Source organism: Chenopodium quinoa, unplaced genomic scaffold (assembly GCF_001683475.1).
Source record: "Chenopodium quinoa cultivar QQ74 unplaced genomic scaffold, ASM168347v1, whole genome shotgun sequence".
In the NCBI taxonomy this organism is placed as follows: Eukaryota; Viridiplantae; Streptophyta; class Magnoliopsida; order Caryophyllales; family Amaranthaceae; genus Chenopodium; species Chenopodium quinoa.
Genome location: NW_018745482.1, coordinates 372,364 through 444,452, shown reverse-complemented (window position 1 = coordinate 444,452; position 72,089 = coordinate 372,364). Strand labels below are relative to the sequence as shown.

The following is a 72,089-nucleotide window of genomic DNA, read 5'->3' as shown; positions in this document are numbered from 1 at the left end:
ATGACAATAATGTTAATCAAAATTACGCACATGAAATACTTAGAACTTTTCGAGTCTCATCCCACTCATTCTAAATCATTGCCGAAACAAATTCAGGAATTAAAATAGAAATCCTCCCCAGTGGAGTCGCCAAAAACTGTAGGGAATATTTTCAAGCCTTAATCCCATTAACTTGAACCCCACTATGATCATACACTAAAGTACGGTGGCGTCCAAAAGGGAAGAAGATAGACCAAAAGAGTCGCCAACAAGTTTTTTAAGGATTGAAAAGAATTAATGAAAATAAATGCTAAAAACAAGAGAGCTAAAAAAAGAGTAGAAACTCAATTCAAAAAGCGAGGTTGCACACCTTGGGGGCTTATCTAGGGTCTTGAGCCTTTTTTTATCCCCTTCTTCTTCACCTTTAGGCCTAACCACATTACAACCCTTAAAAAGACCTTTTTTGAGGTATACACACTTGTGCGAGGTTCGGCTAGAGCTACGTTCGGCCTGATTCCTAACGGATACGTAGGCAACCTCACATCGAGGTGCGACTGTAATAAACATGCATTCATATTCACATTCACACACTCACACCATAATCATATCAAGGGATTTCCAATGCTCATCCCTATTCACTTAGAGCTAGACTTGGGGGCTTGATCCTTACATCATTAGCTTACCTAGCCTAAGAGTCACCACCATTTGACTCTTTTAACAAATAATATCTTTCCACACACTTAGCCCTTGCGGCCTAGCTTTAGTGTCACTTTCACACACATCACAGATACATGACCAAATACTTCCCTTGGGAACCCTTTGTCATGGAATCTTAACACAACGCTGAAGCATGCCATGTTATATCAACATTGCTCATCACTCATCATTGCATCACGAAGTATGAAGTGTTTAGCCTCCGTGCCTAAGTTACCTAAATACTTTCATCATTGAGTCAACCATTGAGATAGCCTAGGATGAATTAATCCTTGCACCCTGAGAGATAGCATCAAACAACATTTGACTAAGCTCATTCAACATGCACCTTCAAAACTTCGATTCTTTTTTCGTGCCTTTCTTTTTTGGGAGAAAGTCGGTACCCTCCACAAAAATGACAGAAAATTTTTGCTTTTTTGCTTTTTTTTTTTGCATTTTCGAGTTGCACGAGTCATGTTCACATTGAGTCATGTCGTGTGATATCACTTTGATTTGATTCTAACACATGTGTCAAACAGTTTGAGTCGAGTTAACCTCGAGTCAATTAATCATATCGAGTCAAGTTTATTCCTTGAGTCGTGTCAAGTCGATGAGTCAAGCAACATTAAATCTTAGGTCAACCTAAAATAATTAAAAATATTGGCAAAGTTCTATAGTCAAAAATAAATACAGGTGCAGCAGAAAAGGAAGACCCTACTCTAATTCCTGGCGCCAGAGATATCTCAGCAGCGACAGAGCTCGAAGCCTCTCAGAAAGGTGATTTCAACCTCATGCAGCAATTTTGGGTTCCTTGGTACGCCAGTTAGCCCCTATAAGCAATTTAACAAGATTAAGTAGTCAGTTTGATTATAATCGCAATAAGTGATTGATCTGATGAAAGATCGTCTCACTTAGCTTAAGCACCTAAGTATTGGCTCATTACAAGCACCAAAGCATCGGTTCAAAAGTAAGCACTTAAACGACAATGTTTCCCAAATATGGATTGTCGGCACATTCTTATTAAAACGACAATATTTCCAAAAATTGGATTGTCATCCCAACCTGACAATATTTCCAAAAATGGATTGTCGTGCATCTTCTTCTACGACAATTTTTCCAAGATTGGATTGTCATCTCTGGCAAAGTTTTCCAAGCGTGGATTGTCGTGCTCCTTCTTTGTTTGGAAAGTTTTTCCAAGTTCGGATTGTCATACATTCATCGGCTCGTTGGCAGTTTTCCGAGATTAGATTGTCATACACCCAGTTCCCTATAGCAAAATTTCCCAAAGGATTGTCGTAGGTTTCTATTCATCATAAATTTCGGCAAAAGTTCCTCAACGTGGATTGTCATTCATTTCAGCAAGTGGCAAATTTTCCCGAAGTGGATTGTCGGTCGACTCTTTTTTGCAAATGTTCCAAGACGCGGATTGTCAATCGTGGCAATAATTCCCCAAAAGGATTGTCACATAGCGTTTGGAAAATTTCCAAGATGGACTTCTTTCAAGAGTTATATTCCAAGATGTGGATTGTCGATCGTAGAAAAGTTCTTATGAAAGATTGTTACGAGCATTGGCAACTTTTCCAAAAATTGGATTTTGGCAAATTTTCCGAGATACAGATTGTCGTTTCATCGTGGCAACATTTCCAAGGATGGATTGTTACAAAGCATTGACAACTTTCCTTAAATCGGATTTTCATACATCATATCTGGTTGTGTTGGCAAACTATTCCCAAAGAAAAGAGGATTGTCATCACAGCAAAAAGCACCGAACATACTGGTTTACAAGCAGCAAAGCGCCGATGTACTGGCATAGCAACATTAAAAAGCAGTGATCTTTTCGAAGACTATCACAGCAAAAAAAGAAGCTCTTTGTTCGAAGACGAGTGAACATCGCAACAGCAAGGTGGCATTCCCTAGCTTGCGGAAAGTTGTCACAAAACAACTGGAGGTAATTTCAGGCGAAGTTGTCTTCGATCATATTCCCTTAGGCATGGAAGATGATCATAATGCGGATGAGGATTGTTTCAAGAGAAATAATCTTCGATGGTATTCCCTAGGATGTGGAATATTATCAATGCGGATGAGGATTATTTCAAGAGAAATAATCTTCGATGGTGTTCCCTTGGACGTGGAATATTATCATTGCAGGGAGGATCGTTTCAGGCGAAGCAGTCTTCAACTTTGGAAGCAGTTACAAGCGTAGCAGTTTTCAAGCAGGATGGCATTCTCTAGCTTGCAGAAGGTCATCAAAACAAGAATACAACAGCAAAGCGGCAAATCGGTTACTTTCAGAGACGTGTGCTCGACGGTGCAAGATACGCGTTTCTTAACTCTTTTATCTGTTTAACTAATGCTAGTTTTGCAGGTATCGGCATTACAAGAGTGATTATGGATCGCAGAACATTCTGAATCATTCTCCGTCCCTATCGCTACTTTGGCTTTCGTTTTTTAAAACTTGCGTTTCTCCAAACTCAGTTAAAGTGGGGGCTTCTATAGACACCCATTTGTGTCTCCCCAAAACCAAACCCAGTGATGAGTACCTTTCACGTCGAATCATAATAGAATGAAGAGAAAGTGTGGAAAGTCTAGTGTTGCGGAAAGTTTTATTTTTTTTTTCTCTTCTCTCTATTTTTGAAAACTTATTTTAAGAAAAAAGACAATCCAGTTTGGTTGGTCCATGATATGGGTCCAATAGTAGTGTAGTTGGATGGGGCTTGCATAGACCTTTCCAACGATATATTATAAGCTCAATTCCGATGAATATTGAGGAAGTTATGGCCTTTACCAAACTAGGCCCGGTTTGAGCTTTATATATGATATATTATTAGCATTGATAAATTGAATTTTGTTGACTTTTCAGAGTTTTAATCAAAATCAAATAGCATTTTCAAAAACGCGTTGGAATCAGGCTTGGCGCCTAACCCCAGGCCTTGGCGCCTGGAACCAGGCCTGGCGCCTGGCGCTAGTGGTGGTGTCTGGCGCCAGCCCTGTTTTCTGAGCGTCGGACTCTGTTTTTGTTAATTTATCTTTTTTATCTGATTTTCTCTATAAATATCGTATTAAAAACTCCGTTTTCATGAATCATCTACATCTATCATTCACGAGTTCTCATCTGCAATCATTTTTAATTAGCGTTCTCTTAATTATTCAATTCTTTCTAAACCTTTGCTTTTTCATACCAAATTCCGCATTCACAAGATCTAGAAACACCTATCCATATTCGAAGTAGCCTTCGCCCTAGACGTGAAAAGTTTTAATTTCTGAGGGTTTGGTTCCAAATCTCTATTTCAATTATTTAATTTAATTGTTTGATTATTTATTTTCCTTAAAGTTACTAACGTGTGTATTTTGTTATTAGAAATAGGTACGAGGCATCAAAGTAAGTACTTTATTTGATTTATTGATGTTATGATGTAGACATCATGTTTATATTGTTATTATGATATTCCTAGTATCATGTCTAGGGTAATTTTAATATTAAATAGGATTCTTGCGATGCTTCCTATGTTCTTCCTAATATTTATGATTGTTAGTATCATGTTAGGGTTAAAGATTTGATTTTTATTGCTTAGTGACATGCTAGGTTTTGTTATTAATCTTATTAGTATCATCCCTAGGATCTTGCTATTTTTATTATGCTTTAATATTAACATGAACATGATTATGATTATAATGATTATAATTTATGATGATTATGAATATTATGATTATTATTATTTGATGATGATTATAATTATTGTCATGATATTGATTATTTTATTATGTTGCTTGATTATTTATTGTTATTGCTTGATCACGCCTTTTATGCATGTTTAAAGGGAATTTGTACTTGTAATCACGCTTAATAAGATATTTAATAATCTTGTTAGGGTTAATATGATTATAATTCAAGTGATCGCCAATAATAGTTTATTTGTGCATTAAATTCAACCAACATAGATAAACAGGTTTAGGGGTAATCCTATTGATTGCATGTTAATCAGAAAGCGCACATGAATACGATCAGAATAAAGTAGAGGCCTATTATTAGGGCAGGTTTAATCTCTTTTACGTTGAATTTGTACATTCATCCCCGAACCCTTATTTGGTTCAAGACCTTATGGAGTTGACGATCTCTTGGATCGTTTAGGGGTGTAACCTTCATCCTATGAACGGTTTAATAGTTCCTTAAAAAACTTGTTGGCGACTCTTTTGCTCTATCTTATTCCCTTTTGGACGCCATCGTACTTTAGTGTATGATCACAGTGGGGTTCAAGCTAGTGGGATTAAGGCTTGAAAATATACCTTACAGTTAGCTTAAGCGCCTAAGTATTGGCTCATTACAAGCACCAAAGCATCAGTTCAAAAGCAAGCACTAAAACGACAATGTTTCCAAATATGGATTGTCGCGCATTCTGATTAAACGACAAAATTTTCCAAAAATTGGATTGTCATCTCTGGCAAAGTTTCCAAGCGTGGATTGTCATGCTCCTTCTTTATTGGCAAGTTTTTCCAAGCTCGGATTGTCATACATTCATGGATCTTTGACAAGTTTTCCGAGATTGGATTGTCATACACCCAGTTCCCTATGGCAAAATTTCCTAAAGGATTGTTGTAGGTTTCTATTCATCATAAATATCGGCAAAGGTTCCTCAATGTGGATTGTCATTCATTTCAGCAAGTGGCAAATTTTCCCGAAGAGGATTGTCGGTCAACTCTTTTTTTGCAAATGTTTCAAGACGCAGATTGTCAATAGTGGCAATATTTTCCTAAAAGGATTGTCGCATATCATTGGCAAATTTCCAAGTTGGATTGCTTTCAAGAGTTATATTTCAAGATGTGGATTGTCGATCGTAGCAAAGTTCTTATGAAAGATTGTTACGAAGCATTGGCAACTTTTCCAAAGATTGGATTTTGAAAAATTTTCTGAGATACGGATTGTCACTTCATCGTGGAAATATTTCCAAGGATGGATTGTTACGAAGCATTGACAACTTTCCCTAAATCGGATTGTAATACATCATACAAGATTTATGTTGGCAACTATTCCCAAAGAAAAGAGGATTGTCATCACAACAAAACCACCGACGTACTGGTTCACAAGCAGCAAAGCGCCGACGTACTGGCATAGCAAATATTAAAAAGTAGTGATCTTTTCGAAGACTATCACAACAGGAAAAAGAAGCTCTTTGTTCAGAACGTCAAAGCAGCAAGGTGGCATTCCCTAGCTTGCGGAAAGTTGTCACAAACAACTGGAGGTAATTTCGGGTGAAGTTGTCTTCGATAGTATTCCCTAGGATGTGGAATATTATCAATGCGGATGAGGATTATTTCAAGAGAAATAATCTTCGATGGTATTCCCTAGGATGTGGAATATTATCATTGCGGAGGAGGATCGTTTCAGGCAAAGCAATCTTCCAAATTTGGAAACAGTTACAGGCGTAGCAGGTTTTCAAGCGGGATGGCATTCTCTAGCTTGCAGAAGGTCATCGAAACAGCAAGGATACAGTAAAGCGGCAGCAAATCGGTTACTTTCAGATAAGTGTGCTCGACGGTGCAAGATACGCGTTTCTTAACTCTTTTATTTGTTTAACTAATGCTAGTTTTGCAAGTATCAGCGTTGCAAGAGTGATTTAGGATCGCAGAACGTTCTGAATCATTCTCCGTCCCTATCGATACTTTGACTTTTGTTTTCGAAACTTGCGTTTCTCCAAACTCAGTCAAAGTGGGGGCTTCTGTAGACACCCATTTTTTGTCTCCTTAAAACGAAACCCAATGATGAATACCTTTCACGTCGAATTATAATCGAATGAAACGGAAGTGTGGAAAGGTCTAGTGTTGCGGAAAGTTTTAATTTCTTTTCTCTTCTCTCTGTTTTTTGAAAACTTATTTAAGAAAACAGCCAATCCAGTTTTGTTGGTCCATGATATGGGTCCAATAGTAGTGTAGTTGGATGGGGCTTGCAAAGACCTTTCCAACGATATATTATAAGCCCAATTCGGAAGTTATGGCCAATTTACTAAACTGGGCCCGGTTTGAGCTTTATGTACGGTCCAATGATCTAGGGGAGGGCCTAATAAAATTTATCATTCCTAATGCAATTAGGAATGGTTTGAGTCTTCTAGAATCTTCTAGAAGGTTCTTTTCATTCCTAATCTAATTAGCATTGATAAATTGACTTTTGTTGACTTTTCAGAGTTATAGCATTTTTGAGGAAATTATATTATTTTATCCTCCAGTAGGTAAACTTATCGGATTTTTGAAAACACGTTGGAATCAGGCTTGGCGCCTAACCCCAGGCCTTGGCCCCTGGAACCAGGCCTGGCGCCTGCGCTAGTGGTGGTGACTGGCGCCAGCTAGCCAGGGTTGGCGCCAGTTCTGTTCTTTGAGCGTCAGACTCTGTTTTGTTAATTTATCTTTTTTGGCTGATTTTCTCTATAAATATCGTATTAAAAACTCCGTTTTCATTCATCATCTACATCTATCATTCACCAATTCTCATCATTCACAAGCAATCATCAACAATCATTAATTCTTTAGCATTCTCTAAATCATTCATCTCTCTTAAAACATTCGATTCTTTCTTTCTAAACCTTTGTTTTTACATACAAAATTCCGCATTCACAAGATCTAGAAACACCTAGCCATATTCGAATTTGCCTTCGCCCTAGACGTGAAAGGTTTAATTTCTGAGGGTTTGGTCCCAAATCTCTCTTTCAATTATTTAATTTAATTGTTTTGTTTATTATTTTCCTTTAAGTTATTAACGTGTGTATTTTGTTATTAGAAAGAGGTACGAGGCATCAAAGTAAGTATTTTAATTGATTAATTGATATTATGATGTAGAAATCATGTTTATATTGTCATTATGATATTCCTAGTATCATGTCTAGGGTAATTTTAATATTAAATATGATTGTTGCGATGCTTCCTATATTCTTCCTAATATTTATGATTGTTAGTATCATGTTAGGATTAAAGATTTGATTTTTATTGCTTAGTGACATGCTAGGGTTTGTTATTAATCTTGTTAGTATCATGCCTAGGATCTTGCTATTTTTATTATGCTTTAATATTAACATGAACATGATTATGATTATAATTGTTATTATGATGATTATTTTATTTATTATGATTACTATAATTATTATTCATGATTATTTATTGTGTTGCTTGATGCTTATTTATAATTATTGCTTGATCACACCTTTTATTGCATGTTTAAAGGGAATTTGGTACTTGTAATCACGCTTGATAAGATATTAATAATCTTGTTTAGGGTTAATTATGATTATAATTTCAAGTGATCGCCAATAATAGATTTATTTGTGCATCATATCCAACTAACATAGATAAACAGGTTTAGGGTTAATCCTATTGATTGCATGTTAATCAGAAAGCGCACATGAATACGATCAGAATAAAGTAGAGGCCTATTATTAGGGCAGGTTCAATCTCTTTTAGGTTGGATTTGTACCTTCATCCCCGAACCCTTATTTGGTTCATGACCTTATGGAGTTGACGATATCTTGGATCGTTAAGGGGTGTAACCTTCACCTCGTGAACGGTTTACAAGTTCCTAAAACTTGTTGGCGACTCTTTTGCTCTATCTTCTTCCCTTTTGGACACCACCGTACTTTAGTGTATGATCACAGTGGGGTTTAAGCTTGTGGGATTTTAAAGGCATGAATTATTCCCTACAGTTTTTGGCGACTCCACTGGGGAAATAATACTGTCTTTACGATCGAGGATTAATCAAACCTATTGGCCCTACCGAGGATCCAACACCAGAAAATCGATCTTCGAGATGGAATCCAAACTCCTATTGCAGGTACCATCAAGGGCGCAGTCATACTACAGATGAATGCTACAGGTTTCAAAACCTCATTCAAGATCTTATAAAGGCAAATAAGATCTCATTGCCTCTAGCTAGCGAGAAGACTGGGTGATGACGAAGCGAATGACACAAGACAAGAGGCGAGCTGCAACGACAAGATTTCATGGCCTCTTTTTTCTATTTCTTTTTCATTTTTTTTCCTTTCCCAAATAAGTCTAGCATAAGCACCTTTACCTTTCCTTAGATTAATTTTGTAGATTCTTTATTTTCTTTTAATAAAAAGAGCATTTATTTCCTTGCATATGATCATCACATTACATTGCAAAAAAAAAAAAAAGAAAAAAAAAAGACCGTGTCGAATTAAGCACAAGGTATACCAATGATTTGAGGCACCCTTGTAGCCACATCATATTTCCTTTCATCTTCCAAATTTACAATCCTTTCTTCATAAACCACTTTGAGCCTCGTCTAACGATAGACCCTTCTTTTTTTCAACCTACACCTACTTAACCTTGGGATGGGATGGTGTGCAAGTTATGCAATTCTAAACAAAGCTTGAGCAAATTCAAAAGAAAGCAATAGCAAAAAATAAGCAATAATAAAAAATGAAAACCAGTGTACAAAAGGGTAAGTGTTCCAATGTCTTTGATATGAAAGTATCTTCGATAAGAACATGTCTCAGATTGCGTCTCTTATTGAGTGCTCGGTACCGTGCCTGAGAAACATGAAGACCCTATCACAACGTTCGGCGACAGAGTTAATCCTTAGCGCCAGAGATATTTCAGCAGGATAGAGCTCGAAGCCTCTCAGAAAGGTGATTTCGACCTCATGCAGCAATTTCGGGTTCCTTGGTACGCCAGTTAGCCCCTATAAGCAATTTGGCATGATTAAGTACTCAGTTTGATTAAAATCGCAATAAGTGATTGACCTGATGAAAGATCGTCTCACCTAGCTTAAGCGCCTAAGTATTGGCTCATTACAAGCACCAAAGCATCGGTTCAAAAGCAAACACTTAAACGACAATGTTTCCAAATATGGATTGTCGCGCATTCTTATTAAACGACAAAGTTTTCCAAAAATTATATTGTCATCCCCAACTGACAATATTTCCAAAAAGGGATTGTCATGCAACGACAATTTTTCCAAGATTGGATTGTCATCTCTGGCAAAGTTTCCAAGCGTGGATTTTCGTGCTCCTTCTTTGTTTGGCAAGTTTTTCCAAGTTCAGATTGTCATACATTCATCGGCTCGTTGGCAAGTTTTCCGAGATTGGATTGTCATACACCCAGTTCCCTATGGCAAAATTTCCCAAAGGATTGTCGTAGGTCTATATTCATCATAAATTTCGGCAAAAGTTCCTCAACGTGGATTGTCTTCAGCAAGTGGCAAATTTTCCCGAAGAGGATTGTCGGTCAACTCTTTTTTGCAAATGTTCCAAGACGCGGATTGTCAATAGTGGCAATATTTCCCCAAAAGGATTGTCACATAGCGTTTGGCAAATTTCCAAGGTGGATTGCTTTCAAGAGTTATATTCCAAGATGTGGATTGTCGATCGTAACAAAGTTCTTATGAAAGATTGTTACGAAGCATTGGCAACATTTCCCAAAAATTGGATTTTGCCAAATTTTCCGAGATACGGATTGTCGCTTCATCGTGGCAACATTTCCAAGGATGGATTGTTACGAAGCATTGAAAACTTTCCCTAAATCGGATTGTCATACATCATACAAGAGTTGTGTTGGCAACTATTCCCAAAGAAAAGAGGATTGTCATTACAGCAAAAGCACCGACATACTGGTTCACAAGCAGCAAAGCGCCGATGTACTGGCATAGCAACATTAAAAAGCAGTGATCTTTTCGAAGACTATCACAGCGGAAAAAGGAACTCTTTGTTCAGAGACGAGTGAACATCGAAACAGCAAGGTGGCATTCCTTAGCTTGCGGAAAAGTTGTCACAAACAACTAAAGGTAATTTCGGGCAAAGTTTTCTTCGATCTTATCCCCTTAGGCATGGAAGATGGTCATAATGCAGATGAGGATTGTTTCAAGAGAAGCAATCTTCGAAAGTGTTTCCTAGGATGTGGAATATTATCAATGCAGATGAGGATTATTTTAAGAGAAATATTCTTCGATGGTATTCCCTAGGATGTGGAATATTATCATTGCGGAGGAGGATCGTTTCAGGCAAAGCAATCTTCCAAATTTGGAAACAGTTACAGGCGTAGCAGGTTTTCAAGCGGGATGGCATTCTCCAGCTTGAAGAAGGTCATCAAAACAATCGGTTACTTTCAGAGACGTGTGCTCGACGGTGCAAGATACGCGTTTCTTAACTCTTTTATCTATTTAACTAACGCTAGTTTGCAGGTATCGGTGTTACAATATTGATGTAGGATCGCAGAACGTTCTGAATCATTCTCCGTCCCTATCGATACTCTGACTTTCGTTATTTGAAACTCGCGTTTCTCCAAACTCAGTCAAAGTGGGGGCTTCTGTAGACACCCATTTGTGTCTCCCCAAAACTAAACCCAGTGATGAGTACCTTTCACGTCGAATCATAATCGAATAGAACGAAAGTGTGGAAAAGTCTAGTGTTGCGGAAAGTTTTAATTTCTTTTCTCTTCTCTCTGTTTTTGAAAACTTATTTTAAGAAAACAGCCAATCCAGTTTGGTTGGTCCATGATATGGGTCCAATAGTAGTGTAGTTAGATGGGGCTTGAAAAGACCTTTCCAACGATATATTATAAGCCCAATTCCGATGAATATTGAGGAAGTTATGGCCAATTTACTAAACTGAGCCCGGTTTGAGCTTTATGTACGGCCCAATGGTCTAGGGGAGGGCCTAATATGATTTATCATTCCTAATGCAATTAGGAATGGTTTTAGTCTTCTAGAATCTTCTAGAAGGTTCTTTTCATTCCTAATTCAATTAGCATTGATAAATTGACTTTTGTTGACTTTTCAGAGTTTTAATCAAAATCAAATAGCATTTTTGAGGAAATTATATTATTTTATCCTCCAGTACGGTAAACTTATCGGATTTTCGAAAACGCGTTGGAATCAGACCTGGCGCCTAACCCCAGGCCTTGGCGCCTGGAACCAGGCCTGGCGCCTGGCGCCTGGCGCCTGGCGCTAGTGGTGGTGCCTGGCGCCAACAAGCCAGGGTTGGCGCCAGTTCTGTTTTCTGAGCGTCAGACTCTGTATTGTTAATTTATCTTTTTGGCTGATTTTCTCTGTAAATATCGTATTAAAAACTCCGTTTTGATTCATCATCTTCATCTACCATTCATCATCTACATCTACCATTCATCATCTACATCTACCAATTCACCAATCATCTACATCCATCATTCATCAACAATCATTAATTCTTTAGCATTCTTTAAAATCATTCATCTTTCTAACATTCAATTCTTTCTAAACCTTTGCTTTTTCATACAAAATTCCACATTCACATGATCTAGAAACACCTAGCCATATTCGAAGTTGCCTTCGCCCTAGACGTGAAAGGTTTTAATTTCTGAGGGTTTGGTCCCTAATCTCTATTTCAATTATTTAATTTAATTGTTTTGTTTATTATTTTCCTTGAAGTTACTAACGTGTGTATTTTGTTATTAGAAAGAGGTACGAGGCATCAAAGTAAGTACTTTAATTGATTAATTGATATTATGATGTAGAAATCATGTTTATATTGTCATTATGATATTCCTAGTATCATGTCTAGGGTATTTTTAATACTAAATATGATTGTTGCGATGCTTCCTATATTCTTCCTAATATTTATGATTGTTAGTATCATGTTAGGTTTAAAGATTTGATTTTTATTGCTTAGTGACATGCTAAGGTTTGTTATTAATCTTGTTAGTATCATGCCTAGGATCTTGCTATTTTTATTAATATGAACATGATCATGAATATTATTATTATTGTTATTTTGATGATTATTTTATTTGTAATTATTATTGTTATGATTATAATTTTATCATGATTATTATTGTGATATTTATTATGTTGCTTGATTATTTATTGTTATTGCTTGATCACACTTTTATGCATGTTTAAAGGGAATTTGTACTTGTAATCACGCTTAATAAGATATTTAATAATCTTGTTTCGGGTTAATTGTGATTATAATTCAAGTGATCGCCAATAATAGATTTATTTGTGCATTAATATTCAACCAACATAGATAAACAGGTTTAGGGTTAATCCTATTGATTGCATGTTAATCAGAAAGCGCACATGAATACGATCAGAATAAAGTAGAGGCCTATTTTTAGGGCAGGTTCAGTCTCTTTTAGGTTGGATTTGTACCTTCATCCCCAAACCCTTATTTGGTTCATGACCTTATGAAGTTGACGATCTCTTGGATCGTTAAGGGGTGTAACCTTCACCTCGTGAACGGTTTACAAGTTCCTAAAAAACTTGTTGGCGACTCTTTTGCTATATCTTCTTCCCTTTTGGACGCCACCGTATTTTAGTGTATTATCACAGTGGGGTTCGAGCTAGTGGGATTTTTTAAGGCTTGAAATTATTCCCTACAGTTTTTTACGATCGAGGATTAATCAAACCCCCAAGTCTAATTGCCCAGTGGAGTCGCCAAAACTGTCGCCTAGATTTCCTTTTAGATCCTTGATTGTCCATGGCTAAGACATCATTATGGTCAAAGGTACTAACATTATTACTAGAGTGGGCGTTTTCGGAAGAAGAAGGATTGTCGCTCTTCTTTCCTTTCCAGCCACCGTGGTTGCTGTTGTTAGTAGCTTTTTGCTTTGCGAGGTCATCTTCGATTTCAATTCCGATGTCTTAAACGGCCTTGAAAGTATTCAAATTGTGTTGATATTTTAAGTGCTTTGAATACTTTTCTTGGAGATTCTTGATAAACATCCTCACGGATTCTTTTTCGGTGGGGACCTCAATCATCTTGGCGGAAGTTTCCCTCCATTTATTAAAGAAAGAAGTAAAACCTTCATTCTCTTTTTGTCTTAGCATCTCAAGTTGTCTATGGTCGGTTTCAACTTGGATATTGCACTTGTACCTATCAACGAAAGCGTTTGCTATAAACTCCCAGGTAGAGGTCTTTTCTTTCTCGAGAGAAAAGAACCATTGTTGGAAAACGGTCTCGAGAGATAGTGAGAACAGAGAAGGGAAAAACTTCTTATCGATACCCTTGATACTCATTATTGTTTCAAATGCACTTAAATGAAAGTAAGGGTTGTTAATTGCTCTGAATTTTGGGATGTCGTTGGCGTTGAATTTCTGCGGAAGAAGATCTTTGTCCACCGAGACCCCTTGTGATGTAAACTTGAAACTTGTAATTGCTAGAAAACTTGCTTAGGCTCTCTTGCATGAGGTCCATCTGTTTTTGCTTCACGGGGTCATCGACCTTGAGTGCGAGAAGCTTCAGTGTCTCAGTCACGGTAGCTAATTGGTTCTTAAGATCATTGACTTCTTCTTGAGTTGCCATTATCTTCTTAGCCTTCCTCTTTTGACGAATCGGTTTATCAAAAAGCGAGACCTGGATAAAGAGGTTTTCCTTGATTAATCGCCCTTTTCTCCTTGACCAAGTACTGTGGAAAAGGAATTTGGGGATACTTATTATTAATTATTTGACTCAAACTTTATTCAACATGCAATGGATGGAGGAAGTGAAAAAAGATTGGAATAGAATGTGAAGAAGATTTAGATGGAGGGATATGAAGAATTTGGAATAGAATGTACCCCCAACTCAAATGACGGAAAAAGCCCAACTCATGCATGAACCTAAGACATGGTCATGGTGATGTACTCAAAGTGTGTGCTAAGACTAGTGAGTGTAGATGGTGCGTTAAGACTCGTGTCATGACCATGTGGCTAGACTATGTGACTAAGACTCGATTAATGACTCGACAAGGTGTTACTGACAGCGAAAATTAACCGAATTAATTAGCAAACTGGTTAATTAGACACTAGGTGATGACTCGACCAATAATCCGAACTGTCGGCCAAGCGACAAGACTGGCGTCACACTGTGGAGCTTGGCGCCAGACAACATAGCTGTCGTCAGACGCCACATTCCATAGGGTGGCGCTACAACTCAGACCTTGGCGCCAATATTTAATCTTCGGTCTGGGATTGTTTTCGGTGTTATTAGTCAACTGGGGTATGCCTAACGTCGTACTAGGTCAATTCAGATTAAAAAAAATAGACTTTATTGACTCAAATTAATTAATTAATTAATTAATTAGGCAAAGTTCTTCAAGTCATTAATTTATTTAGTCTCAACACAAGTCAACAAACGGTTAACAGAAACATAGAATATATATGCACAACAAATAATGCACAATTAGTCAAGTAGGCACAATATGATGCAATGAGTTCGCAACCTAACCATGGCTCTAGTTCTCTAAAGTTCAGGATATGGTTTAGTCAATAAAGGGTCCATGGTTAATTGTCCAGATGCACCGCGCGGAAGCCTAACCGTGAAGGGTTGGCGCGAGTGGATGGGACACCGCGAGTTTTTAGAAAAAAACTCGCTTCCATGGTTTGGTGAATTCAACATCTCGGATGTACCCTTTGTTGCACGGAGCGTTCAATCGGGTAGATGGAGCATGAATTCCCAGAGGGTTATGTCCATATGTAGAACACATATGTGTTTCAGAAAAGTGAGAAAAAATTCAATCAGGAAGTAGGATCGAGCAAACAATACGAAAAACCGGTCGAAATTAGAACGCATATTTCTGGCTCGGTATTGGGGGAAATTGGCTCCAGCAATCAGAGACTGGCGCCAGCTTTTAACTGTAGCGCCTGGCGCCAATACTGGCCTCTGGCGCTACGGCTAAAAGTCTGGCGCCAAGCTCTGGCCCCTTACGCTACTTCCCACATGCCTCAGCAGCTTTCTGTGCTCGATAAAATTTTCCAGTTTCGCACGGTGTTATTACAGTCCTAGTTGTGAAAGACGTTTCTCAAAAAAAAAATAGTTTATTTGTGCATTGCATCATGTTGTGCCTACTTGACTAATTGTGCATTATTTGTTGTGCATATATATTCAATGTTTCTCTTAACCGTTTGTTGACTTGTGTTGAGACTAAATAAATTAATGACTTAAAGAACTTTGCCTAATTAATTAATTAATTAATTTGAGTCAATAAAGTCTAATATTTTAATCGAAATTGACCTAGTACGACTTTAGGCATACCCCAGTTGACTAATAACACCGAAAACAGTCCCAGACCGAAGCTCCAATATTGGCGCCAAGGTTTGAGTTGTAGCGCCACACTATGGCGTGTAGCGCCTGACGACAGCAATGTTGTCTGGCGCCAAGCTTCACAGTGTGACGCCAGTCCTGTCGGTTGGCCGACAGTTCGGATTATTTGTCGAGCCATCACTTAGGGTCTAATTAATCAGTCTTCTGTTTAATTCGGTTAATTTTCGCTGTCAATAACACCTTGTCGAGTCATTAATCGAGTCTTAGTCACATAGTCTAGCCACATGGTCATGACACGAGTCTCAACATGTCACCTACACTCACTAGTCTTAGCACACACTTTGAGTATATATCACCTTGACCATGTCTTAGGTCCATGCATGAGTCGGTCTTTCCGTCATTTGAGTTGGGGGTATATTCTACTCCTAATTCTTCATATCTCTCTATCATCTTTTTCTTTTTTTCACATTCTATTCCAATCTTTCTTCACTTCCTCCATCCATTGCATGTTGAATGAAGTTTGAGTCAAATAATTAACAATAAGTATCCCTAAATTCCTTTCCCACATTACTTGGTCGAGGAGAGAAGGGCGATTAATCAAGAACAACCTCTTTATTCAAGTCTCGCTTTTGGATGAACCGATTCGTCAAAAGAGTAAGGCTAAGAAGAGAATGGCAACTCAAGAAGAAGTCAATGATCTTAAGAACCAACTGGCTACCGTGACTGAAACACTGAAGCTTCTCGCACTCAAGGTTGATGATCCCGTGAAGCAACAACAAATGAACCTCATGCAAGAAAGTTTGAGGAAGCTATCTAATGACTATAAATTTCAGGGCATGAGTTCACAAGGGGTCTCGCTGGACAAGGAACTTCTTCCACATAAGTTCAACGCCACTGACATCCCTAAATTCAAGGCAACAGATAATCCTTATTTTCATCTAAGAGCTTTCGAAACTATAATGAACATTAAGGGCATCAATAAGAAGGTCTTCCCTTCTCTATTCTCACTATCTCTTGAAACTGTTTGCCAACAATGGTACTTCTCCCTCGACAAGGAGAAAACCTCTACCTGGGAATTGATAGTAAACGCTTTCGTCGATAGGTACAAGTGCAATATCCAAGTTGAAACCGACCATAGACAACTTGAGATGCTAAGACAAAAAGATAATGGAGGTTTTACTTCTTTCTTTAATAAGTGGAGGGAAACTTCCGCCAAGATGATTGAGGTCCCCACCGAAAAGGAGTCTGTAAGGATGTTTATCAAGAATCTCCAAGAAAAGTATTCAAAGCACTTAAAATATCAACACAACTTGAATACCTTCAAAGCCGTCTATGACATAGGTATTGAAATCGAAGACGACCTCGCAAAGCAAAAAGCTACTAACAATAGTAACCACGGTGGCTGGAAAGGAAAGAAGAACGACAATCCTTCTCCTTCCGAAAACGCCCACTCTAGTAATAATGTTAGTACCTTTGACCATAATGATGTCTTAGCCATGGACAATCAAGGATCTAAAAGGAAACCCAGGCGAGAGTTCACACCCATTGGAATGACCTACGATGCTGCTTTCGATCGTCTCTATGATCGAGGATTAATCAAACCTATTGGCCCTACCAAAGATCCAACACCAGAAAATCGATCTTCGAGATGGAATCCTAATTCCTATTGCAAGTACCATCGAGGAAACAGTCATACTACTGATGAATGCTACCGGTTTCAAAACCTCATTCAAGATCTCATAGAGGTAAATAAGATCCCATTGCCTCTAGCTAGCGAGAAGACTGGATGATGTCGGAGCAAACAACACAAGACAAGGCGAGCTTCAATGACAAGATTTCATGACCTCTTTTTCTATTTCTTTTTCATTTTTTCCTTTCCCCAATAAGTCTAGAATAGACACCTTTCTTTTCCCTTAGATTACTTTTGTAGATTCTCTATTTTTTTCCTTTAATAAAATGAGCATTTATTTCCTTATATATGATCATTTCATTATATTGCATAAAAAAAAAAAAAAAATCCATGTCGAATCAAGCACAAGGTATACCAATGATTTGAGGCACCCTTGTAGCCACATCATATCTTCTTTCATCTTCCAAATTTACAATCCTTTCTTCATAAACCACTTTGAGCCTCGTCCAACGATAGACCCTTCATTTTTTTCAACCTACATCTACCTAACCTTGGGATGGGATGGTGTGCAACTTATGCAATTCTAAAGAAATCTTGAGCAAATTCAAAAGAAAGCAATAGCAAAAAAATAAGCAATAATAAAAAAACGAAAACAAGTGTACAAAAGGGTAAGTGTTCCAATGTCTTTGATATGAAAGTATCTTCGATAAGAACACGTCTCAGATTGCGTCTCTTATCGAGCGCTCGGTACCGTGCGTCCGTGCCTGAGAAACATGAATGCCAAGTGAGTGATAGATCGCATGATCGAGATTGCCCACACTTATGAAAATAAAGATAAATGCTAATGCAAAAAGAGTGCTAAAAAAAGAGTAGAAACTCAAGCATAAAAATATAAAGATTCAAAAGCAAGGTTACACACCTTGGGGGCTTTTATAGGGTCTTGAGCCTTTTATCCCTTTCTTCTATAGCCTTTAGCCTAACCACGTTACAACCCTTAAAAGACCTTTTTGAGGTATACACACTTGTGCGAGGTTCGGCTAGAGCTACGTTCGGCCTGATTCCTAACGGATACGTAGGCAACCTCACATCGAGGTGCGGCCATAATAAACATGCATTCATATTCACATTCACTCACTCACACCATGATCATACTAAGGGATTTCCAATGCTCATCCCTATTCACTTAGAGCTAGACTTGGGGGCTTGATCCTTACATCATTAGCTTACCTAGCCTAAGAGTCACCACCATTTGACTCTTTTAACAAATAATATCTTTCCACACACTTAGCCCTTGCGGCCTAGCTTTAGTGTCACTTTCACACACATCACAGATACATGACCAAATACTTCCCTTAGGAACCCTTTGTCATGTAATCTTAACACAACGCTGAAGCATGCCTTGTTATATCAACATCGCTCATCACTCATCATTGCATCACGAAGTATGAAGTGCTTAGCCTCCGTGCCTAAGTTACCTAAATACTTTCATCATTGAGTCAACCATTGAGATAGCCTAGGATGAATTAATCCTTGCACCCTGAGAGATAGCATCAAACAACATTTGACTAAGCTCATTCAACATGCACCTTCAAAACTTCGATTCTTTGTTCGCGCCTTTCTTTTTCGGGAGAAAATCTGTACCCTCCACAAAAATGACAGAAAATTTTTGCTTTTTTGCTTTTTTTTTGCATTTTCGAGTTGCACGAGTCATGTTCACATTGAGTCATGTCATGTCATATCACTTTGATTTGAGTCTAACACATGTGTTAAACAGTTTGAGTCGAGTTAACCTCGATTCAGTTAATCATATCGAGTCAAGTTTATACCTTGAGTCGTGTCAAGTCGATGAGTCAAGCAACATTAAACCTAAGGTCAACCCTAAGATAATTAAAAAGATTGGCAAAGTTCTATAGTCAAAAATAAATACAGGTGCAGCAGAACAAGGAAGACCCTACTCCAATTCCTGGCGCCAGAGATATTTCAGCAGCGATAGAGCTCGAAGCCTCTCAGAAAGGTGATTTCGACCTCATGCAGCAATTTCGGGTTCCTTGGTACGCCAGTTAGCCCCTATAAGCAATTTAACATGATTAAGTAGTCAGTTTAATTATAATCGCAATAAGTGATTGACCTGATGAAAGATCGTCTCACTTAGCTTAAACGCCTAAGTATTGGCTCATTACAAGCACCAAAGCACCGGTTCAAAAGCAAGCACTTAAACGACAATGTTTCCCAAATATGGATTGTCGCGCATTCTTATTAAAACGACAATATTTCCAAAAATTGGATTATCATCCCAACCTGACAATATTTCCAAAAATGGATTGTCGTGCATCTTCTTCTACGATAATTTTTCCAAGATTGGATTGTCATCTCTGGCAAAGTTTCCAAGTGTGGATTGTCGTGCTCCTTCTTTGTTTGGAAAGTTTTTCCAAGTTCGGATTGTCATACATTCATCGGCTCATTGGCAAGTTTTCCGAGATTGGATTGTCATACACCCAGTTCCCTATAGCAAAATTTCCCAAAGGATTGTCGTAGGTTTCTATTCATCATAAATTTCGGCAAAAGTTCCTCAACGTGGATTGTCATTCATTTCAGCAAGTGGCAAATTTTCCCGAAGTGGATTGTCGGTCGACTCTTTTTTGCAAATGTTCCAAGACGCGGATTGTCAATCGTGGAAATATTTCCCCAAAAGGATTGTCACATAGCGTTTGGCGAATTTCCAAGATGGACTGCTTTCAAGAGTTATATTCCAAGATGTGGATTGTCGATCGTAGCAAAGTTCTTATGAAAGATTGTTACGAAGCATTGACAACTTTTCCAAAAATTGGATTTTGGCAAATTTTCCGAGATACGGATTGTCGTTTCATCGTGGCAACATTTCCAAGGATGGATTGTTATGAAGCATTGACAACTTTCCCTAAATCGGATTGTCATACATCATATAAGAGTTGTGTTGGCAACTATTCCCATAGAAAAGAGGATTTTCATCACAGCAAAAGCACCGACATACTGGTTTACAAGAAGCAAAGCGCCGATGTACTGGCATAGCAACATTAAAAAGTAGTGATCTTTTCGAAGACTATCACAGCGAAAAAGAAGCTCTTTGTTCAGAGACGAGTGAACATCGAAACAGCGAGGTGGCATTCCCTAGCTTGCGGAGAGTTGTCACAAACAACTGGAGGTAATTTCAGGCGAAGTTTTCTTCGATCATATTCCCTTAGGCATGGAAGATGATCATAATGCGGATGAGGATTGTTTCAAGAGAAATAATCTTCGATGGTATGGATGAGGATTGTTTCAAGAGAAATAATCTTCGATAGTGTTCCCTTGGACGTGGAATATTATCATTGCAGGGAGGATCGTTTTAGGCGAAGCAGTCTTCAAATTTGGAAACAGTTACAAGCGTAGCAGTTTTCAAGCGGGATGGCATTCTCTAGCTTGCAGAAGGTCATCAAAACAAGGATACAACAGCGAAGCGGCAAATCGGTTACTTTCAGAAACGTTTGCTCGACGGTTAAAGATACGCGATCCTAATTTTGCAGGTATCGGCGTTACAAGAGTGATTCTGGATCGCAGAACGTTCTGAATCATTCTCCGTCCCTATCGCTACTTTGGCTTTCGTTTTTTGAAACTTGCGTTTCTCCAAACTCAGTCAAAGTGGGGGCTTCTGTAGACACCCATTTGTGTCTCCCCAAAACCAAACCTAGTGATGAGTACCTTTCACGTCGAATCATAATCGAATGAAGCGAAAGTGTGGAAAGTCTAGTGTTGCGAAAAGTTTTAATTTCTTTTCTCTTCTCTCTGTTTTTGAAAACTTATTTTAAGAAAACAGCCAATCCATTTTGGTTGGTCCATGATACGGGTCCAATAGTAGTGTAGTTGGATGGGGCTTACAAAGACCTTTCCAACGATATATTATAAGCCCAATTCCGATGAATATTGAAGAAGTTATGGCCAATTTACCAAACTGGGCCCGGTTTGAGCTTTATATACGGCCCAATGATCTAGGGGAGGGCCTAATATGATTTATCATTCCTAATGCAATTAAGAATGGTTTTAGTCTTCCAGAATCTTCTAGAAGGTTCTTTTCATTCCTAATCCAATTAGCATTGATAAATTGACTTTTGTTGACTTTTCAGAGTTTTAATCAAAATCAAATAGCATTTTTGAGGAAATTATATTATTTTATCCTCCATTACGGTAAACTTATCGGATTTTCGAAAACGCGTTGGAATCAGGCTTGGCGCCTAACCCGAGGCCTTGGCGCATGGAACCAGGCGTGGCGCCTGGCGCTAGCCATTGGCGCGCGCTAGTGGTGGTGCCTGGCGCTAGTGGTGGTGCCTGGCACCACCACTAGCGCCAGGCGCCAAGGCCTGGGGTTAGGCGCCAAGCCTGATTCCAACGCGTTTTCGAAAATCCGATAAGGTTACCGTACTGGAGGATAAAATAATATAATTTCCTCAAAAATGCTATTTGATTTTGATTAAAACTCTGAAAAGTCAACAAAAGTCAATTTATCAATGCTAATTGGATTAGGAATGAAAAGAACCTTCTAGAAGAATCTAGAAGACTAAAATCAATCCTAATTACATTACGAATGATAAATCCATATTAGGCCCTCCTCTAGATCATTGGGCCGCATATAAGGCTCAAACCGGGCCCAGTTTAGTAATTTGGCCATAACTTCTTCATTATTCATCGGAATTAGGCTTATAATATATCGTTGGAAAGCTCTTTTCAAACCCCGTCCAACTACACTATTATTGGACCCTTTTCATGGACCAACCAAACTGAATTGGCTGTTTTCTTAAAATAAGTTTTCAAAAACAGAGAGAAGAGAAAAGAAATTAAAACTTTCCGCAACACTAGACTTTCCACACTTTCGCTTCATTCGATTATGATTCGACGTGAAAGGTACTCATCACTAGGTTTGGTTTTGGGGAGACACAAATGGGTGTCAACAGAAAGATATTTCTCAAATTTCCTACGTGTAAAATCCTATGTTTTTAACTCATTACGGATGGTCTTTGCAATGAGATCTTTTTTATGCATATGACAATAATGTTAATCAAAATTACGCACATGAAATACTTAGAACTTTTCGATCTCATCCACTCATTCTAAATCATTGCCGAAAAAAATTCAGGAATTAAAATAGAAATCCTCCCTAGTGGAGTCGCCAAAAACTGTAGGGAATAATTTCAAGCTTTAATCCCACTAGCTTGAACCCCACTGTGATCATACACTAAAGTACGGTGGCGTCCAAAAGGGAAGAAGATAGAGCAAAAGAGTCGCCAACAAGTTTTAGGAACTTGTAAACCGTTCATAGGATGAAGGTTACTCCCCTTAACGATCCAAGAGATCGTCAACTCCATAAGGTCTTGAACCAAATAAGGGTTCAGGGATGAAGGTACAAATCCAACCTAAAAGAGGTTGAATCTGCCCTAATAATAGGCCTCTACTTTATTCTGATCGTATTCATGTGCGCTTTTTAATTAACATGCAATCAATAGGATTAACCCTAAACCTGTTATCTATGTTGGTTGAATTTAATGCACAAATAAATCTATTATTGGCGATCACTTGAAATTATAATCATAATTAACCCTAACAAGATTATTAATTATCTTATTAAGCGTGATTACAATTACAAATTCCCTTTAAACATGCATAAAAGGCGTGATCAAGAAATAATAATATAAATCAAGCAACATAATAATCAAAGTATAAAATATAATCATGATCATAAAATTATAACAATGAAATAATCATCATAATAACAATCATATTAACCATAATAATAATCATGTTAATATTAAAGCATAATAATAGCAAGATCCTAGGCATGATACTAACAAGATTAATAACAAACCCTATCATGTCACTAAGCAATAAAAATCAAATCTTTAACCCTAAAATGATACTAACAATCATAAATATTAGGAAGAGAATAAAAGGCATCATAGCAACCTAGAAATGATACTAGGAATATCATAATAACAATCTAAACATGATTTCTACATCATAATAACAATTAATCAATTAAAGTACTTACTTTGATGCTTCGTACCTCTTTCTAATAACAAAATACACACGTTAATAACTTCAAGGAAAATAATAGTCAAACAATTAAATCAAATAATTGAATTAGAGATTTGGGACCAAACCCTCATAAATTAAACCTTTCACGTCTAGGGCGAAGGCAACTTCGAATATGGCTAGGTGTTTCTAGATCTTGCGAATGCGAAATTTTGTATGTGAAAACAAAGTTTGAATTAAGGAAAGAGAGAGAGAGAGAGAGAGAGAGAGAGAGAGAGAGAGAGAGAGAGAGAGAGAGAGAGAGAGTAATCAAGAAAATCTTGATGAGAGTTCGTGAGAATTGGTGATGAATGAATCCATGTAGATGAAGTTTTTAATACGATATTTATAGAGAAAATCAGCCAAAAAGATAAATTAAACAAAACAGAGTCTGACGCACAAAAAACTGAGCTGGTGCCAACCCTGGCTAGCTGGCGCCAGGCACCAACACTAGCGCCAGGCGCCAGGCCTGGTTCCAGGCGCCAAGGCCTGGGGTTAGGTGTCAAGCCTAATTTTAACGCATTTTCGAAAATCAGATAAATTTGTCGTACTGGAGGATAAAATCATATAATTTCCTCAAAAATGCTATTTGATTTTGATTAAAACTCTGAAAAGTCAACATAAGTCAATTTATCAATGCTAATTGAATTAGGAATGAAAAGAACCTTCTAGAAGAATCTAGAAGACTAAAACCATTCCTAATTGCATTAGGAAAGATAAATCATATTAGGCCCTCCCCTAGATCATTGGGCCGTATATAAAGCTCAAATCGGGCCCAGTTTAGTAAATTGGCCATAACTTCCTCAATATTCATTGAAATTGGGCTTATAATATATCGTTGGAAAGGTCTTTGCAAGCCTAATCCAACTACACTACTATTGGACCCGTATCATGGACCAACCAAACTGGATTGGCTGTTTTCTTAAAATAAGTTTTCAAAAACAGAGAGAAGAGAAAAGAAATTAAAACTATCCGCAACACTAGACTTTCCACACTTTCACTTCATTCGATTATGATTCGACGTGAAAGTTACTCATCACCGGGTTTGGTTTTGGGGAGACACAAATGGGTGTCTACACCCAGTCATTCTTGGCGAGTTTGGGCAAGCAATTTCCGACTCGAATCTTGGTCCGACTCAGCTCGAGAAATGGATTGATTTTTTGGCCTTGGCCCGACTCGCACTTTGATTAGGTCTATTTTGGAATATGTAATGCATTCTTGATCTTGTTTTACCTTGATTGTTATTCAAACAACTAAAAGTTGGTTATAGTTTGAACGATTGTAGGCATGAAAATTTGTACATGTGCCACATGCCCACATTGGCACATTGGATGTTATATGAAAAAAAAAAAATCAATGTACGTTGTTTGACTATTAATTAAAATAAGTTATTAGGGTGAAATAAATTAAACTAGTTTATTTTAGTCATTTTAATTAAACTTATTAATTCAATGGTGAAAGTTCAACCAAGAGGGTTAAATTATATTTATGTGTTAATCCCCGCCTAATGTATATTAAACCCTAAGAGTCCCCTCACTTTGACATACCTCAATCAATGCAAACAGAGTGGTTGCTACGGGAATGGCGATGGTGACCGGTGGACCTAATAATAGTGCTTGTGGTGGTATTGAGATGAAATGAGAGGGGGGAGAGAAAGTGTGAAAGGGCATATTTAACAACTTTAAGCACATAAATATCTATATATATAATTTTTTTTATTTAAATTCAAACAAATCGTGCATCACACGAGCTTTTTTTATTTTATTTGTTTCTTTTATAATTCAATTTTTGTCATTCTACCACGTCTATCCTTCTTCTTCTTCAGGGGTTTCGAAGCTGCTCTCTTTGTATGCTTTGAAATCTCTCCTTTTCTCTCTCTACTTTCTCTCTCATCGTTTTTCTTCGAAAACTCTCCAATGGCGGGAGATTTTTTAAATATCATATAATAATAATTAATATAAAGCTAAACTTTTAGCCAGGTCACGAGGCATCGACACTTGGCGTTCCAACTTTTCGCCAAGTGTTGCGCCACGTTGGATAGATTTAAATAGACTTAATAAGATAAAAAAGGTAATTTAGAATTCTATTTGGATAAGATTTTAGGATAAAATTGTTGGTTTATAGTTTTATTTTCGATAAAATACCAATATTTCATAGGTACAAATTTAATTATAATTTTATTCAAAAAAAATTATTAGATTATATTTCTCAAAAATTATCACATAAATTTATTTTTTTCATCATAATATTACTTGGAGTGAAAGAAGTGCTTCAAAGCGTAAAACATCCATTTATAATATATACTAATCTGTAAAAAAAAAATTCACAATCTAATAGAATTTTATTACTATGGAGACCAGTCAGGGTCGGGTCATGAGTCATATCGGATATGGTTACTTTAGGTTACGGGTCAAGAAATGTTCAACCCTTGCCCAAAGTTTTGGATTCGGATCAACTCAACGGGTTTTGAACATTTTATTTTATTTAATTTATTTTTTGCTAATTTTTTATTTTTTTAATGTATTAAATTGAATATTTCCACCAACATTATTATTAGTCATTACATGCCTACTAGATAGCAAATCATCATAAAAGCACATCAATTCCTTACTAATTTTATATCAATTATATATTTTAAATTTTAACATATAAATTAAAAATTGATCTTAAAATTCAAAAAACAATCCGGGCATTGCACGGGGCACAAAACTAGTATATATATAAAGGGGAGTTTTTCCCGAGACTTTACGTAGGGTTTAATTTTCTTAGCATGCCAGGTAAGATAATAAATTTTAGTTGAAGCCAATTAAATAATAGATTATTAATTTATTTTAGAATTAATTAATTCAAATTCCATGCAAGCAAAATTGGCGAATGATATTTTTAATTTTAAATTAACTAAATATAAAATAGAAAATTTTGATAATTACCACCATCTATTGTTGCCAAAATTGAAAATACCACCTCAATTTTTATTTTATTTTTTTTAATTTTACCACCTAGTTTTTTCCAAAAGTTTTAAAAATCCCACCACTTTATGAGATGACGTCATTATAGGACCCACAATTTCGTTTTCCCTCTCTTTCCCTCATTCTTCCCTCGATTTCCCCTGTTCTTCTACTCCCCTCTTTCAATTTCATCTCTGAAATTTGATGTCATTTACAAAAATTTCGCAAATTAGGTTATAACTTATACAATCTAACCTAAAACGAAGTGAATTGATTTGATTAATTAGGGTTTGGGTAATTAATTTGGGGGGTTTTGCTAAATTTGACAAATTAGGCTTTATGAAGTTAAAATTGAATGAATAAGAGGACAATTAAACATGTAATTACCACGGATAAACCCCTAATTTGTCAAATTTAGCAAAACCCCCAAATTGATTACCCTAATTTGTCGAATTTAGCAAAACCCCCAAATTGATTACGCAAATTTGTCAAATTTAGCTAAACTCCCAAATTGATTACCCAAACCCTAATTAAACTAATCAATTCAGTTCGTTGTAGGTTAGATTGTAGAAATTATAACCTAATTTGCGAAAGTTTTAAAAATCCCACCTCTTTATGAGATGACGTCATTGTGGGACCCACAATTTTGTTTTCCCTCTCTTTCCCTCAATTTCCCCTGTTCTTCTACTCCTTTCTTTCAATTTCATCTCTCAAATTTGATTTTAATTACACAAATTTCGCAAATTAGGTTATAATTTCTACAATCCAGCCTACAACGAACTGAATTGATTAGTTTAATTAGGGTTTGGGTAATCAATTTGAGAGTTTTGCTAAATTTGACAAATTTGCGTAATCAATTTGGGGGTTTTGCTAAATTCGACAAATTAGGGTAATCAATTTGGGGGTTTTGCTAAATTCGACAAATTAGGGGTTTATCCGTGGTAATTACATGTTTAATTGTCCTCTTATTCATTCAATTTTAACTTCATAAACCCTAATTTGTCAAATTTAGCAAAACCCCCCAAATTAATTACCCAAACCCTAATTAATCAAATCAATTCACTTCGTTTTAAGTTAGATTGTATAAATTATAACCTAATTTGCGAAATTTTTGTAAATGACATCAAATTTCAGAGATGAAATTGAAAGAGGGGAGTAGAAGAACAGGGGAAAGCGAGGGAAGAATGAGGGAAAGAGAGGGAAAACGAAATTGTGGGTCCTATAATGACGTCATCTCATAAAGTGGTGGAATTTTTAAAACTTTGGGAAAAAAATATGTGGTAAAATTCAAAAAAAAAAAAAAAAAAAAAAAAAAAAAAAAAAAAAAAAAAAAACCTTGAGGTGGTATTTTCAATTTTGGCAACAATAGATGGTGGTAATTATCAAAATTTCCTATAAAATATTATGTTTTGATATTAGGAATTTTATCTAAATATGTAACAACATTTAGCACATACTCCCTCCATTTTTAAATACTTACTCCAATATCTTTTTTGGCCGTTTTTAAATACTTGCTCCATTTCCTTATTTGGAAAGCTTTTACAATATTTAACTCATTTCTCTCACCTAGTGGACCCAACAAATATCATATTTTATTAATTTCATATTCTCTCTCCTCCAATTTCTCCACTACTTTTGCTTTTTACAATTCTTTATTCTTCCACCAACCTCACTACCTCCATATTTTATAACTTTCTCTAATTTCTCCTAAAACTCCGCGCATGGAGAAATTGAGCAAGTATTTAAAAACGGAGGGAGTAAAATACAAAAAAAAAATATTAAAAATTAAACATTTCCAACAAATCGTGCATTGCACGGGCTTCATCTAGTATACTGCATAATTCTATGTGAAATTTAATAGAAATAAATAATTGGTTTAAATGGTAAATGTATGATCTTTACGTGTTAAAAATTACGGATTTAAAGTTAGCTCAAATCAAAATAGCATGGAAAAATTGCTCCCATTAATCTGAACTTTGCCTCATCCGCCGAAATTAATCCCAACTTTCGTTTATTATCTATCACTCCCAACTTTAGGGGGTATTAATTTCTATTGCACCCAACAGGTCACTCTACCTGATGTAGCAGGTTACCTAGACACGTGTCAGCATATGATTCGCTTAAAAAATTAAAATAAATAAATAAAGTTAAAAAAAATAAAATTAAATAAAAAAAAACACCTTCTCTCTCCTCTCTTCTCCCCACATCCCTTCCCTCACGGCCACCCGCAATCAGCCGGCGGCAGCACTACCTCCCCTTCCCCCACCTCCGTATCGCCGCCTCCCAACCCACCTCCCCGCTTTCCCTTCCCCTTGCGCACTTCACACACGTACTCCACCAACCTCCCTGCTTCCCTTTCCCTTCCACCAACTTCCCGTTGCAACCACGACCACCAGCAACAACCTTGCAAACCACCTCCCCTTTCCTCTTCGATCACCTTGCAAACCACTCAAAATCCCCCAAATCCTAACCCTTAACCCTAACATTCGAGACACTACAAAAACGGCAACGAAATCAGCCACCAATGGCCGAAATCGGCCGATAAAGGGTTGAAATCAACCATTCAGGCCCATTATCGACTGATTTCGGCCATTTGTGGCCAATTTTGGTGGTCGATTTTGGGGAAGAGGGTTGTTTTATGGTGGGGAAACAGTCATGCGGTGGTGCGGTGGTGGTTGGCCATTTTCGACCATTGTGGTGGTCGATTTGGTGAGGGGGATGTGATGGGTTTTCGGTTGTGGTGGGTGAAGGGAGTGCGTGTGGTGGCTGGTGGCGAAGGGAGTGCGTGTGTGGCTTGATGCTGGGCTGCGTGAAGGGAGAGTGTGCGCTGGTGGTGGTGGTTCGGTGGTGGAGGTGGGGCAAGTGCTGGATAAGTTTTAGGAAATTAATTTTTTTTGTTTTCATTTTTTTTTTCCAACCAATTACATATTGACACGTCTGCAAAAAAAATAATTCACAAATGTTAACCTGATTAACTAGTTGGAAGTGATAGATAATAAACGGAAGTTGGGATTAATTTCGGCGGACGAGAGCAAAGTTCAGATTAATGAGAGCAATTTTTCCAAATAGCATTGCGATTACTTTGAAACGGATGGAATAACATCAACATCAAATTTACGGATGTTTGATTACCAATTTTTTTATTCAAGATTCTCGATCCATCGGCCATATTGCACAAGATTGCGAAACCCCACACATTATCACACATCAATAATGATGAAATCTTTGTCTTAATAATCACCCACCTTCGATTGCCAATTCAATCATTCACATTACTAAAATAAGGACTTAAATAAGGACTTTCAAGAGGTTATATAGCTACCAAAAAACGTGGGTTATGTAGCAAGTTCTTCTCTAGAGGTGAAGAGCTTCTCACTACCCACTTATCCATTCTCTCTCCTCTTTACGCTACCCAATTATTCAACCCTATAAGTCTATAACTGCACGCAATCAAGTGTTTTGAACCAATAATTTCTGGGTTTGTTGTTGAATTTTATTGGGTATTGTTTGAATTTTATTGGGTATTGTTTAAATTTGATGGTGGGTTTTTGAGAAGACCCAATTTTGAAGAAGTATAAAGAAAGAGGAGATAGAAAATTAGATGGGATTTGGGGAAGAAAATATGTTTGGGGGTGGTGATAATTATGATGGATTGAGAAGTTTTGTAAGGAGAAAACGTGTGGATTCAGAAAATAGCAACCACAATTCTTCTTCAACTGGTGGGCACCAATTAGCTAAAGCTTTGACTGTTCCTGATCTTGTTGCTATTGGTAATTTCACTTTCCTTTGCTTAAGTTTATTTATGGTAATATTTTTTTGTATGTCAATTCAATTTATGTAATGGTTTACTTGAATATGACCTTGTTTTATTGCTGACAATCATTCGTTTATATTATGTATGAAGTAGTGTTACCGTTTTAGAACTCTGTTATCGTAGAGTATATTTTCGTAGATTATATTTTCGACGTAGAGATTGGACAAAGGACACTGATGTAGACAGGATTTATTATTTGGTTTGGGTATTACCCTTCAGGCATTAACCAAACAAACTAGTTGGCATTCGCATTATATTTAAGTAATCGATTGCTGACTATAGTAATAATCATATATATCAATATAGAAGGTTGGTATATGATGCAAAAGTGAGGTGGGATTCAAACTGGGAATATTCAATTACTCAAGTTGAGATTTTGCTACTTGTGATTGTAGGCTCTGTATGAAATTACTCAATAAGTATATACTAAGTAGATATATGCTTATAACAGCTGGTGTTAGTCGAAAGGAGATGGCATATTATGTATAAGTTTTTCATAAGTTAGCAGTTCACGATTAGTAGTTTGCTTTTTGGATGTGTATGCTAATTCATATGGAAAGGTGTAGCATAAGGTAAAGTAACATTTTAAGCGGTAATAGGGCTATGAATATGATACTTATGATCATTCTTATGCAACACTCGCTGTGTAAAAGTTGAGTGGGAGAATATTTTATTCAAAAAATGATAATGTGAGTATATGCGAGGACCATGGGAAGCGAGAGAAATAATTTTATAAAAATAGCAAATGGGGTTAACGGTAGGAGAAAGAAAGGGATATTTCCTTTTAAGTGATGCACTTATTCAGATACGGAGGGAGTATGAGAGAGTGGGTTATATGTGTGGTTTGGTTTCCAATATTAGAGTATGGAAGCTCATGATAGCTATGGGTGAAGCACTCATTGTGTTGATGTCAAGGTAGATGTAAAAGCTCATGAATGCTTTGTAGAGTTTAAATCTATTTCTTTGTCAAACATCTATGGAAGCTCATGAATGCTATGGGTGAAGCACTCATTGTGTTGATGTCAAGGTAGATGTAAAAGCTCATGAATTCTTTGTAGAGTTTTAAATCTATTTCTTTGTCAAACATGGATGTTTGACAAAGAAATAGATTTAAAACTCTACAAAGGATGGAACTCCCACTAAGCTCCTATAATTCCTAATCCCTTTTTGAATGAAATCATGTATATTCCTAGAAAAGCTATCATCATCGCTCAGCCAAATGAAAGATGAATGAGGATGATGTGCAGTTGACAATCTTTAAAGAGAATGGAAAAAGGATACTAAGAGGTTGACTTCGTGTCCAAGAATCCTCTCTAATAACAAAGTGCTATACTTATCCATGTTATAATTGACCAAGGAATGAAGCGAGCCCTTCAATTGAACTTTCAAGAGCTATTGTGAGGAACCATTTGGCACAAGTCATTTGGTTTGTTTGTATAAACTTGGTTGTGCCTTTTGCAGATAAAAGTTGGAAGGCAAAGGGAGCACACGATTTTGTGGCAAGATGCTTATGTGGGGTGCTTTGGCTTGAAAGATGATATGCTGAGTTGTAGTTGGGACTTTGAGAGTATTCTTTGGTTACTTTTATGGAAGCATGTAGTTTATTTAGCTTCTCTTGGTCTTATGATCATGGGGCATCCTTTAACATGTCCCATTCTGATGTAATGATGCATTACGAGACTGGATTTTTTTTTCCTTGACTTCTGGTTGATCTTATCCCCTTACTTTGTATCATATTGTTTTCTGTTACATACACTTGGAAAGTGGTAGTACTATACATCTAATTGTGACACTAAAGCTTTTGGTTTGTTGTGCTAGGTGTTGGTTCAACTATTGGAGCTGGCGTTTATATACTTATTGGCACAGTAGCAAGAGAGCACTCTGGACCATCACTTGCTATTTCTTTCCTTATAGCTGGTATAGCAGCTGGCATTTCGGCCTTTTGTTATGCAGAGCTTGCTAGTCGATGTCCTTCTGCTGGAAGTGCTTATCATTACTCCTACATATGTGTTGGGGAAAGGTGATAAATAATAATTCTTTTGTTCTGAAGTCTTCATAATTTTCAGTTTCTAGTCCTAGAGGCTAAATGGTACTTTGTAGAGTTTAAACAGGGTTTTGCAAAAATAAGCTTATGATCTGAAGTTGGCTTATTTGTAATTCAGTGTTGCTTGGTTAATTGGTTGGGCTTTGATTCTGGAATATACTGTCGGTGGTTCTGCTGTTGCTCGTGGTATCTCGCCAAATCTGGTGTGTTTCATTTCTTTTCATCTAAATGCCTGAGATACTTAGCCCAGATCTGCTTTGGCAAGCTGCACAGTACTTTAATTTAATGGTACCTATTCAGGAACTGTACTGTGATCCTAATCTTCACGGTCGTTACTTGCTATGCAAGTAGGTTATTTTAAGATGTCCCTTGGTTCCATGCTGTTATGTTGAAAGCTGCATCATTTTTTGTAACCAACAGCAGTGCAAACTGTGCTGAGCTCTGTCACTTGGTTTGATTATGTTAGCTTATTGGTGAAAGTTTGTGGACCTGACCCCTTATTTTGTATTTAAATATGTTAGGCATTGCTCTTTGGTGGTGAGAACAGTCTGCCTTCCTTTCTGGCCCGCCAATATATTCCTTTTATTGACATCACAGTTGACCCGTGTGCCGCTGTACTTGTATTAGTCGTCACTGCACTTCTATGTGTTGGAATCAAGGAGGTATACAGTTCTCTTTATCAATTCTGAATGCTCTCTTGTCTCTACTTTAACTTAATCTCTGTATGGTTGTAAAAGCTAATATAATTAGACATTATTAAATTTTGCAGAGTACTTTTGCACAAGGCATTGTCACGTCAGGAAATGTATGTGCTATGATGTTTGTTATAATTGCTGGTGGGTATCTTGGATTCCAGAATGGATGGCCTGGATATGATCTATCTACAGGGTAATATATTTAACATATTCAAATTTTCTTCTGACCTGTCATCTTAGGTCAATGACTATAACCATTTGTACCCTCCCCTTGTTCTAGATTCTTTCCATTTGGGGTCGATGGAATGCTTGCTGGCTCTGCAACTGTCTTCTTTGCATACATTGGCTTTGATTCAGTGGCAAGCACTGCTGAGGAGGTAGTACATTACCTGCTAAATTTTGTTCAAAGAACTGTTTTGATATTGCTTCCTTGCTCAAAGAACGTGAAAGATACATATTTTTTTTCTTGGCAGGTGAAACATCCGCAAAGGGATTTGCCAATAGGAATAGCTGCTGCACTATCTATATGCTGTGCATTATACATGCTGGTTTCTATTGTTGTCATTGGTCTGGTACCCTATTATGCTATGGATCCCGATACGCCTATATCTTCTGCATTTTCAAATCATGGGTTGCAATGGGCAGCGTAAGTTTTATTAGATGTGTTTTCGCATATATTTACATCACAGCTACATGCGAGACGTGACAAGTTTTTAAGAAATTTTTTAAAACATCTGCAGATATATCATTACTGTCGGAGCAGTTACAGCTCTCTGTTCAACATTGATGGGTTCACTTCTGCCCCAGGTAGGCTACTGCTTTTAGGTTTTTTCTTTTCTTGGAGCCTGAAGGATAGCATAAGTTTCAAGCTATTGAAATCTTCTGTAAACATATTTTTATAATTGAAAACCATTATATATGTTTCTAATAAATCTGCCTGTATTATTTCAGCCACGAATTCTCATGGCAATGTCTAGAGATGGTTTGCTGCCATCCTTTTTCTCAGATGTCAGCAAAAAAACTCAGGTCCCTGTGAAGAGCACTATAACTACTGGAATTGTTTCTGCACTGCTTTCGTTCTCTATGGATGTTTCACAATTGGCAGGGATGGTAAGTTTTGTATAAACCTTTTATTAATATATATGACTGGTTTGTCATGATTTCTGGTGGATAATGTCTAAAATTTTCAACTTCTTTGACATAGCTTCAATTAGCATGACATTGTCTAACGCTGTGTATAATTCCATTGATCGATTGTAGCCCTTGGATTTGCAGATTTAGATGTCAGATTGGTTTTGTCATACCCCAAAAATGTAGCCAAACTAACTTATTGCATTTGTGGTGCAGGTCAGTGTCGGTACACTACTGGCATTCACTATGGTGGCTATCTCACTTCTAATAATAAGATATGTGCCACCAGATGTGGTGCCACTTCCGTCATCACTTCAGGATTCTATAGATGCTGTTACATTGCGATACAATGACTTTACAAAGGATTTTGGCACTTCTGAGGATATTGCCAAACCACTACTTGGTGGAGTCACCGTGGAAGCCAGTTTTCCTTTGCTTTTAAAGCAAGTAGCTGATGGCAGTTGTAAGTTCATTCAACATAGCACTTTCTTCTATCTTGGTAGGGTTTGGTTGTTAAAATTGGTTAAGATTGACTAGGATAGTTGACTAGCTTTTGCTATAGATAATCTAAATTTCGGTCTTTCTGGTAAGAACATGGAACTCTATCAAATGAGAAGGAGAAAATCAAATTACTTTTCAAGTTGTATTTTACTCTTGAGCTGTATCCAAAATTGTTTGTGTTTATATTTCACATTTCTCAATCAAAAACCAGTAGTGATTTGATCATTTGACAGATACTCTAAGTGATGCCAATAGAAGAAAAGTTGCGGGTTGGACTATCATGCTTACTTGTGTCGGAGTGCTGCTCCTCACATCTTCTGCTTCTTATGTAGGTCTTCCCAGGTATGTGATTCAATGAAACACATTTTCAAACATGTTATTGAAATCCTTATAATCGGGTATTCTCCATCACATTTATTAGATTTGAGAGCTATGCCCCTGTGTTGTCTCATTTTACCTAAAATAACCTTTTAACATTTTTTTAACACATTAAAATGTTCCTTTCTCACAAATGAAGTTGGGTCCTTCCATCCATCAATATATAGTGATGATAGGCATCGTGTACATAAGTTGCAATACCATTGTTTGAACATTTTTCAATGCCATGTCAATTATTCAGAATCAAATTTGGGTACTTAAAGGGTTAAAGATATATTTTTTATAAAGTAGATAATCTAAGGACATTATGGTCATTGTACTCCATGTACATGTAAGAATTATGTCACTAAGATAGGTCATGAGGAATACCATTTATATAAATCATGTACATCTAAGAGTTGCATATAAACATTAAATACATTTTCTAAATTGATATTAATTTAGAAATGCTTGATTAATGTTTGATTTAAACTTAATACTTCACTTTTAGCTTTATGTAATGGTTGTGTACTTGTGTGTATCATTTTCCTCATATTAATATTAGGTACCATGAGAAATTGCAAAATCATAAAGGGCGCTTCTTAGAATTTCTGAAGAAATTGTACCTAACATTACCTATAGTACAAAGAAAGAAGGAACAATATAAAAAAATAAATTATAAAATAACTAAAAAGGGATATTTAAAAATAAATAAATAAAGAGAGGGGAGGGGAAGATCTTGGTGGGAAACATTATAAATGAGATTTGTTTTTGTATAAAATTTTGATTTTTGGCCATCTATTCTATTATATACTCCCTCCATTTCTAATTAATAGTAACACTAGGCTTGGGACATAGTTTTGCAAAAATTATAGGGTGGAGAGTTGGGAACCAAAGTGAAAACTTTTTAATATAGAGTATAGTTTGTAGGGAGGGGGATATTTAGTTGTTATTGGTTGAGAGAAATGATAATATAATAGTTTGCTCTTGCCAAATAAAGAAGTGCTGCAAAATTTGCAATTAATCAAATACTCAAAAATAAGTAAGTGTTGCAATTAATCAAAAACGGAGAAAGTATATGGTACAAAATGTTGGGTTGTGAAGCATTGCCACGTTCATAAGATGAATGTGGCAGAGTTGCGTGTACTACATTTGATGTGTGGTCATACAAGAAAGGATCAGTTGAGGAAAGAGATAATTATTAGGACGAAAGTAGGGTTACATACATCTATTGAGAACAAAATGGGGAAGAATCACCTTAGGTGGTTTGGCCATGTAAGATGAAGATTGAATGAGACTCTGGTAAGGAAGCTTAAAAGTGGCGAAGTGATGGAATCATGAGGGGTAGGGGAAGACCTAAGTAAACACAGAGGAGTGATTGAGATTGATATGAATCTTATGGGGATTGACAAAAAGATTTGTTGGTTAGGGCGGAGTGAAGGGAGTAAATCTACACCGAGGACATGTCATGACCTTTTATATATAGCTTTTGTGTGTGTGTGTGTGTGTGTTTGCGTGCATGTGTGTGAACTTTTTTGTGTTCTGCAAATTCTATTTATTTTCATTGTTAAGCCTATTTCAAAAATTGTTGTGTTTTACTTTCATATTTTTCCTCTCTTTTTATTTTCCCTTTGCCCCCTTGTTTGAAACTTTCTCGATTTTTTTTTTTGTTCTCTTTTTGGATTTTTGTGTTCCATAGCCCCCCTCCCCCAGCAGTTCTTTGCTCACTATTTTTTTTTCTCGTTTTACGTCCTTTGTCATTGTATCATTTTCTTTCTTTATTACATAAATTGCGGATGGTGCCTTATGATGATTCCTGTTAGCTGACCCCAAATCATTTTGGGACTAATGTGTTAATTATAGTACTGTTCTAATTTGGGTTTTTCATCAGTGTGTTTCGATACACGTTGTGCGGAGTGGGTGGTGGTCTTCTTCTATCTGGTCTGACAGTGCTCACTTGCATTGATCAAGATGATGCCAGACACAGCTTTGGCCACACTGGAGGTATGTTCTGCTTAAATGAGAATAAATATTTCATTGCAAAATAAATTTTTTTTTCTTGGACAATGAAAAGGCTTTTTGTGCGGGTAAGTATGAAAAGTAAAAGGCAAACTGGCTATAACAGCAGTGCCATGGCCAGTGACTTCATAATGAATATTGATGCTACTCGCATCAGTAAGAAAATTAAAAGGCGTGTGAAATGCTTAGATCAGGCAGAATCTTCTGCTGAATTAAAAGCATTTTCTGTTGGTACCCAGAAATTTAATTGAAAATGGTGGTTAACTCCTTTTATCCAGAATTCCAGATGATACCCAAGTATACATTACTAGAATTTTATTTACTCTCCTCTCCCATTTTCCTTATTGCTTGATCAGTAAATCCTTGGATATATCCTATCTGTTAAATTTGTAACTGTAAATTGTTGTACTAGTGGAGTTTTGTCTATTACTGTCAATATCAATGATCTGCCTGAAATGTGCTTCTAGTGCTTATAAATAATTAGTTTAGACTGCCATCAATTTCTTAAGTATTTGCGATATTTGATTATATGTTCTTCCAGGTTTTATCTGCCCATTGGTTCCTCTACTGCCAATTGCCTGCATTTTGATCAATGTCTACTTGCTGATAAACTTGGGGTAATTACTACTTTTCTCATTCTCATACATTTCAATTTATATGTTAATCAAAAAAGTTGAGGATCATTTGACTACTGAGAGATTTGCAAATTTAAAAATTGGAGGTCATTTATTGCTTAATATAATTACCATTTACCTATTAAATACGAAGTATTTGGAATAAATTAATGTCTTAAGCCTGACTGAATTTCTTTTGACTGGTTCAGAGTTGATACTTGGATGCGAGTCTCAGTGTGGCTTCTAATTGGGGTGCTTGTTTACTTAGTGTATGGAAGAAGACACAGCTCCCTAAAGAATGTAGTGTACGTACCAACAGCTCATGTCGATGAGATATGCAGTAGCTCACAGGATATTTTGGCGTAGCCTTCTACAGCCAGTAGGCTTCTTGTTGTGCTTTAAATGTTTTAGATGTACACTAGTTTGCATGTGTTACAGGGGGCAGTTTATTGTACCCGCTGCTGGCTGTATATTGTGTATACGTGTATCAAGTTGTTACAAAGGTTTACCGTTTACAAAAATGTAAATATGTACTCTTATGCAAACTCATCCTATTGATGCCTAAGGCAAGTGTTAAAACTGTAGTATACAATGATTGACAATGCAGCAAACACCTGATTGTGAAGGATTGAAGACAGACAATGTATATGCAACTTATTTAACATGTTCATTTAGGATTCATTATTATTGGGTTTTTCTCAGTATTTTTCAGTTTTCCAGCAGACATCGCTCTTCAAACTGACTTGAGAAAGTTTTGATTTGACTTTGAATTGAACCTGAACAGCCTTAGGTCTCAACATTTGCAGCTGTAATTTCTATTACACTGAATTAGAATTTACATTATCTCCAGGTAAAATGAGAACAGACTAAATTATCGTATTGACACATCGTTTCTATAATGTAAGATGGTCAAGTACTACAAAAACGAGTTGATGAACAGCACAAGTCTTGGTAGATTTTCAAGAGCTAATGTAAAAATTCCACCCAGTAGAAAAATGAAAAGAAGAGCAACAAATATCTTCACAATGTAAAGATAATTGATTGGTGGCTCTGAATCTTGTCTCTTTGCTACAGCATTTAATTCCTGCAAAAGTTATGAACCAGAACATTCAAATCAGGCTTCAGTACAAAACTGTAATGACAGAATACTCATCTCGACAGTTATTTAATTGTTAATTAATACTCATTCCTCCCAACATACTAACACGTGACTAACTATAGCCTACTACTCTCTTTGTCCCTTATTGTTTGTCCCAAATCATAAATCTACTTTATTAAGACTTTGGGCAAAAATTGGTGCACATGGGTTGACACAAATATCAATGAGGAGAGAGATAGATAGAGGCAAGTGGAAAAACATGCCTAAAGTAGTATGGAGCAATCTTTTGGAAACACCTTAAAAAAGAAAGTGGAGCAAACAATTAGGGACAGAGGGAATATCAGGTATGGTTCATACCAAGTATTTTTTTTGTTATTGTTATTATTGATAAATACAGTATACTATTTATTGCTGATTTTATACTGTTTTTTTTATTCTATGTTGTTATTATTCCGACGAGATTTTCAATGAAGGAAGAGGGAAAGAGAAAAGAGCGCATTTTGTTTATAATACTGTTATTATTAATTTTATACTGTTATTATTGATTTTTATACTGTTTTCGTCCCTTGGTATGGACTCACCTCCACTAACACGTAATTCACTCACTTTTAGAGGAATGTAACTCACTCACATAAAACTTAAAAAGCTATTAAATTTGACAAGGAAAACTACGGGGTATTCCATATTTAGTACTCAACTATGGTATTGATTGTGAATATTAATATATAATACTCTGTTAGATTTAAAATTAAAATTTATACTCCTTCTCTAACAGTTTTTCTGATTTTAAAATATTTTTACGAGACAATCACGGTGCAAATGGAAAGAACTTTTGGGATACAGTCACACGGGTGGTAACTTCTATGACGGTGCAATAATAGTTAGGCCACCAAACAACAAATGCAGCCTATTTTTTTGGGAAGCTAAATAGTGGAGTAAATCATATAAATCAAATCAAGACCAAGGTAAGTAGGTTACCAACTTCCCACCGACAGTACCTGAAGATGGATATTTTCGTGAACATGCTGCTTGATAGACAGATATTTTCAGACATTAATCAAATGATTAATCCAAAACATTCCTGTTTAGATGAATTCCATTATCTAAACTGAGGATGATATAAGTATGACATTTTATCTAGTCTCCTAACAAAAGACAACAAATTTCATCAAAATGCAGGCCAAACCCAGCATTCTAAGGTTCATTCAACGGCTTTTGCTCTAGGTTCTACATAGTACTTCAGAAATAATGAACACTTAACAATACAACATTGCTTCTTCATCAAATGTCTTAAGTTTTACAGGACAAAATCCTATCGTTTTCCAATCAGCTGACAAAGAATAAATACCAATACTAGTCTGCAACATGATGTTATATTTTTACGACACATATTAAAGGGTTTCTTTCAAGTACATTATCCTAAACAAGGTCCTTCTGATCTGTTTCCTTACATGTTCTTCCATCTACTTTATTCAGAAATTTATGATCTGTTTCATAACAATCGTTTTGTTTATAACATAATCTGCAAGAATGAGCATTACTTGGACATTGTACATGAGCACTTGTTTCCCACCGATATGATTCAGAATAAAGGAAATTGATAGTTTTCCCTCTGATCTTTTCCAAGCCAATCAAAACAGCATATACATTTTTTTTTCGCCCAATCTTTATTCGAGGACGTGATTTAGAAAAAGGAAGCCAAAAATACTATCTTAGTCTATTTTATGGTCTTCTCATTTTTAATTTTTAACAAAGGAGCATCCTATGATTCCTATCACAAGATGTGCAGAAAAAAACATGTCCTTCAACAGGACAAGGACAACACTACTACACTGCCACAAAAGTTCAAACAACCTTTTGTCCAGCGAAAAAGTTATTAATTCTGAGAGTAGGGTAGTCAGGATTGTAGGAGCAACAGCACTAAATCTTGTCCACAAAAGACCTGTCATAGGAAAATCCAAAGAACAAGAGTTGGCCTCCTAATTCTGCTGCAATTGGATGGTGGAGCCTCTCAAGCTAATTTTTTTTATTCAGGCCAAGCTTGTGTAATACTTCGCATGCTTTTTAATGGAAGACAAAAGATAAAATTCTTAACTAAATTATCTCCAACTGATACTGCAGTAAATCCAGCAGCATTCTAGTGTTACAAAGCTTACTACTTTGCATACAACACTTTCACGCTTATAACTTAATCATTAAACTCATCAAACATTATTAGTAAAAACATCACTAACAGGGTGGAGCCAAGCTTACAGTCTGGGGGTTCCAACAACTTAGTTCCAAAATATTTTTTACTCAAGGTTCTTGCTTGATTCTTATGGGAGCAACAAAAGAAAAGAATAATTGGCTTAATCAATATTTGAAGCTTCATTTCATTCAAAGATGTTCAAGTGCACTAGTCAGTGGCTTTCACATAATAGTGCTTAACCCTATTCTCAGAAAGTAAGAACTATCTCGAAATTTCCAAAATAACTTTGACAGGAGCCTTGACAAGAAATGGAGTTTTATGGAAATAGAGGAATGTATAAGATGGAAGCTATTTATTTGCAACAAGCTCCAGAAATAGCTCTCTTCTGTCAATGTTATGAAACCAAATTTAAGACCACTAGGCTTTCCAGAGAATACATGTTAGGTATTGTTATCTATTTTCCATCCAGCAAAGCGGTTCTAGATTGCTAAGAGGCATAATAGAATTTTAATAGAAAGACTAATTAGCTTATGACTTTATGAGTGCATGAATAGAAGCACGCATACTCATCAGAATAAAAGAATCTCTCATTTTTGTTGCCAATGAATATGAAGCAATGTAGAAAGTTGAAACATTATCCATGGAAAATTATGCTACACAATATATTCCTTTTCAAGTTTTCATTGATTTCTCCAGCATAACAATTCCATCTAAAAAAAACTTAGCATAACAGAGCATCCATCTCTATTATCCTTCAATTAATCAATCAAAGCCTTAATCCCATATACATCTCTATTATCCTTGTAATAATTGATTGATTAACTTAAGCACATAATTGATTAATAGAGATGTATATGGGATTAAGTCTATCTCCCTCAAATCAACTTCTGCCAACTAGAACTATTGCGCAAATACTAAAGGGCAAAACTCTAATATTTTCTGACAGAATTGCTCACAGTTCCACAAATTGCCGGACACAGTTCTACCCTGTCCAATTCTACCGCCATTTACATTCATAGCTACAAAGACCGAAAGGAAGTAAAAAACAAAGATCAATGCATAGGTGCGGCAAGAACCCTCTCCTTGCAGGAATAACTAGAAGCAAGCTCCGAGACAAAATCAAAGCAAGCCACACTAGAAGAAAAATCAATATTGTCATTTCCCATAAGACTTTTTACTTGACTTGATCAACCTTTACTAACAACTATTTTGTCTAGAAGAATCAACAAAACAAAAAGTGCACTCCTAATTGACCGTTCAAAAGATAAATGATTAGTGCTTATAGTGGTACAGCACCTAAATCAGTCAAAGGGTATGATCTTATAATGCACAAAAGCCCAACATTCACCAAAAAAAATAGCAGAAGACTGAGTAAATCACATAACCACTAACAACAAGAAGTTGGGTTCGTTGCCATTACCTGCACGCCGTCGCGTTCCTTGTTAACTGCAAAACAACATCATAAGAAAAAAAAAATATCAGTGCAAACATAACCACATTATGCAGGTAGAAATGGGATAAAATAATTACTGTCTCCTTCACATATATATGGGGGCCACATTTGATTTCTATGGTAAAAACCTTGGTAATTTTTTTAATCCGAATGAGTCACAAGAGCATTACAAATTACAATTGGGGAAGAGAAGGATTCAAAACTAGCGATCTATTGTACACAAGCCTTCAATCTTTGTCGGGCCAAAAACTAATAGACATTTTTATCACTTTACAAATAAATGACCTTCATTACATAACAATGATAGCAACAGTAATGTGTTCCTTAAATTATGACCCCAAAACAATTGTGATGAATAAAGGAACACAACAAAATAGCAGTCCCTCCGTCTGAAATTAATAGTCACATCGTATATAGTGTAATTTGAACAAGTAACGTAACGATTAATCAAATTGGGACAAACCTTGTTGAGAGTCCAAGACAGTTTGCAACTTCCAACCATTGCCATAACTTAGAAGAACAGAACTGGGTCCAAAATTAATGGGTTCTTCACCAGATTTAACAGCTTCAATGTACAAAGCATGAGGGGAAGTTGCATCCAATTTATTATTGATCAATGATATTGCAAAACCTGCTTTTGTTCCTGGGGAAAATCGCCTCACAATCCCAGAACTTTTGCAAGTCACCTCTAAAAACTGCATCAATTCATATAGTATATGATTCAAAATTGAGCACCAAAAAAGTTGCAAAATTACTGAATTTTGACCGATTTGAGTTGGGGTATTTGAGAGATAAACGAAGAGATTGATTTGAGGGAGATAGACTTACAAGTGGAGGAGGGAGTTCTGAGGATTTTGAAGATACTTTTGGTTCCGCCACTGTAGACTTTGCTCGTGAAATTTTCTGATCCCTTCTTTGACCTTTCTATTCAACCATCTCTGATAGTTAATTGGAATTGGGTACTCAGTAAGATAATTAGTATCCGAATTGGGTAGATAAGTAAGGGTCGATGAGGAGGGGGTCAATCACGAATTCACAGCTCATTTAAAGGTTTAGGTTTTTTGAATTTTAAACATATGTTAATTATATTTTCTTTTTATAAAAAAAGTTTTTTCCTACGAAAGTGTTTTAATTTTGATTTATTATGTATAAAGTTTTATGGTTAATTTTTGTTTTTAAAGATAGAAAAATATTGAATTTCTTGTACACTTATCAAGTTTCGATCTAATTCGAGCGAGTACAAGCCAACTTGTCTCGAGTTTTGACCGAGGGTTAATCGAGTTAAGTTTGAGCTACTCGTAAGTTACTCTCCTCAATTAACATCCATAAACCCGAGCACTTGTGATTTGGAAGTAATTTATACAAAGTATATATCAAAACTAGTTTTGTGCCTCGGCGATGCCCGGGTAGTTTATGGACTTTTAAGATAAAATTATACTATTATAATTCAATTTGATTGAAAATAGAAGTCTAAATTAACTATTTTTGCTACAAAGTCAATCTATATTTATCCAACGTGGTACGATACTTGGCGAAAAATTAAAACACTAAATGATGTTGTCTTGTGGCCTAATTATAAATTTATTATTTGGTATTTTATCGAAGAAATAACTCTAAACTAATAATCTTATTCTAAAATTCTATCCTAATTTGATTGAAAATAGAATTCTTACCTAATTTTTTTTATCTTATGAAATCTATCCAAGGTGGCGTGACACTTGACGATTTTTTATCATATGAAGTCTATTTAAATCTATCCAAGATGGCGCGACACTTGGCGAAAAATTGGAATGTCAATTTCGTGACCTGGCTAAAAGTTTAGCTTTATATATTAGTTATATATGATTAAATTTGTAAAGTTTAAATCTTTTTCTATTTTAAAATTAAAATAAAGTACCTATCTTTTGTTTCAAAATAAATATCTTAATTTAACTATTATATCATTCACTTACACCAATTTGACCAATGTTTGTGCAATACCAAGAATTAAATAATAGTTATCTTGTAGCCTTTTAGGATTTGACTCAATTGAACATCAATTTTGATCATTTATACTCATTAATAACTAAAAATATTATTGATCAAAATTTTTGTTGTTGTGAATGGTTTTCCAATTCTACATATCATACATAAATTATGAAAAACAATAACTCATATAAACGTGTTACACTTTCTTTTCTTTCATTTTTTTTCCAAAAGAAGAATACACAAAACAAAAGAAAAGTTTATTTTGACTTACACAATTCATCTTCCACATTGGGGTAAATATATACTTCCACTATTCTTTTTTACCTGACCTGTTTCTTTTATCACGCTTGTCAATGCAAAACTTTAACGATCAATAACTTAAATTCTCCATAAGTAAAAATTATAAGAGTTATATATTATGATAGTACTTATTGAGACGAATCCAAAAATATCATACATGGATATATTTTTCCTTACATATTATTCACAAAAGACGGTCAAAGGAGGGGTGGTGAATAGTGTAAAAGTCAAAGTGTGTCAAGTAATAAAGAACGGAGGAAGTATCTATTACCTATTTCTAAAACAAAACATTGCTGACATCATCAATCTCTAATCTATCCTACATGTCGGTCTCACATTAAAAATTTCCCTCCACTTCTACGCGTGATGACATCAATTATTATTATTTTTTTTTAATCTGCATTATATATTTTTCAAACAAAAACAATTGCCGCCTTTTTTTTTTACACAAATGATTTTTTTTAATGCCTAATAAAAAAAATTTATTCAAATCGTGCAATACATGAGTCTATTCTAGTACTTTTTTTTTAGGGGAGAGTCTAATCTAGTACTTATCTATAATATTATTAAAACTCAGTGGGATAACATGGTATTAACATGTGTTGCCCCTCCCTTAATGTATTTGGCGCTTCATAAAAAATGATATAACAAGACCTATTCATCTATACTAAATACAAAAAATTCAATGCAAATTTATGATTGAGTTATAATTTGAACCACTAAACTTAAATTGATTGGTAATAAAAAGGATATATTGATTCAACGCATTTACAAGATTGATGCGACAATGAAGAAACTTCACACAATTGAATATAAACCGTATATCAACCAAGAGGCTAAAGACTCGGTTTGAGTGAAGGAGGAATACAAAAATGAATTAGCAAAAGCATAAATTGTCTACAAATGGATGGAAACACTCCCATCAAATTATTCTCATTTATGACTTTATATGTAGCTAGTCATCAAGTGATTAATTTGCTTAAAGAAGATATTGAAATTAATAATAGGAAATTTTGTCAGAAACCAGCAGCTAAAAACATTTTTTTGTCAAAAATCACCCGAATTTTTTTTCGTTGTCTAGAACCACCCAATTTTAAAAATTAGTTGCCAAATGCCACAAGAGTTTATTTTCCGGCGTTGACCCTACCTATGTGCCTTGCACGTGACTTTTAATGAACCCCTCCCTTATCTCTCTCCTCTTCCTTCTCTCTCCTCTCTTTGTTCTATCTCTCTCCTCTCTTTGCAAGCTCCATTATTGTTGACTATGGTAAAAAATAAGTAAGACCCATTGTTGCGTAGCAACAACTTAGTCAACAACAATGGAGCTTGCACAAGTCATCCTCTACCACTTCTATTGCCACTGTCGGCGCCACCAGTAACTCCGGCACTTCATTAGAATCTAAAAAAAACTGAGAGCAGGGGCAGGCATTGTTCATGGAGGTCCCACTTTCACTTCTAGCGCCACCCATAGACCCTTCTACCCGCATCTCCTACAACTCCAAACAACAGCCTAACATTGCAGCAACCCACTAAAGCAACCCTGCCACACATGCCAACGCACATCGCACCAGCCGCAATACACAACATCCGCACTGCCAGCTTCGCCCATCAACAACACCATAAATTTCACCAATTCGCCGCCTACAAACATCAATTCGCCACCAATTGCAACAATTTCGGCATTGTAATTATATTCCAGTAATTTGGCAAGGAGCATCTTTAATCTTCGACCTATTAAAGACCTTGAAGGTGCGCCGCTAACAAAGAACGGTGTGCGACACCTAAAAAGACAGAGGAAGGGGGAGAGGGAGAGGTTGGCTGAAAAGGGGAAGTTAGGGGAAGGGGAGGGAGTAGCCCAAAATTCGAGGGGTTACCGGAAGGGGATTTAGGCTGCTGAAAGGTCTTACAACAATGGAGCTAGCTTGCAGAGAGAGGAGAAAGATAGAACAGAGAGAGGAGAGAGAAGTAAGAGGAGATAGATAAGTGAGGGGTTCATTAAAGTCACGTGCAAGGCACGTGGGTAGGGTCAACGCCGGAGTTCTGGGTCAATGCCGGAAAATAGACTCATGTGGCGTTTGGCAACTAAATTTTAAAATTGGGTGGTTCCAAACAACATTTTTTTCGGGTGGTTTTTGACAAAAAAGTGTTTTAAACGGGTGGTTTTTGACAAAATTTCCTTAATAATACATATATTTTAAAAAAAAATTCTCAGTTTTTTGAAATAAATGAATTATCCTTTTTATTCTCTACGTTTTTCAATTAGAAAAGTTTAAAAAGTTCCTCCCATTTAAAATCATTCTCTCTCTCTTTCTCTCTCCCTATATATATATATATATATATATATATATATATATATATATATATGATAAAACAGAATTCCTCAGTTTTTACTGATCGTGTTTCATCACAGTGTAACTTATACGTAATCAACTTGTTTGTGTGGAATGTTCATGACCTCAACATAATTGCGCACTAGATTCGGTTTTCAAAACCAATTTGCTTCGATTAGAAGTTAAAGCTCTCCGAAATATTACATGCGTCCTATATAAATATAGCAATTTATTGATTCATTAAACATCCATTGCACTTTCCAAACAAAACCCAATTCAACAATCTATTAACTAATACTAGAACAAAACTTTGCTGACATCATGCCTTTTCCAAATTGTACACATGTCACTTTGACATAATTTTTTTTTCCCACCAATTTGCTTTGATAATGTCATTATTTTTTATTTTTTTTATATTTTTTTTACTTTTATTTTTTATTATCTAATATAGTTTACCTTTCATATGTTTTTTCCTTTGTCCTCATCGACTTCTTTTTTTTAAAAGTATGATAATATTTCAATGTTCAAAAGTGTTCGTTGTGATTCTTTTTAATTTTATAAATAATATGCTACAATGTACACAAAAAATTAACGAAGTATAAAACTTTGTTTCTCCCCATTATAAACAACTGTCATAATATGTTTGTTTAAAATCGTGCATCGCACGGGAACTAAACTAGTTAGTTAATAATCCTAAACCATCAACTATAAGTTTTACCAAAAAAAAAAAGCACAATAGTTTCATAAAAAAGCACAATAGTTTCTTTTAAAAAGCGCAATAATCACTTTACCTTTTCCGCTATTTTTTTTATTGAATCTTAACCCCTTTACTTCTCTCTCCTCTTTATCTCTCTTAATATTTTGAAAAACAAAACTTAACTCTACGTTCTACTTGGAAAAATCCGTAATTACTTGCAAATTTCGTCAAATTAGAGGAGATCATGGTCGGGACGAGTCTTTGAACAAAAATTTCGGACCATTTTGGGCCAAGTCTTCGGTTGAAAAAGGCGTGCCAAACGAGATATTCCCGTTCCAAGAAAATCAGGCTTAAATTGGGCCGGCCTAAAAGTTTAATTAAAAAGTACGTATTTTTTAGGAGCTACATAAACCTTTTTTTTTTGTGAAACTTGGGGCGAGCCCAAATTTCGAGCCCAAAAATTCTTTCAAACCCAGGCATTGATTAGGTCAGGTCGAGACAAGCTGCCGCACAAGGCCTGACATGACCATAACTACATTAGTTTTGTTTGGGGCTAACATCGGTATAGTTTCAAATTAAAACCCTATGTACAATCACAATGATTGTATATTAGACAATGAAATTAGTTTTAAGGCAAATTACTAGTAATTCTTTTGCGCATGTGGTTGCTTTTGATTGTTTTTGCATAAAATTAGGTTTATTTTGGGATTAGATTTTGTAACAATTAAAGCCATCTCAATCTCACGAGAAAACTTTACCGACATACAAATTCATTGTGAATAGCAAACAATCATGGACATAAGTCTCATAACTTAACAATCTAAATATAAGTTAAACTATCATTTCCTAACTTCTCACTCCAACTTTCCAAACCCTTAACCCTCAATTCATGCACACATTATATTGTAAGTTTGTAACTTCCAACATCGATACATCCCATAACTTTGCACCGATACACTCTACTCGTAGGCTCGTAATTATTGTTATTCTATTCATCGGTGGCGTTGTATATGTTGTACGTACATGTGAGGTAAAGTAGAGTACTAGACAGACCAACATTAATAAATGAAACAAAACCTGAAAAAAGTGAAATTTAAATTTAAAAAAAAAAATGGTACTAAAATTCCACAAAGTTAACGTAATTTATTTAACATTAAACGCGCTAATTTGACACTTGTTAACATCACGCACTCCGCTAACGCCGGACCATTTCTATATATTTTGACGAATCATAAATTCATAACACTCCTCTCACTTTCTCTCTCCTCTTTTTCATTCATAATCTTTGACCCCTACCATTCCAACTGCTTCTGTCAATTTCTGTACAATTTTTTTTATTGTATTAATTAAATAAAATAAATAGATTATTATTTTTATTTATACCCTTCTTATTTTGATCGGTTGCTGTGATTTTGATATTTAAATTTGGGTATGATTTCACTTTCCCTTTTTGTGTTTTTTTAATTTGTTTTGTTAATTTTTTTTTGGGAGTTTGATAAGTTTGATTTTTCACATTTTTTTTTGAAAATTTGAATGAATATCACTTTAGGGTTGTTTGATTTTTGATACTGCTGTTTCATGGGTGGCAGCGGCATGCATGTGTTAGGTTCAATTAATTTTGAAATTTCATTTGTCACTTTCCACTTATTGGGATCTTGCGCAATTATTTCTCAAATTGTCTCCTTTTTTTCCTACTTTTTCTGTCTTTATTTATCAATTTCTTATTGAAAGATTCATTCATTCATTCACTAGAATTTGAAGATTTTTCTGGGTATTTAAATTTTGTACCTTTGATTTTATGAACTTGAATTTGGTTGGTAATGATTTTACTTTTAGATAGATATATGCAATTTTTAATCATGGGATTCTAATGATTTTGATGATGATTATGTTGGTTTTTTTTTTTGCAGATGAATAAATTTGGTTAATTATATACATTGTTAATTTGAAGTTGTTGTTATACAAATGCTCGGGTTTACCAGAGCACGAAATCAGTCCAGAAACGGTAGATCTTTGCCTGTTGCAGGTGGGTTTTTTTTTTTTCATCTTCAATTTTATATTCTTGTTTTGGTGTATAAGTTGCCACGTAGTATTGCGTGCAATGATGTAGACGGGGTTTGATTCAATGGAAGTATTGTGCCGAGTCTTTAGCGAACTAAGCTAGCGTGCAATGATGTAGACGGGGTTTGGTTCAATTGAAGTATTGTGCCGAGTCTTTAGCGAACTAAGCTAGTTGATATCCGACATACGGAGTATATATATTTTTTTTTTGGTTAGTTGTGGCCCTGTATTTGTGTTGTGTGGAAGTTGTGCTTTTAGCTGATTGAAAAAGAAAGAAAGGGAAATATGGAAAGTGTGGAAAACTAACTAAAAGCTGATATTATTTTGGTGTATTTTTGAGATAAGTGTTGGATCTTGTTTTTTTGTAGCTTTTATTTTTCTTTCTTTCAAAGTTGAATTGTTTGTGTTTGTTGGATTTATAATGATGATTTTGGTGGTATTTTTTCGCGTGTTTTTAATGTCTCGAATTACATGGTGCTAAGATAGAAGGTTTACAGATTTATTGATGAAGTATCTGAATTGTATAATGTAGAGTTTTTATGTTATTTGTTTGCATTTGGCTTGTAGGCATGGATTACGCTGATCCGAAGCGGAAGGGTAATGTCGTAGGTAAAATAGTTATAGCTGCTGGGTTGATTGCATTTTGCCTTATTATGATCAAGCAATCTTCAACATTTAACAGCCCAAGCCAAGTAAGATTTCTACCGTAAAATTTTCATTTATACTTGTATATATATGTGTATGGGTTATAGGAGTGTTTGCATACAGACAAGATGGTATAGTTGTGACTTGTGAGTTGGTCTAAGCTTGATCGCGAAATATTTTTACTATTGCTGGTAATTTAAGGCTGATTGAAAGTATGAATCCTGGGCTGAATTTTTTTGAAGACATAAATTTCGCTTCTTTCACATAATTATGACTTTGTTATGTAATTTTGCTTAAACTATTAAGCTGCATTTCATGGTAGTTGTGTCTCATTTGATTGACATTATATTATACTGCAAGGAAAGAAAGAATGTAGCTTATTCCTTATAGTGTTATCTTGAATCTGGTGATGTTGAAGCAATCCTCTAATGTTCACATTTATTCACATTGTGTTTTCTTTTTCCCTTCAGTTTTCTCGTCGTGAAATGGGGGTCACTCATGTCCTGGTAACTGGGGGCGCTGGTTTTATTGGATCCCACGCAGCACTAAGACTTTTAAAAGACTCTTATCGCGTGACAATTGTGGTATCCTCTCCTTTTAATCACCCTTATTGTCCAGTTGTTCACTAGTCATTCAGTTCTTGAGGTTTACAAATAGATCGTTTTATAATGTGCAGGACAATCTTTCTCGAGGGAACCTGGCTGCTGTCAAGATTTTGCAACAAATGTTTCCAGAACCAGGAAGACTTCAGTTTGTATATGCTGATCTGGGAGATGCTACTGCTGTATCCTTATTGTGGCATGCCATTGTTTAGTTGTTTAACTTTCTTATATTCCTTTGTTCCTTCTCTATCAGAATTAGAAATCGATATTAAATGGAATGGACAATGTATTTTATATATTAGCAGTATGCTTCCACATAGTATCAATTTTCTATTTTATTTGTATTTTTACATCTTTCTACCCTGCTGCAACTTGCTAATAGTACATTCAACATAGTTCTGCTGAAAGAAATGTGATTTAAGCACTATCCACGAGCCTCCTGTTTGGCACTTTAGTGCATCTTCATTTTACTGATTTTCTACAGACTTATATCATTCTCTTTTGACCTATCTCATTTCCAAACGGTAATTTTGGCAGAGTTAGTCTTTATCCTCCATTATTTTCCTTAATGTAAATGCCAGGTAAACAAACTTTTTTCTGAAAATGCTTTTGATGCTGTGATGCATTTCGCTGCTGTTGCTTATGTTGGAGAGAGCACTCTTGACCCTCTTAGGTAAGCTTTATTTTAGCTTTGTTTGAATGTTTCTATGAAGTTTTGGGTAACAATAGTATCATACTATTTTATTGTTTCGGATACGTTTATTGTTTTAGCTTTTAAACTTAGTTTTAAGAGTGATTACAGTTGCTGACAGTCGACATTGAAATGAAATGTAACAAATTGTTTTATTGGTATAAATTGTTGTGTTAAATACATTCTTCCTTACATTACCTTTTTTTAATTTAGCAATTTGAATTTATGATTGATTGATTGATAGAGATGGCTTAGTGAAATCCAATAGCTTAGTTTTGAATGGATCTTTCCGGGATTGACTTCGTGATTAACCATGTGAATATGTACTGCTATGTTACTTGGACTCGGATGAAGTGTCAAATTAGACACGGGTGTCCAAGCATCGGACTCACCCATTTTCTTGAAAAAACTTGTGTTTTTAGTTGAAAATGAAGTGTCCAAGTGTCGGTGTCGGTGTCCGACATGTGTCGTGTCGACACAGACACGTGAGGTAAATGAAAGAGTACGAGTAACATAGATTTACTGTGTTGTATCTAAAGTTTGTTTCACATATCTGAGAGAAGACCTTGCCTCTGTACTTAAAGAGATTCCAGAGGAATCTTTATTGGTTTAATGCATATGCTTAATGGATCCTGCTTAAACTTGCTGGTTAAGTAATTTGCGGTCAATTGAAATATCAAACCACTCACAATATCTTTGCCAGTCATATTTGTTTGATGTAATATTTTCTAGTATTAGTCCATGTCTTAAAAGGTTATTAATGTTTCCATGTACAATCAATTTTTGTTGTTGTTCAGATATTATCACAATATTACATCAAATACCTTGGTAGTATTGAAGGCAATGGTAAAGCATGAAGTACGTACTTTGATATATTCAAGTACATGTGCAACATATGGTGAGCCTGAGAAGATGCCCATAACAGAGGAAACTCCTCAGGTTAGAGCCTGTTGAAAATTCCCTTTCTTTTTCATCAGTCTACTTGCTATGTACTTTTTTGGGTAGAAAGTCATACTGTCAAAAGCTATTGGCTCTGTCCTCAATTTACTCTGTTGCTGTTTCAGGTTCCTATTAACCCATATGGTAAGGCTAAGAAGATGTCAGAAGATATTATTTTGGATCTCACTAAGCCAAACAAGGACATGGCAGTTATGATATTAAGGTAAGTCTTCTGTCTGAACTAACAGTAATTAGCCTTAAGCATTTCCATTGTATTACAAGTTATGTCTACCTGAAACTAAAACCTGTATGCATAATGGAGTATTGTGTACAGAGCTTAATCTCAGTTAAAGTATCTGAAATTTAGTATCACAAGATACAAAGTGATAATAAGGTGTAAACTGTATAATAAGGTGTAAACTGTAAATAATAAGGAATATTTTTAGTTTAAGAAATAGAGTAATTCCTATTATTTTACTTCTTCCCTAGTCTGCTTTACATTTAAATAAATACTGTCACCGTCCTAGTTTTTTTGTATTTTATCTGATTAGGGTCGCCCTTTTTTACTAGCCTGTAGAGGTCTAGTGTGTTTTTTTTTCTTCTCTTTTTCTCCTTTTTCCCCTCTTACTCAGTTTCACTGAACTTAGAACATTTTTTCTACCAAGCATTTCTCTATTCTGATGCATCTGATGGCAGCTGGAAGTATAATAATTTCATTGTTCTGAAATATTACTTCTTTGCAACATCCTACTTTCTAAGAGGACATCTCTATTGAATTTCCAAAGTACTTACTTTCTTAGCTCTAAATTTACCTGGTTATCAACAGGGTCTTTATTAATAATAGGTAGATAAAGCTCTTTGTGAACATATTTTGTAAACTAAGGGCAACTAAAAACTTGGGGAAGTTTGCAAAGCTTTAATCATTAACTAATTAATGTAATTTATACACGACTTTGAAACACTGAGGTCAGGGAGCTGGATCTATTAGCAACCTGATTGGAATGCATGATCCTTGTCATGGTATCATTTTCACCTTTTGTGTGCTGCTGAACACTTAGGCATCACCCTTGGATCACAATAAAGGCTTAGAGCACTTATCCTCACCTTACCCTACTACAATTCCTATGTTATCCCATCCAATGGTTATATGCTCATGCCAAATGTGCGTTTTCTATCAGCTATCTGGCAATGATTGGCCTCTTTTGCTCCTTTTGTTGGCCCTTTTTAACATCTTGATTAACACTGCTTTCTTCCATGGGATTGGGAGAGGTAGTCATGAAACCGGGCTAGAAGTACCCTAGAGGCCAAGAATGGTACTTATTTTGTCTTGTATATTGTGAAATTTATATTTCATATTTGTTTTTTAGCGTGTTCTTTGGGTCTAGACTATAGACTTCTTCAACTTGCACATGGAAATTGTACATGCATTGAAAATAATCTCTGAAAGTAATTTCAAATTTTTCCTGTGCTCTAGTAGGTAGGATTTTTCTTTCTAGGGTCCACTTTTGTATGTGACAAACATCGTCTGGTCTATGCATTGCTGATATGAGTCATCACAGTACATACTATGCTTTGTGCTTTTGGATGTTTGCACAAGTTTCAAGCCATTTTGTTCAATCTGTCTACATGATTTTTCTAACTTGGATCTTGTTTCTGTATGTTTAGATATTTTAACGTCATTGGGTCAGATCCTGATGGAAGATTGGGGGAGGCTCCTAGACCTGAGTTGCGTGAGCATGGACGCATTTCAGGTGCATGTTTTGATGCAGCTCGTGGAATTACTCAAGGACTGAAGGTATGCATGTATATGTATTCTTTATGTATGCATATTGTGTACTGTTATTTAATCTTTCATGATATCTGTCTGTGAATATGGATGGTATTATTTTGTGGAAAATCTTTAAAAATTGTCTAAAAGTGACAACTCTGATATTGTCGTTCTTCTGTTCTACAATTGAATGTAGTCTACTATTCTGCATGCTTTGGAAAATCTCTTCTCTTTTCTCCAACCAGATTTGATCGTGTGAATTTAAGTTGTCCTCTACATGTGTTTTAATCAGCGATCTAAGCACACGTTCTCGTATGAATAAGTACTAGTAGACTTTCGTATTTATGGTCCTACCCTTAGCTTTTGGCTGGGGAGCACTTTCATGAGTGAATGTTCAGTGGCCGCTGAGCAGCTCCTTTTTTTCTGTGTTTGCAAGCTCTAATTCCCTGATTTGTGGCACTGTTAATCTCTAAAAGACAAAAGACACAGATACTACATTTCTTATCATCTTCTGATGAACTTAATTCTTGCAGTTATAGCCATATATTTATGTCAGATATTGATTATACAGGTTAGAGGAACTGATTACAAAACACCAGATGGCACTTGTATACGAGATTACATTGATGTGACGGATCTGGTTGATGCTCATGTCAAAGCTCTTGAAAAGGCAATGCCAGGCAAGGTTGGAATCTACAATGTTGGAACAGGAAAAGGTAATGTGTTGATATTTAATTGTAATTGGAAATTGTCAGATTCCACCTATTAAAATTGGGTTTTTGTCAAAAATTCCTCTCAATTTATATTGTAAGAAGACACCTTATATATATATATATATATATATATATATATATATATATATATATATATATATTTCAAACACCACCTTTAACTGGATTTCACCCTTTGACTCACTATTTTCAGCTTTGACTCCGCTCAAACTCTCATTTTCTTTCATTTCTTGGCTGTACCACCTCCTCCTCTTCCCTCTCCACAACCTCTCATTTTCTTTCGTTTCTTGGCTGTACCACCTCCTCCTCTTCCCTCTCCACTGCCATTATGTCTTCTCCACCTTTGTATCCATCATCCTTCTCCCTGCCTCCTTTCTCTTCTCTTCTTTTCTAATCTTTGTCTATCTCTTAATTCCAGTTGTTTGGTGAGTTTTTCTTGATGATTGAGGTTGATTTTAGGGTAAATGATATAGTTTTCAAGTTGTTAAAAGTTGTTTTGGCCTTTTGGGGGTGGGTGGACATGAATTTGAAGTAGATGAGGTGCTGTTTAGGGAAGTTATGGTTTTTAGTGGGTGATTTTTGGGGGAGGGTGGTGGTTATGGAGGTAATTGAGTGGTTTAGAGGGTGGTGGGTTTCCGTTGGTGGGTGATTGGTTTCGGTGGTGTTTGTTGGTTTTGAGAATTTGAGGGAGTTGGGTGGATTTTGGCAAGGTTCCATGGGGGCACCTTTGGTCGGTTGGGTGATAAAGATGGGTATTTTTGGTGCATGGCACATGGGTGCTTAATACCGGAAAAGGAAATTCTATGTCGAAATCAGGCATATAAGGTGCTAATTCAAAAAAAAAAAAAAAAAAAATATAAATTGAAAGATGTATTCTAAAAGGTGGCTTCTTACGCAAAATAAAAAATTGAAAGATGTATTTTGAAAGGTGGTTTTTTTGACAAAATTTCGTTTTGAATTTTTCTTGTTGGAGTTTTTGTAGGATCCATTGGGGGAGGTTAATTAGCTTTTTTGACCTAAAATTTCTTACTGAAGTTTATCAGTAGTAACTTGCATCTGTTCTTGTATTACCAGGTAGTTCTGTCAAAGAATTTGTGGAGGCTTGTAAGAAGGCGACTGGGGTAGACATAAAGGTTGATTATCTTCCTCGCCGCCCAGGTGATTACGCTGAAGTTTACAGCGACCCAACAAAGATTAGAGAAGAGCTGAACTGGACAGCAAGGCATACAAATCTCCAAGAGAGTTTGGAGACAGCATGGAGATGGCAGAAGACTCATCGAAATGGCTACGGACCTGCACTATCAACAGCTATATAAATGGGTGTACCCTGCATTAGGATGCCGTTAAAGCTAATGTAGACCCTGTTTTCAGATGCATAGCCCCTGACTAGTGATTGTAGGAGAAGAGGGTGGTTAAATTCGAGGGTTATAGGTATTTATTCATTATTATTATTGTTAAAAGTTATACTTATTGAGTAGGATAGTTATTGTAGGAAGCAATAATTCATTTGTTACATCATGTCGTTGCCCAATTAGTTGTATAATTATATACAATAATCATCCCAGTGGGAGCTCTTCTTGATAATGAATTATTTTGGGCTCAGGCCATTAGATTCATACTGAACTGCAATCGGCCCTTTCCCTGCAACAACTTTCGACTAATTTTAATACTGAACTGTTTTGCTTTCATAAGATCAATGGTGTAAGTATTTTCATGTGTAATACCGAGTAAAATTTGCTTGTACTCCGAGGCATTTTAGAGGGAGGAAAGTTATGTACATAACAGGGGCATAATGGTAACTTAGTATAACAAAAAGGTTATGAGACCAACACTTTAATTTTCAGGATTTAATTGTACCACTATAGTCATTTTAATACCATTACAACTACAATTATACCATTACACTCCAATGGCCTAATTTCATAATCTAGTGGTACATATATTAGCTTCAAATGTATACCATTGTAACAATCATTAATGTAATTTTAAACTATTTACATCACTATTATAATAATAATAATAATAACAATAACGATACATTTCACACCTCATGTTATGTACTAACAAATGCATAACATTCCTCCATTTCTACTTACTTCTTGTAGTCCGTAGCCATGTTATTTTATGTTTATAAACTTTCATAAAAAGATTGCAAAACTTCCAGTTTTTCAGATAGGCTAGGCGACCACATCCAGGATTTTTTTTTTTTTTTTTTTTTTAAAAAAAACAATTACAAGGCAATCTCACCAAAGAAGTCAGGAAATGTAATTCTTCTCATCTTCTGTCACTGCTTCCACGTACCAATCTAGTGCCCTCTACATTGATATGCAATCTTTACGCTCAGTAGTCCCTATTTCATTTGTTCTTTTGAACAATTGCCTTTCATGTTCTACATAGCAAAGAAAAGACATGTTGCCAGATAAATCTAATCTACTGCGCAACAGGTGAACATATCCAATTTGATCTTATCTAAGATAGTTGATGCATGATTGCTTTAAGCGTTTAAGATGTAAGAGTAACTGGGTTTAGTGGTTTTCACCAGAAGTTCAAAAGCAATAAAGCATCATCATATATTTTGGGGCAAAGGATTATAGAACCTTAGGTTCTTCTCATAGCCAAGAGTAGGTCTAGGAATAGTACAGCCGATACAAAGATTAAATTTGCTAGCAGCTTCTTGAATTTATGTGATCACCTGTCGGACATGCCTCTGGAATTTTCTGTGGATGGCAGAGTGCTTGGATAGCCACCAGGCAGTCCATCTTGACAATCAAAGTACAAACATTATTATGTATCAACAGCGTTCCTAACAATCTTCCTATACTTGCCATGATTTTATGCATGATTGATATGACAGCAAGAATGTCAGCTATATATGCTTAAGGTAACAACAGATTGAACATTAAAAATGTGATTATAGCAGGGAAATAATTTAGATAAAACATGGTTATTGCAGGCAATAATTTAGATACAGCAACAAAACCATACACATGTTTCTACAAAAACCCGCAAATTTAATTGGCTTAGCATGAAATAAGTCGCACCTGAATATGCAAAATACAATTAATGACAAAATTCAATAAGCAAAGCATCATACATTGCAAAGGAAGAGTAAACTAAAAAAATTAGTTTAAATTCCAACGCTGAGTTATCAGGAATTCATCAGATATAATACCAGACTGCAAATGAGTAAAGAAGCTTAGGTTCTTCTCATAGCTGAGAGTAGGAGGCAAGCCTGAAAGTACAGCATTTCTAGGAACGTTATAGCAGATACATAGATCAAATTTTCTAGCAGCGCCTTGAGTTTCTATGATCGAACCTTACCAGCATGCCTTTGGAAGTTTTGTGGCTGGCAGAGTGTGACAATTACAAAGTCCAAACATCATATTATGTCCCGTCAAAAAAAAAACATCATATTATGATGACAATCTTCCCATCACACCATGATTTATGCATGAGTGATATGGCAGCAAGAATGGCAGCTATATGCTTAAGGTAACAAACTAACAACAGATTGAACATTAAAAACATAATTATTGCAGCAGCAGGGTAATAATTTAGATTCAGCAGCAAAACCACACATACGTTTCTACAAAACCCCGTGAATTCGGTAGGCTTAGCATAGATGACAAAATTCAAAAATAAGAAAAGTATCATACATTGCAAAGGAAGAGTAAACTGAAAAAATTACTTTAAATTCCAACAGTATCATGGATTCATCAGATATAATACCATACAATTTTTTGTCAGCACGTCACATATTTCAGCTTATATCTAACACTAGGTTCTATTGATATTGCATCGGTTTAAAATATCAAAATTGACATTCTTTTCTAAACAAAAGCTATTACAAAAGAAGGAACATCCACGTTATGCACCTCCAACTTCTGGTTTCAAAACCTCAATCACATTTGCCACAGAGCAACAAAATCTCCCTTCAGAAACCAAAGAGCTCACTACCCCTTCAACTGCTTTCAGCACCTCATGAAACTCCGAATGCAAAGCCAATGAAGAGAAGTGCTCATCGACAACCAAACCAAACGCCTTCACAACACCTTCAACCCTCGGCACCCATTGACACAAGTTCAATCCCAATGTAGTAGCGGCCTTAGGACACGGACCAACATGAGGAAACCTCTCATACTTGTGCAACCACTTCCCTAAATACCTAACAAAATTCAACATTTCCTCAGCATTAAGCTTACTCAATGCACTCGAAAACACCACTTCATCAACATTCGACGATGACAACAAAAAATGCAAACATAACTCTGCCTGCGAAAACTGATCATAGGCAACCATAAGTAGCAATGCAGCATCCTTTGCCAACCCCATTTTTTTCCCACTCAACTTCTTATCACCCACTTTTTCAATAGCAGCAGTAGCCTCACTCTCCCACTCACTCATAACACTAACCATATTCAAACACCCTTCTTTCGAAGGCGAAAGAAAGCATTTCAAAGCCCTACCCAAATCAGCAGACTCTAAATCATCAAAATACCTTAAACACAAACACACCAATTCTGACCGCCCCTTCGTAACCAAGTTATACAGCAAATCGGACCGAGCCCCGTGATCAACGATAAACTTGTTGATGATTAATGTTTCCAAAATCATCCAATTACCCAAAATCAAACAACCCTCAATCATCAACCCCATTACATCCCTCCCAACAAAAGCCCCGAGCTTTTCAACCAATTTACAACAATACCCTTCACCATTTTCATCACTATCTTTCTTCGAAACCAACCCATCTAAACCCCCAAATTTAATAACCCCAATTTGTTCAAGAAAAGAAATAAGCAATTTAACAAATGAAGCAGATGATAGAGATTGAGGAGATTTGATCTTACGCTTGAGTTTCTTGAAGAAAGTGGAAGTTAATTCGATAAGCTTGGCATCAGGTTGAGAGATTTCGAACCCAGATAATGGCTGCAAAAGAGAAAGAGGATTTTCAGAGTTAGGTTTGAGATTAGGGATGATGGATTCAGCGCTGAGATTGAAGGGGTAATTGAGAGGTTCGTTAATGGATTGTTGGAGGTTTGAAGCTCCGAGAATTTGCTCAAGCACAGTCATGGCGGCCGACGAAGGAGATTCAGGAGGAAGGAGGAAAAATGGGGTTTAAAGGGTTTAACTACTTGTGAGAGATGACCACCCCGCATAATATGTGACCGGCTACAAACTCTTAAATAGACCCATTTCATATGAATTTATTATGAACCACTATAGTTGTTTTATTTAATTAAAAAAACGGAAATTTTACCAAATGTCTTTGAATTATTTTTTTATTCACCAAATACCCATCAAAACTTTTAAATTCACCAAATTCTCCAAAGTTTAAGAAAAATGTCACCAATTACCCTTAATGATTAACGGCGGTTAACACCGTTAGTCATTAATGACTAATATGCCATGTGGCAGCCTCTAATTGGTTGTTGTAATATTAGTTAATTAATAAAAAAAATATTTTAAAAAAAAACTTTAAAAAAAAATTAAAAAAAAATACCCCAACCACCCAAGACCCACCCCACCCCCAACGGCCGACCACCAGCCACCACCGCCAGATCCCACCTTCCCCCTGCGCCGGTGGTCCCTTTTCGCCGGCGAGGGCAGGCCCCCCATCCTCCGACACCCCCTCCCATACCCCAACCCCTTCTCCCTCCGTTTCCCCTCCCCTTAAACCCCTGCCCAACCTCGAAAACACCTCCCTTCCTTCGCGACCGACGCCCAAACCTCCTCCCCGGCGCCGGCGAACCACTTTCGCCCCACCCCCACCCCCCGCCATCCCCACCCCCTTTCCCCCCTCAACCACCACCCTAAAAATCGAAAAACCCCAAATCAAAACCCTAGATTTCGATTTGGGTTTTTTTTTTTATTAAAGGGTTTTTTGGTTTTTTGGGTGGTGGTTTAGGGGGAAAGGGGGTGGGGATGGCGGGGGGTGGGCGAAAGTGGTTCGCCGGCGCCGAGGAGGAGGTTTGGGCGCCGGCCGCGAAGGAAGGGAGGTGTTTTCGAGGTTAGGCAGGGGTTTAAGGGGGAGGGGAAACGGAGGGAGAAGGGGCTGGGGGTAGGGGAGGGGGTGTCGGAGGGTGGGGGGCTGCCCTCGCCGGCAAAAAGGGATCACCGGCGCCGGTTCCGGGTAAGGGTAGAAGGGCCGCTGGCAGGGGGGTTGGTAAGGGAGGGGGTGGGTTTTTTTTTAAATATATATTAATTAAGTAATTAATTAAATTAATTGATTAATTAATTAAAAGAGAATCAATTGCAGCATGCCACGTGGCCTAATTAACCTTAATGACTAACGGAATCAATCGCCGTTAGTCATTAAGGGCATTTGGTGACATTTTTGTGAAACTCAGGATTATTTGGTGAATTTGAAAATTTTGATGGGTATTTGGTGAATAAAAAAATAACTCAGGGACATTTGGTGAAATTTCCGTTAAAAAAAAGTTCAGTATGTTAAATAATGGTCATTATGTTAAAATACTGGTCAATATGAATAATATAGGTCACTAAGTTAAAATTAGGATCATAACATATACTTCAGGTTTGCAACAATATTAAAAATCACACAAATTTTATTAAAGGTTATTATATTAAAATTAAGGTTACTATATTTAATATTAGGGTCACTATGTTCAATACAAAGTCAGTTATGCACATGTAGAATTTCGGTCCACAATAATATTATTGCGATCCAGGTTCATACAAGTTTTTCTGGTGACCGGCTAGCATAAAAGCTAAGTAGCACAATGAGTTATTGACTTAAGTGGATTAGGTCTCGCGTCATGCACGATAATTTTCACGTAATAATGGGAGTATTACGTACACGACTAATCACTAGTAGAAAAAATAAAAAAGGCTCCCCTTAATTGCCACCGGTTCAGTCCAAACCGGTGGCAAAAATGGGCTAAAAAATTGGCGGCTTAATGTACCAGGAAATATGGCACCGGTTCAATTAAAACCGGTGGCAAAAAATAAAGCCAACCGGTTCGAACCGGTGCCAATCCTTTTTTTAAAAAAATGGCCTTTTTTTTTAATTCTATTTATAAAACACTTAAACCCTATTTCATTCACTTTCTCACTTTAATTCTCGCCGCTCTCTCATTCTCTCTCTCTCATCCCTTTCCCTTCCATCTGCTCTCATTCTCATCTCCTCTTTCTCTCGTTCTCTTTCGTTCTTTCATCTCCTCTTTCTCTCGAATTTTTTCTGGGTTTGTGATGTGTCCATTTTATATAGTATTTTTCCCCCGTCCCTTGGTCATAATTAGTAGTGTTTTTGGCTCTTTAGAGCCACTTTTATTACTAATTGGGGTTTTCTAGTGTTTTTTTAGATTTGGTTGACTTTTGCAGGGATTTATACTTTTTGAGTATTTTCCCGAGATATTTTGGAGCAATCACGAACATTGGAGAAGCAAGACCAGATTTTATAGCCCAGGGCCGGTTAGAGCCATCGAACCGGTGATTAAGGGCTTGGTATGTGTGATACCGGGGCATTTGGACCGAGTATTCAAGACCCAAAGAGGAAACCCAGATTGGCCCGAAGAATTGGAGCCCAATCGTAGTCCAAATAGCGGCCTAAGAGAGTCGCCCGGCCAAAAAGGCTGGCGTCCGGGCGAGAGAAGTAAAGGCTGGCGCCCGAAGGCGCGCCCGATCGGGCGGTGCCTCGCCCGATCGGGCGCGTGTATTTCTTAGGAGACGTTAGTTTTAATTTGTTTTAATTTAGGATTTTGTACGGAGTATAAATACTCCTCCGTAATACGATTTTAGTATCTCTTCTTCTTCTCCTCTTTACTTTCTTTACTCTCTTAATTATTCTCTTAGAATTCTCTCTCTAAACCTTTGTTCTTAATTCTACTCTTAATTACAGATTTATTTTGGTAACGATTCCTCTTCTCTTAATCTTAGTTATTTATTTTATTCCTTTAATCATGTCTAATTTTATTGCTTTGATTTGTTTAGTTTTTAATATGTGTGAGTAGTTTTATTTCTAGGGTTTATGGGGATCTAATAAATAATATGAAGGGGTAATTTGCTGTTGTTAATTATCAATGCTAGATTAATTTCCTATTGATTGATTTAATGCTCTGTGACTAGATTAGGCCTATCTTTTATGCATGAGTTTGACAATATTAATCCAAGATTCGAGAGATGAGAATTGATGTTTAGGTCTAGTTTCAATAGGCAGATTAATTTATAAATGGGTAAGTCGAGATTCGAGAGATGAGATTTAATACCGGTAGATTAATTCTGTGATTGTAATACGTAGCGAAAGCCCTTTACAATCTGGTTAATTGATGCATTGATGATTGACTATTATTGATTATTGGTATTGCATGATAATTTCTTATTGAATTGTTTTAACGTTTTACAATTGCGGCTTGTAAAAGTATAGCAATATTAAATTGATGAATCGAGCAGATGTTAATTTGATATTAAAGGCTATTTTCAATAAGAACTTAGATCTAGTAAATTGCGAGAGCCTGTTAGATCTATGTTGATTAATAAATTGCGAGAGCCTGTTAATCATGTTATTTATGCAATGTCAATGATTGATTACTATGTTTTACCCTGGAGTATTATTTATTGGTGAACCTTTGCCCTAGATCCTTTTATATATTGTTTTCTCCCTATTCCTATTCTTTGTAGTTTAGTTTCATACTCAAATATAAATATTGGTTACTTAGATAATTTAGATTATAATAATTAATTAGGAGTAAAAAGACTTGTTTCCCTGTGGAGATCGACCCTACTTCCCTATCTACTTTAGTTAGAGGACTTAGGAATTATTTTTGATTAGGGGATACGACTTTACCCTGTCAGTTTGTTCGAAATTGATTTTTCTAGGTTTGTTCAAATTTTTTTATAGGTTTATTCGAATCGTTTCCGGGTTTGTTGAATTTTTTTATGGGTTTAATCCTCCATGAACACATGCATGAGCAAAGTTAGGGTATAATTTCTTGATTTTAATTTGATTTTTTTTTTCTGGGTTTTTAATTGATTTTCGAATTTTGTTTTTATTTTAATCGACTTTAATTTGATTTTTTAAAGTGATTTTCGATTTTCTGGTTTGGTTAATCGATTTTTAAACTTATTTTAATTCGATATTTTTTTTAATTTCTGGGTTTTTAACTTATTTTAATCGTTTAGCCCATTTTTATCGATTTTTTTTTATTTTAATCGATTTAAATTCGATTTTTTTTTATTTTCTGGTTTTTTTAAAAAAAAAAATTTCTTCTGATTTTTTTATTTTGGTTTTTATTTTAATCGATTTTTTTTTTCTGTGATTTTTTTTTATATTTTTATTTTTTGATTTTCTTTTTAACTGATTTTCTGGGTTCAATTCTTTTTAAATGATGTTCTGTGTTTTTTTTTTTCTTTTCAACTGATTTTTGGGTTTTTTTTCCTGGGTTTTTAACTGATTTTCTTTTTTAATTTTCGATTTTCTGGGTTTTTTTTTTTGAATTTTTTTCGCAGCTAAATCATTTTAATCGATTTATTTTGGTTGTTTTAATTGGTGCAGGTATATGGATTTAGATCTTAAATCGAAGAATCAAGATGCAAGTATATTGATTTAGATGTTGTATGGGGTTTTTTTTTATTGTGATGTTGTAATTTTTTTTTTGATTTATATTGTAATTTTTTATTTATTTATATGTTGTAATTTTTTTTAATGATATGTTGTAATTTTTTTATTGATCTATACTGTAAATTTTTTTGATTATTTATATATATATAGAACATATATGATTATATTGATTGTGATGTTCGATTTATATTTTGTATTCTCATTTAATTTAGTTTATTTTATTTTTAAGTAAAAAAAAAATTTGAATTTTGGCACTGGTTAACCGGTGCCAAAGTGCCAAAAACATTGAATTGATTTTTTTTGGGATTTTTTGGCACCGGTTAACCGGTTCCAATTCCGAGTTTTGCCACCGGTTTGAACCGGTGGCTTTTTAAACCACTTATTGGCACCCCCCACATTGGCACCGGTTCAAACCGGTGGCATTAAGGGGTTTTGAATCGGTGCCAATTTTTTTTTTTCACCTAGTTAATTATGTGTATAAATGGATTATGTCTCAAAGTTATATGTAGGGAAGTATATTGCACAATATTTTGTATTAATATCCTTTAAGAAAAAAATATTATTATTTCTTTCTTAAAGGACATTTAATACAAAGTACGATGCAAAGAATAAAAATGATACGTAATAAAAATGAAGGAATTTTTGCGCCGCCAAAAGAAGGGTGTTTGAATATGGTTAGTCAGATACCCTCCAATGATAATAAAAGTGATGGAATTTTATTTTTTACATTTTTCTTTTGGGGGAGATAGTCGGATACCCTCCAATGATAATAAAAATGATGGAAAGCGCAAATTTCACACACTCGCATGCACATAATATCTTATTTTTTTACTGTAGGGAATAATTTCAAGCCTTTAAATCCCACTAGCTTGAACCCCACTGTGATTATACACTAAAGTACGGTGGCGTCCAAAAGGGAAGAAGATAGAGCAAAAAAGTCGCCAACAAGTTTTTAAGGAACTTGTAAACCGTTCATAGGATGAAGATTACACCCCTTAACGATCCAAGAGATCGTCAACTCCATAAGGTCATGAACCAAATAAGGGTTCGGGGATGAAGGTACAAATCCAACCTAAAAGAGATTGAACCTGCCCTAATAATAGGCCTCTACTTTATTCTGATCGTATTCATGTGCGCTTTCTGACTAACATACAATCAATAGGTTAACCCTAAACCTGTTTAATTTATGTTGGTTGAATTTAATGCACAAACAAACTATTATTGGCGATCACTTGAATTATAATCACAATTAACCCTAAAAAGATTATAAATTATCTTATTAAGCGTGATTACAAGTACAAAATTCCCTTTAAACATGCATAAAAAGGTGATCAAGCAATAAAGAATAAATAATCAAGCAACATAATAATAATCAATATCATGAACCATTATTATAACAAATTATAATGGCCATAACAATAACGAATATCATAATCATAGCAATCATAGTTAATAATAATCATAATAATCATAATTACAACAATATTCATGTTAAAGCATAAAAGCAAGATCCTAGGAATGATACTAACAAGATTAATAACAAACCCTAGCATGTCACTAAGCAATAAAAATCAAATCTTTAGCCATAACATGATACTAACAATCATAAATATTAGGAAGAACATAGGAAGCATCGTAACAATCATATTTAATATATTTGATATTATAACTTTTTCCCTAAACATGATACTAGGAATATCATAATAACAATATAAACATGATGTCTACATCATAATATCAATTAATCAATTAAATCACTTACTTTGATGCCTCGTACCTCTTTCTAATAACAAAATACACACGTTAGTAACTTCAAGGAAAATAATAATCAAAGCAATTAAATTAAATAATTGAAAGAGAGATTTGGGACCAAACCCTCAGAAATTAAAACCTTTCACGTCTAGGGCGAAGGCAACTTCGAATATGGCTAGGTGTATCTAAGTCTTGCGAACGCGGAATTTTGTATGAAAAAGTAAGAAAGAATTGAATGAAAGAATGCTAAAGAATTAATGATTGTTGATGAAAGCTAATTAAAACTAATTATTGATGAGAATTCGTGAATGAAAGATGATGAATTGTAGATGAATGAAAACGGAGTTTTTTGATACGATATTTATAGAGAAAATCAGCCAAAAAAGATAATTTAACAAAACAGAGTCTGACGGACACAAAACAAGGTTGGCGCCAACCCTGGCTAGCTGGCGCCAACCACCAATGGTTAGCGCCAGGCGCCAATGGCTAGCGCCAGGCGCCAAGCCTGGTTCCAGGCGCCAGCCAATGCCTGGGGTTGGACGCCAAACTGGATTTCAACGCGTTTTTGAAAATCTGATAAATTTTTCGTACTGGAGGATAAAATAATATAATTTCTTCGAAAATGCTGTTTGATTTTGATTAAAACTCTGAAAAGTCAACAAAGGTCAATTTATCAATGCTAATTGAATTAGGAATGAAAAGAACCTTCTAGGAGATTCTAGAAGACTAAAACCATTTCTAATTGCATTAGGAATGATAAATCACATTAGGCCCTCCCCTAGATCATTGGGCCGTACATAAAGCTCAAACCGGGCCCAGTTTAGCAAATTGGCCATAATTTCCTCAATATTCATCGGAATTGGGCTTATAATATATCGTTGGAAAGGTCTTTGCAAGTCCCATCCAACTACACTACTATTGGACCCATATCATGGACCAACCAAACTGGATTGGCTGTTTTCTTAAAATAAAGTTTTCAAAAACAGAGAGAAGAGAAAAGAAATAAAAACTTTCCGCAACACTAGACCTTTCCACACTTTCGTTTCATTCGATTATGATTCGACGTGAAAGGTACTCATCACTGGGTTTAGTTTTGGGGAGACACAAATGGGTGTCTACAGAAGCCCCCACTTTGACTGAGTTTGGAGAAACGCAAGTATCGATATGGACGGAGAATGATTCAGAACGTTCTGCGATCCTGAATCACTCTTGTAACGCCGATACCTGCAAAACTAGCATTAGTTAAACAGATAAAAGAGTTAAGAAACGCGTATCTTGCACCGTCGAGCACATATCTCTGAAAGCAACTGATTTGCTGCCGCTTTACTGTATCCTTGCTTTGATGACCTTCTGCAAGCTAGAGAATGTCATCCCTCTTGAAAACCGCTACGCCTGTAACTGCTTCCAAATTAGAAGATTGCTTTGACTGAAACGATCCTCCTCCGCATTGACAATATTCCACGTCCAAGGGAATACTATCAAAGATTGCTTCTCTCGAAACAATCCCCATTCGCATTGATAATATTCCACGTCCAAGGGAATACTATCGAAGATTATTTCTCTTGAAATAATCCTCATCCGCATTATGATCATCTTCCATGCCTAAGGGAATATAATCGAAGACAACTTCGCCCAAAATTACCTTCAGTTGTTTGTGACAACTTTCCGCAAGCTAGGGAATGCCACTTTGCTGCTTTGACGTTCTGAAAAAAGAGCTTCTTTTTTCCGCTGTGATAGTCTTCGAAAATATCATTGCTTTTTAATATTTGCTATGCCAGTACGTCGACGCTTTGCTGCTTGTGAACCAGTATGTCGGTGCTTTTGCTGTGATGACAATCCTCTTTTCTTTGGGAATAGTTTCCAACACAACTCTTGTATGATGTATGACAATCCGATTTAGGGAAAGTTGCCAATGCTACATAACAATCCATCCTTGGAAATGTTGTCACGATGAAGCGACAATCCGTACCTCGGAAAATTTGCCAAAATCCAATTTTTGGAAAAGTTGCCAATGCTTCGTAACAATCTTTCATAAGAACTTTGCTGCGATCGACAATCCACATCTTGGAATTTAACTCTTGAAAGCAATCCACCTTGGAAACTTGCCAACACTATGCGACAATCCTTTTGGGAAAATATTGCCACTATTGACAATCCGCGTCTTGGAACATTTGCAAAAAAGAGTCGACCAACAATCCACTTCGGGAAAATTTGCCACTTGCTGAAATCCACGTTGAGGAACTTTTGCCGAAATTTATGATGAGTAGAGACCTACGACAATCCTTTGGGAAATTTTGCCATAGGGAACTGGGTGTATGACAATCCAATTTCAGAAAACTTGCCAGCGATGACAATCCGAACTTGGAAAAATTGTCGTTGAAGAAGATGCACGACAATCCATTTTTGGAAATATTGTCAGTTGGGGATGACAATCCAATTTTTGGAAAACTTTGTCGTTTAATAAGAATGCGCGACAATCCATATTTGGAAATATTGTCGTTTAAGTGCTTGCTTTTGAACCAATTGTAATGAGCCAGTGTTTTAGGCGCTTAAGCTAAGTGAGACGATTTTTTGTCAGGTCAATCACTTACTACGATTGTAATCGAGCCGACTACTAATCATGTCAAATTGCTTATAGGGGCTAGCTGGAGTACCAAGGAACCCGAAATTGCTGCATGAGGTCGAAATCACCTTTTTGAGAGGCTTCGAGCTCTGTCGTTGCTGAGATATTTCTGGCGCCAGGCGCTGGAGTAGGGTCTTCCTTGTTCTGCTGCACCTGTATTATTTTGACTATAGAACTTTGCCAATTTCTTTAATTATCTTAGGGTTGACCTAAGGTTTAATGTTGCTTGACTCATCGACTTGACACGACTCAAGGTATAAACTTGACTCGATATGTTTGACTGACTCGAGGTTGACTCGACTCGAAGTGTAATGACACATGTGTTAGACTCAAATCAAAGTGATATGGCACGACATGACTCAATGTGTACATGACTCGTGTGTGCATTGTAATGTGATCGTGCGACTCGAAAAATGCAAAAAAGCAAAAATTTTCCGTCAATTTTGTGGAGGGTACCGTTTTTCTCCCGAAAAAGAAAGACGTGAAAAAGAAAATCAAAAGTTTGAAGATGCATGTTGAATGAGCTTAGTCAAATGTTGTTTGATACTATCTCTCAAGGTTCAAGGATTAATTCATCCTAGGCTATCTCAACTGTTGACTCCGTGATGAAAGTATTTGGGTAACTTAGGCAGGGAGGCTCAGCACTTCATACTTCGTGATGCAATGACAATTATGAGTGATTTTGACGAAGCATGCTTCAGCGTTAAGATTTCATGACAAAGGGTTCCTAAGGGAAATATATTTGGTCATGTATGCGTGATGTGTGTGATAGTGACACTAAAGTTAGGCCGCAAGAGCTAAGTGTGTGGAAAAATATATTATTGAAAAGAGTCAAATGGTGGTGACTCTTAGGCTAGGTAAGCTAATGATGTAGGGATCAAGCCCCCAAGTCTAGCTCTAAATAAATAGAGATGAGCATTGGATATCCCTTGATATGATCATGGTGTAAGTGTGTGAATGTGAATATGAATGCATTTTTATTACGGCCGCACCTCGATGTGAGATTGCCTACGTATCCATTAGGAATCAGGCCGAACGTAGCTCTAGCCAAACCTCGCACAAGTGTGTATACCTCGAAAAGTTCTTTTTAAGGGTTGTAACGTGGTTAGGCTAAAGGTTTAAAGAAGAAGGGGATAAAGGCTCAAGACCCTAGATAAGCCCCCAAGGTGTGCAAACTTGCTTTTGAATATTTGTATTTTTATGCTTGAGGTTTTCTACTCTTTTTTTTTAGCTCTTTCTTTTGCTTTAGCATTTATTTCATTTTTATAAGTGTGAGCAATCTCGATCATGCGGTCTATCACGCACTTGGCATTCGTGTTTCCTAGGCACGGTACCAAGCACTCGATAAGAGACGCAATCTGAGACGTGTTCTTATCGAAGATATTTTCATATCAAAGACATTGGAACACTTGCCCTTTTGTACACTTTTATTTATTTTTTGCTTTTGCTATCTTTTGAATTAGTCAAATCACTCAAGCTTTGTTCTTTGAAAATTGCATACGCTGCACACCATCCTATCCCAAGGTTAGATAGATGTGGGTTGAAAAAAAGAAAGGTCTATCGTTAGACGAGGCTCAAAGTGGTTTATGAAGAAAGGATGTAATTGAAGGGTGAAATGAGATATGATGTGGCTACAAGGGTTGCCTTAAATCATTGGTATACCTTGTGCTTAATTCAACATTTTTTTTAATGCAATATTAATGCAATGATCATATGCAAGAAAATAAATGCTCATTTTATTAAAAGAAAATAAAGAATCTACAAAATTAATCTAAGGAAAGGAAAAGGTGCCTATGCTAGACTTATTAGGGAAAGGAAAAAAAAAATGAAAAAATAAATAGAAAAAGAGGCCATGAAATCTTGTCGTTGTAGCTCGGCTCTTGTCTTGTGTCATTTGCTTCATCATCACCCAGTCTTCTCGCTAGTTAGAGGCAATGGGACCTTGTTTGGTTCTATGAGGTCTTGAATGAGATTTTGAAACCTGTAGCATTCATCAGTGGTATGACCGTTTCCTCGATGGTACTTGCAATAGGAATTTGGATTCCATTCGAAGATCGATTTTCTGGTGTTGGATCCTCGGTAGGGCCAATAGGTTTGATTAATCCTCGATCATAGAGACGATCGAAAGCAGCATCGTAGGTCATTCCAATGGATGTGAACTCTCGCCTGGGTTTCCTTTTAGATCCTTGATTGTCCATGGATAAGACATCATTATGGTCAAAGGTACTAACATTATTACTAGAGTGGGCGTTTTCGGAAGAAGAAGGATTGTCGTTATTCTTTCCTTTCCAGCCACCGTGGTTATTATTGTTAGTAGCTTTTTGCTTTACGAGGTCATCTTCGATTTCAATTCCGATGTCATAGACGGCCTTGAAAGTATTCAAGTTGTGTTGATATTTTAAGTGCTTTGAATACTTTTCTTGGAGATTCTTGATAAACATCCTCACAGATTCCTTTTCGGTGGGGACCTCAATCATCTTGGCGGAAGTTTCCCTCCATTTACTAAAGAAAGAAGTAAAACCTTCATTCTCTTTTTGTCTTAGCATCTCAAGTTGTCTATGATCGGTTTCAACTTGAATATTGCACTTGTACCTATCAACGAAAGCGTTTACTATAGACTCCCAGGTAGAGGTCTTTTCTTTCTCGAGAGAAAAGAACCATTGTCGGCAAACGGTCTCGAGAGATAGTGAGAACAGAGAAGGGAAAACCTTCTTATCGATACCCTTAATACTCATTATTGTTTCAAATGCTCTTAAATGAAAGTAAGAGTTGTCAATTGCTCTGAATTTTGGGATGTCGTTGGCGTTGAACTTCTGCGGAAGAAGATCTTTGTCCACCGAGACCCCTTGTGATGTAAGCTCTTGAAACTTGTAATCGCTAGACAACTTGCTTAGGCTCTCTTACATGAGGTCCATCTGTTGTTGTTTCACGGGGTCATCGACCTTGAGTGCAAGAAGCTTCAGTGTCTCAGTCACGGTAGCCAATTGTTTCTTAAGATCATTGACTTCTTCTTGATTCGCCATTATCTTCTTAGCCTTCCTCTTTTGACGAATCGGTTTATCAAAAAGTGAGACTTGAATAAAGAGGTTGTCCTTGATTAATCGCCTTCTCTCCTCGACCAAGTACCGTGGAAAAGGAATTTGGGGATACTTATTGTTAA

The 72,089-nt window shown here is 36.0% G+C and overlaps 3 protein-coding genes across 3 annotated transcripts; 2 read left to right on the top strand and 1 right to left on the bottom strand.

Annotated features, from left to right (window-relative positions):
- Positions 1 to 29,586: 29,586 nt before the first annotated feature.
- On the top strand, positions 29,587 to 38,172 carry LOC110715192 (cationic amino acid transporter 2, vacuolar-like). Its single transcript, XM_021893764.1, has 14 exons — positions 29,587 to 30,097; positions 31,960 to 32,161; positions 32,304 to 32,388; positions 32,707 to 32,847; positions 32,955 to 33,073; positions 33,161 to 33,257; positions 33,354 to 33,526; positions 33,621 to 33,687; positions 33,832 to 33,990; positions 34,228 to 34,474; positions 34,746 to 34,854; positions 36,761 to 36,873; positions 37,430 to 37,505; positions 37,712 to 38,172. The coding sequence occupies exons 1-14, from the start codon at positions 29,929 to 29,931 to the stop codon at positions 37,866 to 37,868; spliced, it is 1,914 nt and encodes a 637-aa protein (XP_021749456.1). The 5' UTR covers positions 29,587 to 29,928; the 3' UTR covers positions 37,869 to 38,172.
- A 69-nt stretch (positions 38,173 to 38,241) lies between these two features.
- LOC110715188 lies at positions 38,242 to 42,943 on the bottom strand. Its single transcript, XM_021893759.1, has 3 exons — positions 42,706 to 42,943; positions 42,210 to 42,235; positions 38,242 to 38,586 (listed from the first exon to the last, which is right to left on the bottom strand). Exons 1-3 carry the CDS (start codon positions 42,941 to 42,943, stop codon positions 38,419 to 38,421), a joined length of 432 nt encoding a protein of 143 aa, XP_021749451.1. The 3' UTR covers positions 38,242 to 38,418.
- Positions 42,944 to 48,775: 5,832 nt separating this feature from the next.
- On the top strand, positions 48,776 to 56,590 carry LOC110715183 (UDP-arabinose 4-epimerase 1-like). Its single transcript, XM_021893756.1, has 11 exons — positions 48,776 to 48,966; positions 49,448 to 49,563; positions 50,166 to 50,290; positions 50,714 to 50,827; positions 50,920 to 51,027; positions 51,427 to 51,518; positions 52,334 to 52,475; positions 52,601 to 52,698; positions 54,141 to 54,270; positions 54,815 to 54,959; positions 56,049 to 56,590. Exons 2-11 carry the CDS (start codon positions 49,503 to 49,505, stop codon positions 56,288 to 56,290), a joined length of 1,257 nt encoding a protein of 418 aa, XP_021749448.1. The 5' UTR covers positions 48,776 to 48,966; positions 49,448 to 49,502; the 3' UTR covers positions 56,291 to 56,590.
- Positions 56,591 to 72,089: the final 15,499 nt, after the last annotated feature.

What these genes read in the sequence shown, in the direction of transcription:
- LOC110715183 (XM_021893756.1), top strand. Translation starts at nt 49,503, where the DNA reads ATGCTCGGGTTTACCAGAGCACGAAATCAGTCCAGAAACGGTAGATCT. An exon ending in TAGATCTTTGCCTGTTGCAG is followed by an intron (nt 49,564 to 50,165) that starts GTGGGTTTTTTT and finishes TTTGGCTTGTAG; the next exon opens with GCATGGATTACGCTGATCCG. An exon ending in AGCACTCTTGACCCTCTTAG is followed by an intron (nt 51,519 to 52,333) that starts GTAAGCTTTATT and finishes GTTGTTGTTCAG; the next exon opens with ATATTATCACAATATTACAT.
- LOC110715188 (XM_021893759.1), bottom strand. Translation starts at nt 42,943, where the DNA reads ATGCAGTTTTTAGAGGTGACTTGCAAAAGTTCTGGGATTGTGAGGCGA. An exon ending in TGTCTTGGACTCTCAACAAG is followed by an intron (nt 42,236 to 42,705) that starts GTTTGTCCCAAT and finishes GTTGTTTTGCAG; the next exon opens with TTAACAAGGAACGCGACGGC. An exon ending in AGGAACGCGACGGCGTGCAG is followed by an intron (nt 38,587 to 42,209) that starts GTAATGGCAACG and finishes TAACTTTTGCAG; the next exon opens with GAATTAAATGCTGTAGCAAA.
- LOC110715192 (XM_021893764.1), top strand. Translation starts at nt 29,929, where the DNA reads ATGGGATTTGGGGAAGAAAATATGTTTGGGGGTGGTGATAATTATGAT. An exon ending in TATGTGTTGGAATCAAGGAG is followed by an intron (nt 32,848 to 32,954) that starts GTATACAGTTCT and finishes TAAATTTTGCAG; the next exon opens with AGTACTTTTGCACAAGGCAT. An exon ending in CATGGGTTGCAATGGGCAGC is followed by an intron (nt 33,527 to 33,620) that starts GTAAGTTTTATT and finishes AAACATCTGCAG; the next exon opens with ATATATCATTACTGTCGGAG.